The 72,089-nt window shown below is 39.6% G+C and overlaps 2 protein-coding genes across 2 annotated transcripts in view; one reads left to right on the top strand and one right to left on the bottom strand.

The window, feature by feature from the left end:
• Positions 1-6,622: 6,622 nt before the first annotated feature.
• Positions 6,623-16,432, bottom strand: LOC127087922 (probable ADP,ATP carrier protein At5g56450). Its single transcript, XM_051028841.1, has 2 exons — positions 15,780-16,432; positions 6,623-7,534 (listed from the first exon to the last, which is right to left on the bottom strand). Exons 1-2 carry the CDS (start codon positions 16,146-16,148, stop codon positions 6,902-6,904), a joined length of 1,002 nt encoding a protein of 333 aa, XP_050884798.1. The 5' UTR covers positions 16,149-16,432; the 3' UTR covers positions 6,623-6,901.
• A 52,507-nt stretch (positions 16,433-68,939) lies between these two features.
• The window catches only part of LOC127087924 (ATP-dependent zinc metalloprotease FTSH 4, mitochondrial), a 4,268-nt gene continuing 1,118 nt past the window's right edge, over positions 68,940-72,089 (top strand). The window contains exons 1-5 of the mRNA XM_051028843.1: positions 68,940-69,172; positions 69,291-69,564; positions 69,842-70,084; positions 70,585-70,709; positions 71,276-71,752. Of these exons, the coding sequence (XP_050884800.1) occupies positions 69,146-69,172; positions 69,291-69,564; positions 69,842-70,084; positions 70,585-70,709; positions 71,276-71,752 (1,146 nt within the window). The 5' untranslated portion in view covers positions 68,940-69,145. The remainder of the gene's footprint in view (positions 69,173-69,290; positions 69,565-69,841; positions 70,085-70,584; positions 70,710-71,275; positions 71,753-72,089) is intronic.

Below are 72,089 nucleotides of genomic sequence, written 5' to 3' on the forward strand. Positions count from 1 at the left end.
AACAACCTTATGAAGTGTTGTTTTCCAACTAATTGTTGTGCCAAAATAGTGAACACATATCCAGAAATAGATTTTCTAGAATCTATACAACCTGCATAATCAGAGTCGACATACCCTTCATTTTTTGCTTTACTATTTTCACCACATGCTCCATCATAAATTGGGACTCTGTTCAAAGACCTATTTATGTACCTTGAAATCCACTTCAATGCTTGTCAGTGAGCCTTTCTAAGATTCGTCATGTACCTGCTTACAAGACTTATTGCATATGCTATGTCGGGTCTAGTACATACCATAACATACATGAAAAACCTATTATTTTAGCATATAGGATGCTATTCACATAAGCTCTTTCGACACCAGTGCTGGGACACTGATTTATACTCATCTTGAATTGAGGGTTTGTCGGAGTCACAACAGGCTTTGAATTCGACATACCAAATTTGTCGAGAATCTTCTGTGGGTATTCCTCTTGAAATAAGCATAATTTTGGTTGGTTTCTGTCTCTTCAGATGGCAATCCCAAGAATCCTGGATGTAGCCCCCAGATCCTTCACATCGAACTCCTTAATAAGTCTAGCCTTCACCTTCATTACATCCTTGACATTATTGCTTGCTATGAGAATACCATCCCCATAAAGCAACAAAATAACAAATGAAATTCCATGTCAAAATTTGAAGTAAACACAGTGGTCAAACTGACTTCTAATGAAACCTATGTGTGTCATGAACTTGTCGAATCTCCTATTCCACTGTCGAGGATATTGTTTTAGTCCATATAAAGATCTATTCAGCTTTCACACATAATATTCCTTTCCCTTTTTCTGCATACCCTTCAGGTTGCCTTATCAGGACTATTTCATCTAAATCTCCATACAAGAAATCAGTCTTCACATCCATTTGTTCCAGTTCTTGGTCGAACTTTTCCACCATGGCAAGTAACATTCGAATGGACTTGTGCTTCACAACAGGAGAGAACACATCATTGAAGTCGACACCTTCTTTCTGAGTGAAACCCCTTACGACCAATCTTTCCTTGTATCTCTTCGATGTCACTTCTTCGATTCCTTCCTTAACTTTGAAAATCCATTTATAGGTGACTAACATGGCTCCAATAGGTTTCTTGATCAGTTCTCAAGTGTGGTTATCATGAAGAGACTTCATCTCATCATCCATGGCCTTCAGCTATTCAGTCTTATTTAGACTCCTCATAACTTCCTTATAATCTCTAGGTTCTTCATCTAGAACCTCACTTAGAGATATTAAGGCATAAGCTATGAGATATGCATACCCAAGTCTTTGAAGTGGCTTGATGACTCTTGTCGGTTTATCTCTTGCCAACAGGTAGTCATCGACAGTTTCCTCAACTTCCTCAATATCTTCAGCATCTTGTGTTTCTTCTTCGACTTGATCTAAGGTACGCAATTCAACATCGACATGCTCCACCTCAATAGGAATCTCTTCATGATCCATCTCTTCTTCAAATACTTGTGCACTTTGATTAACGCCATCAATTTTCTTGAAATCCATCTCGACTTCATTGAAAACTACATATCGATTGGTGATACACCTCCTGTGACCTGGCTCTAGGCACCATATCATATAAGATTTAACTCCTTAAGGGTATCCCATGAACATGCATCTCAAACATCTAGGTTTGACATTCTCTTGCCTAATGTGAGCATAGGCTATGCAGCCAAATACTCTAAGTTTGTTGAGATCTGATGGATGTCCCGACAAAACATCTTCAGGTGTCTTCATATCTATTTGTTACCTTCGATTTTTTGACTTGACTATAAGTAGCCAGTATTAATGGGACAACAATGAATATGCTAGGTTGAAGGACAAGGTAAAATGACGTCAAGGGGGAACCAAGTTAATGTCAGGTCGGAAGTCACGTGTAGTGATGTCGGTCGAAATAACTCCACATCGAAGGGCACTGTAAGAGTTCGGGGACTTAGTGAAATTGAATACTATGCTATGTTGGTTAAGGTTGGAGTTCATCATTACAATGGAAACAATGTCGACTTGGGCATTGCATGTGGAAAATGTTAGAGTGGCTTGTCGTAGCATGGTTGACATTAAAGAATTCGACGTGGGAAGTCAGTTCTTAATGACCAGTAAAAATAGTTAAGATATTTGAATGGTGTTAAAAGAGCGGGAACTAATTTAACATAGACAGTTATACTAGAAGACACATGGAGGCTCGTCGGAGAGAACTGCTACATGGGGATGAAATGTGTCGTGATAGGGTTAGTCGACCGTTCTTGGGTGGATATTTTAGAGTAGTTTATAAAGGGACTTATGTTCATTTGGGAAGGGGTCCACAATCGTACACATATTCTTAAACTCAAAGTATTTTCGCATTTGAGAAACGAGTGAGAAAAATGTAAGTATGTGTTCCACAATTTATAAATTTCAAATCTTTTCACATTTAAGTATCTTTTATGCATTGAGTTACCTTTCAATTTCACTTTACAGTTCATGCTTCTACTTCACCTTGCATTTTGTTTTCAATCTTTATTTTGAAAACATTTTATCCAAATCTTGCTTCAAAGCAACATTGAAATAAATCGAAGAAGTTACCCTTCGATTTCGACACAGAATATTGTTTAAAACAATAAATACACATAAATATGTTCTGGGAGGTTTTTTCGAGTTTGATCCCTTAAGTATTAATAGAAACTTGTATTTGTTTACCAAATTTCATAATAAACAAATTGACACACCTGGTGGGACCCTTTTTGTGTCTTTTTGCTTTACTTTTTCGAAAATTTATAATTCTTCATTCCACTAACTCCTCTTTCTCTGAGTGTGAGTGTGCATAAGACTAAGGTCTGGTAAGATAACAAAGAGAGAAGTTAGGAGACCTGTAAGGAGACACGTCAGAAGAATGACCACTCCCAGGAATATCAATGGAGAATACCCTACTAGTAGTTCTAGAAAGGGCACAATTTTTGCACTAATGGCGGAGCCCATTCCTTCGATTGCTAGTACTACGGCAATATCGTCTACGACGGTTGTACCAATGACTTTACCTGAAGCGACGATTTTTTCTCCTATTCCCCATAGTCACCCAGTGACTCCTAAACCTTTTGTGGTGTCTGATTTTAGGCATTTTGCCACAAATTTCATAATGCCCGTGACATGGCGTGAATAACCTTACGGAATGCCAACGACAATGATGGCTAGTTTACATAATAACCCATCAACATTTGCCGATAACGTTGCAAATGTGTATTCACCAATCATGGCGTCTGGTTCAGCCATAAGCAACCATGGTTGAACTATGCAACCCATGTGGGAATGGGATTAGGTCTTAGGCAATGCCTACCTTGACAATAAATTATATCATGGCAATGCGACAACAGATGGATGAGAGTAACCATGATAACATAAATACTCTAACATTGCAGATGGGTACGATATTTAATCCATTAATTCAAAACATAAATCAGAGTTACCACCAGTTGGCAACTCAAATGACTAGAATTGATGATTTTTTTGGCGCTCCTCCGATGCAGGTTCGACCTGTGGTTCAACGCCAAGTTGTTAGACAAGTTCGGAACGAGGGGTTTGTTTTGGAGGAAAACACTGTGAACCATGTACAAAAAAGTGTTGCCCCAATTGGTCGAACAAGAGATACATATAGAGGAAGAGTGTCCACTTGTTGTGATTGTTAATTGAAATTAGGACGCTGACCAAGTATTCCATCAAGTTCGACAGGGAAATTTGTTAGGGGAAAATAACCTTGTGACCATTGTCGAAAGGATAATGGCACAGAATGGGGTGAACATGGGCATGCATATGCCAAATTACACATCTCCCCTTTAAGAGTTCGTGTTGCAGACTGAACTGCCAAGGGGTTGGAAAGTCCCTAAATTTAAAAAGTTTGCTGGCGACACTAACGAGTCTATTGTCGAGCACATTGTCCGATACTTAACTGAGGCAGGTGACATAGCCAACAATGAGAATCTAAGGATGAAATATTTTCCTAGTCCTCTGGCGAAGAATGCTTTTACATGGTTTACCACTCTACCAGCCATTCAATTAATGATTGGTCTTGATTAGAGAGGTTGTTTCATGAGCAATTTTACATAGGGCAATCTAAGATTAGTTTGAAAGAATTGTTGAGCGTGGAGCGAAAGTTCGCTGAGTCGATCGACGACTATCTGAATCGATTCTGGTTGCTAAAAATAAGGTGCTTCACTCAAGTAACTGAACATTAGCTTGTCGAAATGGCTGTTGGGGGTTAGATTATTCCATTAGGAAGAAATATCTAAGAGACATTGCCCAGTTAGTTGACAGAGTTTGACAGGTCGAAAGACTAAAGGTTGAAAATGCCAGAGTGAGTAAGGGTAAGAAAGAGTGTGTAGCTTATGCTGACATGGAGGATCGACACCTAATTTCTGAGGTTGAATTGGGCCATATCGAAGAGTCTGGAGTTGACGTGGATGAATTAAAACCAGGTCCCTCATATATGTGTAATTTACTTACACCTGCAAGTGGGAATAATCCTTCGGAACCTAAAGAAAATGATAAATACCCTAAGAAAACTTACACCTTTGATGTAATCAAATGCGATGAGATTTTCGATTTGTGGGTTGCAAATGGACAAGTACTTATGCCCCTATGCACAAAAGTACCACCATTAGAATACATAAATAAATGAGGTTTTTGTAAGTACTATAATTTTCTAAGGCGCAAGACCTCACAATACTTTCTTTTTAGGGATCTTGTTCAGAACGCACTAAATGAAGGCAGATTGAAGTTTGCTAAGGGAAAGCCACCTATGAAGATTGACACTGAACACATGCAAGTTAAGGATGTTAGCTATGTGGAACTTGTGTCAATTAATATGGTCAAAATTACTGAAAGGAGCTTGTGTCAATTAATATGGTCAAAATTACTGAAGATTTCGACATGGCTGAGTTTGAAGAAAGTGAAAATTAGATTGAAGCAGTATTCTCAAAGGTCAATGAAGGATTGGTGGAATTTCTCCATAGGTGCAAGGCTGAAGACTCATAGGTGATGTTTTATCCTCGATGTAGTGTTGTCTTTGACAAAAAGGATGCGAGAAAGGTTGAGAGTGCTCAGAAAGCAAAAGAGACAGAGGTCTAGAGGAGGAATAGGTTCCAATCTCACTTCGACAAGAGAGTGGTGCCCCAGAGAAAAGAACAGGCTCTTGGTCAGCAAAAGGCTAGGCCTAATACTTACAAACCTACGCCCAATGCTCCTCAAGGGAGGTGGACTAAGCCTGCTAGCAATGAGTATGCTGGAAATCCTAAGTGGAGAAACTTTGAGATGGGACGAGGGTCCTCTATGGCTTATCGAGAGAATTTACAAATGTCAGAGAGGCGTTTCTATGGACCTAGCAATTACAAAGATAAAAATCTCATGTCAAGGACGCAATGAAGGAGGTTTTAGAGGAAGAAAAAGGCTGAGAGAGATGATGTTGAGTCGAGTAATAATAAGCAATATCAAAGTCAGGCAAATGATCAAGCAAAGAAGCCAGTAGGAAGGAAGTTGTTTTCTCCCAAGACAACTCAGACAAAGACAAAGATCAAGGAAAAGGAGCAGGCGAAAGAGGATGAATTGGTCACAGACAACTTCGACTCCGGGTCAGAGGGGGATTTCGATGTCCTATGCAATGTAGTTTCTGTGCTCCCTAGGGAGTACGATTGTGTGACATAATTTACTGAGATCGAAGATTGTGAAGAGGGGTAGCTGACGAAACACAAGCCAATGTGTTATTTTATAATGAGCAATGGGTGTATCGAAGAGCAAAATGCATTCTTTGAATGACCCCGTAAGGGTATGAAGAACCACCTAAAGCCCATTTTTATAAAGACAAAGATAGAAGGTACCACAGTGAATAAAATCTTGGTAGACGGTGGGGCAGCGGTGAATTTAATGCCTATTTTTTGTTGGTTAAGATAGGAAAATTTGATACAGATTTAAATCCATATAATATTGTATTGTCCAACTATGAAGGTAAACTAACCAAACTATGGAGTTCATTCAGGTGGATATAACGGTAGGGTCCATTACCAAAACAACTTATCAACCATATCATAACAACTAAAAAAATCGTTATCATATTTTTATGATATTTAAGTTATTTTTCAAATTTCAAAATCAGTGGAGGTTAAAAATCCTCAACAAATTAAAAGGAAAAACAAGTTTGGATTTTGAAATTCAAACAAATTTTTTACATTGATTTGCACTTATTTAAGATTGGGTTAAAGTGTGTTTGACTGCACATGAATTTCAATTTTCATAAGTTTGGTGAATATACTATTTATAAACAACATAACTTCGTGAATTTTCTTTCATGTTTTATATACTCTTTTTTTCTTCTTTTTTTAAGGAGACATTAGTCTATTTTAAAAAAATGAAGTTCATCTCTTTTCTTTTTTAACCTTATTTATAAATAATCTCTTAAATTTTTTGAAAATATAAATAAATATTAATAAATTTATAATTTAATTAAAAATATACTAATAACTATAAATATTATAAATATACTTAATCATCCTTCTTAATAAACATCTATTTTGCTTATAAATCAGTCTATTTTGTTTATAAATCAGATCAGACCGTAATAGTATATATAAAGTACAAAAAGGAGAATGATGACGGTCGTCAAATTTTTATGTTCCAATCAAATCTTATTACACCCTCATTAATTATTGGCTTCTAGTATAATCCCTTGGCTTTGACAATTTTTGCTTAATTAACCTTTTTAGATTGGTGACTATTGAAATTCCATTCAGATGCATTTTCAAATGAACTATAATGGAGCTCACTTGTACTTTACAAAATTACCCTAAGCCTCACTCAATGTATATATATCAGGTATCAAAATGAACTCAGCTAACTATGTAGGGTTGGTGTTTCTGTCACAATCCTCCCCAATTCATAAATTTCTTGACCTCATCATACAAGACTAAGATAGCTGCAGCTCCAGTGCTCCTAAACACATTTGAAACCGTGCCACGGTAGAACGAAACCAATCCCTCAGTTCGATAGATTTTCCTCCAGCAGTCGAGTGTGCTAGTGTACACCGGATGTTCCATGCCAGACTGCATCATCATCCTTCTACGAACTGTGTCTAGCGGATATGATATCACACCGGCTGAGGTTGTAACTGCTTGAGCTACCATCCAACGTTTCCACAGTACCAACTCGGGTTTAGATTCTTCAGACAACTTCTCTTTCATGGTATCAAACCCTCCGAAGTAAAGACCTCTATGAACCACCATACCATGTAGTGATGCAGGAAGGCCCCTGTAAATCCCCCGAACCCCATCTTTTTGAAATATTGTGGCTAAGAAATGGTAAATGCCTCGGAATTGGCGCGCTTCCGTCTTCCCGATGTCAGCGGCAAGGCGGGTGTGTGCGATATCAAGGGGGTATACCAAGATAAGTGATGTACAACCTGCTGCAGATCCGGCAACAAAATTAGCGGATGCACCAGAGAAAAAATTATCAGCATTAGAGTTCCCACCCCTTAATATGCTTTTGTAAAGATCCTGTTGGAAAAAAAAGACACTGTTCATCATGACTATACATTAATTACAACAGTATAGAGAGATTCAGCTTCACCTATAATCAATTTTCATCAATTACACGAGTGACAGGCAGAACACCATCACAAAATAGACATTGAAATACATCAGTTGTGGAAATAAAACTTCATAATTGATACATTTTATGACCTAAAGTTTTAGAATATTTTCATATTAGATCATCTTCTGGGCATAAAAATGCTATGAGAATGTTTTTTTTTTTGCCATATTTCACAAACTTCCATGCAGAAATTTGCTTAGCATCTGTCACAATTCTACTAAATAATTTAATATATTCTATCTATTACAAAATAATTTAAATATACTGAGACAAACATGTATATAGACTTTCATTGTTTTTGCAGATGCACCTGCACCCTTACCTTGCATTTGTCAAAGAAGTCTTACTCCTGCCAAGGACTGTATCGCGTTTATAACAAATACATGAAAGAAGAAGAAAAGACAAGATCCAAATAAGAAATTTGGGTCCGTGAGTAATGTCTATCTCAATGCTAACATGCAACAGTTCATACTTAAACATCTATTGAATATCACTTGTTTCAAGAAAAAACCGACCAAAGGTTTGGTAAAAATGTAAAATCTAGTAAGTTCAAAGAAAGAGGTGTTTTCACTATAACTGGACAGGACTCCACAATTGTGCCCCCTTTTGAGCCTGTGACCACCACCAGTGCTCTGTTTTCTCCATCTCGCTTACAACTACAGATCCTCCCCCAATACCTTATCCTTCTGTAGTATGGAGTTGCAATTCACATTGTCAAAATTCCATCGTAACCTCCTTGTAGCTTCCACTTGCATTGCATGCAATTCCACCTTCGGCACTCACCCCTCACCGCCACATCTTCTCCAATGGAGCGTCCCCCACCTGACAACCACCCTTATCCTCCGCTCTCAGGGTCTCTCCCTCACCTTGTGATATGGGTCTAACTCCGAAGTGTCCTCCTACAAAGCCACCACGGCAGTTGTTTGTCTTGATCTCAAATCCACTATCAAGTTTGAGATCCAATAACTATGTGTTTGCTGGTGTTGTTTTTTGTTTCCCCTGTCTTGTTTGTTGTTTGATGTTTAATGTTTAGTGTCTTGTTGTTATTGTTCTTTAGTTTGTTCTAAGCTTGTATCTGACTATCTGTTGTGTTTGTCGAAAAGCCCCAAAAGTATTTGGCTTTTTGGAATTGCAAACCGGGTGCAATGCTAATGGTGGCTTCAAGTATTTCCTAAGCATGTGGTTCGATTGGTCATACTCAAGACTACTTTTAGTTGATGCGAGCCTACACAAGCCAAAAAATGATATGTAGATAAGTTTAAAGATTGCGGATCATCTTTTCTTCTGGACCAATGACCATACTTGGAAAAAATTGGTTTGGTTGTTAGGACTCAGATTTTGGTATAGTAAAAAGCCCTTTTGGCTACTTTTCCTTCTATTTGAATTGTGGTTACTTATCATGCACTTGGCTGACTTAGTTATTTGTTCTAGACTTGTTACCGAATGAAGATTGTTATCCGTAAAATAAAAAAAGAAGAACCTAATTAAAAAGGTATATAAAAAGATAAAAGAGGGTGGAGTTTAAATACATTATTTTATAGAGTAATGCATAGAGAGTATTTCTAGAGTGGAGTTATTAGAAGTTGATACCATTACATATAGTAATTAGAAAGGAATAATTCTATAATTGAAACTAGGATTTTTGTGAGAATAGAGTAGAATGAGAGCATTAGGAAAGGATAGTAAATTATAAATATAAAGGAGAATAGAGGGATACAAGGCATTTTCGGAAAGAACTGAGGCCTTTAGACAGGGACCTACATACCCTGAAAGATCTACAAGGTATCAGGGACGACAATATTCACTATTCGTTCTAGTAAAAGATCAAATTCTTATCATATACTTCTTACTATCTTCTTTACAGGGTAAGGTCAGATTTCAGTACAGGGATGCAGAAGGATATCCTAGCAAGTAGCAACAATCAGCATTGCAATTGTAGAAGCAGGAAAATAGAAAAAGGACCTTCAACTACAAGAACATAAGCAAAGAAAAGGAAGTCCCCTTATCATTTTAAAGTGTGAATGCTAGTGCTTTTCTGATAGAAACAATGATAATAATTTACAATTACCAGGACAATTAATTCACCATACCTCTAGTGGTCCCAGAGTTTGGAAAGTATATTCTAGAAGGGGTAAAAAGGGAATTGGAGACTGAGTTAGTTAGCAATCATGAGGTGGCATGAAAGAGGGGAGCATTACGTTTCCACAATATAAGGAGCAGTCAGTAGAGGGAATAATCATCTCTGGATTACAGCTAGATCTAGAAGGAATGAATAGGGTACTCTAGTATCCTATAGGAGCGTAGCTCTGGGTCCATTTTGGGATTAACACATTCCATTCTCTGTACCTGTTTCCATTTCCATCAATAAAGCTTCTTTTCCTCATATTTTCATAATTGTTTTACTCCTACATTGATTATTGTTTTGTTAGTTCGTATCAAACTGGTCCGACCTGCCGGATCTCATTCCCGGAACCAGTGAATGCCCCCAACGAAGGTTAACTACTCGGAGTTTGTTAAGATGGATGCGAAGGTAGCTGCGTTAGAAGGCGAGATATCGGAGGTGAAGTCGACGTTGCTAGACGTCCAGAATGCAGTGAAGGCTAGTCATGAGTCTCATGGCCATGTTTGAACGGTGTCTAGGTAAGACGATGCTTGAAGGAGAAGGTAGTGCGAATGGCAAAGGAGGACCTAACGGACGACTATCATCGGGGAAGGAGGATTCCTCCGGACCCGGGCTTCACAACCTCAGTGGTGATGCGTTGACAAAGTTCCGTAAATCCATCAAAAAGGTGGAGCTACCGTCCTTCAATGGCGAAGATCCAGCGGGGTGGCTTTCGCGCGCCGAAGTGGATTTCTGTGTTCAGGGAACGCTACCGGAGTTGAAGGTGAATCTAGCTCAGTTGTGTATGGAGGGAGCTACGATTCACTTCTTCAATTCTCTGGTCGGAGAAGATGAAGGTTTGTCGTGGGAGAAGTTGAAGGAATCACTGTTGGCCAGATATGGTGGTCACGGTGACGTATATGAGCAATTAACAGGTCTGAAACAAAGTGGGGCGGTGGAAGAATACATCACCGGATTTGAGTATCTTATGGCTCAGATACCGAAATTGCCTGACAAGCAATTTTTGGGGTATTTTCTTCACGGATTGAAGGCGGAGATTAGAGGTCGAGTTCGCAACTTCATAGCTATGGGGGACATGAGTCGCACGAGACTGTTACAGGTGACTCGTGCGATAGAGAAGAAGATCTATGGAGAAAATGGGTCGTCTAGTAGTAAGGGGGGCAGATCTGGAAGCGGGTCACTCCGACCCGGAACTCAAGGAGCGGGTCGAGGGAATTCGGATTGGGTTTTAGTGAAGAATAGAGAAGGTGGAGTGAATGGGGGTTCTAAAAGCAATCCTGTTGGGCTTAGAGAAGAAAGAACAACCCATGGAGATAAGAGAAGGAATGGGCCTCGTGATCGTGGATTTCAACACTTATCCTACCAGGAATTGATGGATAGAAAACAGAAGGGTCTTTGCTTCAAATGTAAGGGACCTTTCCCCACTACACATCAATGCCCCGATAAACACCACTGAATCCTTCTTGTTGATGACAGTGATATGGAGGAGCAAGATGGTCAAGTTTTGGCAATCAAAGTGAATGAGGCGGAGGACGGTGAGATGGGATAGATGAGTTCGATGCATTTGGATCAGATGGCTAATCACACACCCCCCCCCCAAGTCATGTGAGATCAAAGGAGTTGTGGTGCTTGTGTTGGTAGACAGCGGAGCCACGCATAACTTCATTTCCCTGAAGTTGGTATGCAAGATGGATTGGGCAATGGAGAAAACCTCATAAATGCAGATCAAGTTGGGTGATGGGTTTAAAACCATGACTCAAGGAGTTTGTAGGGAGGTGGAGTTGAAGATTGGAGGATTCGGAATTCAAGCAGATATGCATCTGTTTGAGTTAGGTCATGTTGGGAATAGAGTGGCTGAATACTCTTGGAGATATGATTATGAATTGGAAGAAACAACAATTTCGTTTCGGTGTTCGTAGAGCCTAAGGGGCTACCTCCAATCAGAGGCAAGGAACATGCCATTAATTTAGTAGAAGGAGCAAGTCTGGTGAATGTAAGGCCCTATAGATATCCTCATCATCACAAAGATGAGATTGAAAAGCAAATCAAAGAGATGTTGGCTACCGGAATAATCAGGAACAGCACAAGCTCTTTCTCTAGTCCGGTAATATTGGTGAAGAAGAAGGACATTTTGTGGCGTATGTGCATAGATTACAGGGCCCTAAACAAGGTAACCATCCCTGATAAATTCCCAATACCTGTTATAGAAGAGTTGTTAGATGAGTTGCATGGTGCTAGATTTTTTTCTAAATTAGATTTAAAACCTGGTTATCATCAAGGGTCAAAGAAGTAGATGTATACAAGACAACCTTTTGTACTCGCGAGGGACACTATGAATTTTTAGTAATGCCATTTGGCCTTATGAATGCACCCTCTACATTCCAAATCCTCATGAATGAAGTGTTTAAACCCATGCTTAGAAAATATGTGTTGGTTTTCTTCGACGATATATTAGTATACAGTGCTGGTTGGGAATCCCATTTGCAACATTTGCAAATTGTGTTGCAAGTGTTAGATGACAATGGGTTAGTAGCCAACAAGAAGAAGTGTCTCTTTACTCAGAAATCCATTGACTACTTGGGGCATGTCATATCCCAAGAGGGAGTAGCTATGGATCCTAATAAGGTAGACAGTGTGACCCAATGGCCTACACCTAAGAATGTGAAGGGAGTTAGAGGCTTCTTAGGGCTGACTGGATATTACAGGAAGTTTATCAAACACTATGGCAGGATAGCTAAGCCGTTAACAGACTTGACAAAGAAGGATGGGTTTAAGTGGGGAGATGAAACTCAAAGAGCTTCTGAGGAGTTTAAGGTGAAGCTCACTACAGCACCTGTCCTGGCTCTGCCTGATTTTAGTAAGCCATTTGTAATCGAGTGTGACGCCTCTGGTAGTGGTATAGGGGCAATTCTAATGCAGGACAAACGGCCGATAGCTTACTTTAGTAAGGTGTTGGGAGTAAGAAATTTGTCCAAGTCTGCATATGAGAAAGAACTTATGGCATTGGGGTTGGCTATACAACATTGGTACCTCCTTGGCAGGAAATTCATTGTCTCTGCCAACCAAAAGAACCTGAAGCAACTGTTGCAGCAGAGAATATCCACTACAGAGCAACAAAACTGGGTTGCAAAACTACTTGGTTATGATTTTGAGGTTGCCTATAAGCCAAGCAAATTAAATAGAGGAGTTGATGCCTTGTCTATAATGCACGAGGGAATGGAGTTGAGGAGTATCACATCTTTTCTGGAGTGGGATCAGACACAATTAATGAAAGAGGAGGTGTAGAATGATGAGGAATTGGAGAAAATAATAGTTGAACTGTCACAAGATCCGATTTCCAAACCTGGATATGTCTACAAACATGGAGTCTTAATATATGATGGTAGACTAGACATTTCAAGACATTCAGCCATGATTCCTACGCTATTGAAAGAGTTCCATAGCACTCTACAAGGAGGCTGGCGGCAAATGTATATTGGGTGAGAATGAAGGGAGTAGTTCAGGAATTTGTAAGAAGCTATGATGTTTGCCAAAGGCAAAACTACTTAGCTTCTTCACCGGGGGGCCTGTTGCAACCTCTGCCCATACCTGAACGCATTTGGGAAGACATTTCTATGGATTTCATCACCGGCTTGCCAAAATCCAAGGGGTATGAAGCTATTTTTGTAGTAGTGGATAGGATGTCTAAACATTGTCACTTTATTCCTCTTAAGCATCCATATACGGCTAGAAGTTTGGCTGAGATTTTTAGCAAGGAAGTAGTCAGGTTGCATGGGATATCGTCGTCTATAGTGAGTGATAGAGATCTCATCTTCATGAGCAACTTTTTGAGAGAATTGTTTAAGGCCCAGGGAACTCAACTCAAGATGAGCTCGGCCTACCACCCGGAGTCCGATGGCCAGACAGAGGTAGTTAACTGGTGTTTAGAGACATACCTTAGATGCTTCATCTCTGGTCAACCCAAGACTTGGATGTCATGGCTACATTGGGCTGAATACTGGTTCAATACTTCATTTCACACTACTACAGAGCACACCCCTTTTGAACTAGTCTATGGTAGACCTCCCCCTGTGATGGGTAGATGGGTTCAAGGAGAGACAAGGGTTGAGACAGTGCAGAGAGACTTAGTAGAAAGAGATGAGGCTATCAGACAGTTGAGAAGTCATTTTCACAGAGCACGGGATAGAATGAAGGCTCGGACTGATAAGAAGAGAAGTGATAGGAACTTTGAAGTAGGAGAATGGATCTTTGTTAAGCTGAGAGCACATAGGCAAAATTTTGTGGTTACCATAATTAATGCTAAACTTGCTACTAGATATTATGGACCTTACCCTATTGTGGAGAGAATTGGAGTTGTCGCCTACAAATTGAAATTGCCAACAAGTTCCAGAGTTCACCCAGTGTTTCATGTATCATTATTGAAAAAAAGTCGTGGGGCAGTACCATGAGAATGAAGAGCTGCCAGACCTTATGGCAGGAGAGCCGGAAGAGGTGTTTGAACCTGAAACTGTGTTGGCTGTGAGGAAGGTACAGAAGCAAGGTGAAGAGGTGAAACAATTACTTATCCATTGGAAGGGGAAGACAGTAGAGGAAGCTACTTGGGAGGACTATGTCATGCTCAAAAGTCAATTTCCACAGTTCAACCTTGAGGACAAGGTTGCAGTTGAAGAGAGGAGTATTGATAGAAACAATGATAATAATTTACAATTACCAGGACAATTAATTCACCATACCTCTAGTGGTCCCAAAGTTTGGAAAGTATATTCTAGAAGGGGTAAAAGGGGAATTGGAGGTTGAGTTAGTTAGTAATCATGAGGAGCAGTACGTTTCCACAATATAAGGAGCGGTCAATAGAGGGAATAATCATCTCTGGATTACAGCTAGATCTAGAAGGAATGAATAGGATACTCTAGTATCCTATAGGAGCGTAGCTCTGGGCCCATTTTGGGATTGACACATTCCATTCTCTGTACCCGTTTCCATTTCCATCAATAAAGCTTCTTTTCCTCATATTTTCATAATTGTTTTACTGCTACATTGATTATTGCTCTGTTAGTTCGTATCATTTTCAAAGTCATCTCGTAAACTATAACAGAATACTGCAGCCTGGATAATAACTGCAGATGACAATCTAAAAACTTGAATTTTTCCTTCCCGGACATAGGTACCAAGGAGAAGAAGTTATAAGGGATGGATCGCTACTAGGGCAAGGACAGTATATGCGTGACATATATAACAAAAAGAAACTATTAAGAGTAAGCAGTAGTTAACTTGATTGGATGAGAAAAATATACTAGATAGGGAGAGAAAAGAAAAACAGGAGTTATAATGTGCTAAAGGACAAATAAAGGGCTCCCTCGTGTGAATTTAACAGCAAATGAAATTTGATATTGGAAGTAAAGTAATATGTTTATTAAGTAATCCATGTAACTCAATCGAAAAAATGGGCTTCCCCAGTGATTGCCATACAATCCCAACCACATATGAAGACAACAAGATAGACCTCCATCCACATGCCTTCTAGATTCGGGGGGGGACGTGTCAAGCCGAGTAGTGAAGGACATGTTCAAACACATTCAGCCTACGCAATACGCCCAATGGGCTTGATATAGAGAGAGGAATCTCACCCTAAAGAGATACCTGCACTGTTTATATTCACTCACATATTATTCATCGTTACTGACACGAGCGTCAGAGTATCTTTGCAAGTATCCACCTATTGTCTGTCTCCACCGTCTACGGTGCATTTCCCTATCCAAGAGAGGTACCCTCAAGAAAATGGATGGGCAAACTGGCGCTAATCACAGAGTATGCAGACAGTATATAACACACGTTGTTTAAGGGTTTTGAGCAACAAATAACTCTCTCTATCCCTCTTCTCAAACCACAATAGTTTCTTACTATCATGTAAATAATAACTAAACACTAAACAGCATTCTCAAATCAAGATATATCATTGAACACAAGTTCCAAATATTTGCATAACATTAATAACGTGCATTGCATTATTAGGTTAAAAAACGAACCTTAAGAGAGAAATTGAGAGCAACAGAAGGATAATAGCGAAGAACACTACTACCATTACCACGCCACAAAGAGACAACACCTTCTTCCTTAACGATACGAAGTATACAATCAAACATGCCTTTGAATTTTCTCCTACCATTAGCAAGAATAGCCAAGTTACTTTCCTGTGTCTGCAACAACAATTTAGCCCTCTCAATTGGGGCCACAAGTGTATGAACCGCACCACCCATCAACGCACCAGCCATAAGATCGCGTTGAAAATTGCTGAGCCGAGATGAATTTCGCTTCAATTTCAACCTTTTTTCTTCATCCTCGCAACTCGTGCTTCGATTCGCCGCAACCTTTTTTTCTTCTTTCCACGAATTCATATCATATATTTTTCAAACCTAATTCAACGCAATTTCGCGTTCAGCTTTAAGCAGGTTTATCTAAAAATCACAATCCATAAGGAATTGGGAATGTAGGTTGGTTTCACCTAACGTGGTGCTATGTTACGGCTGCGGAAATTCGTTGGCTATTATATTGACTTTCCTTTTCTTCCATTGACAAAGATAGTTTTCATTTCTTACCCTCTCTTCATATTTTTTTTCTTCTTTATCATCAATCTCTATCTATTCATCCACGTGTTACATTAATCGCTGCAATCTCTTTGCTTAAATTTTTGGAGAAACCCTGCAAAGATATAATTTTGTTATAATTTTGTTGGTATACTAATTTATTAATAAAAATATAATTTGAAAATAATTTAATTTTTTTAATTAATCTATAATACTCCTACTAAGAAAGTTAAATGCTTTTGTTATTACCAATCAGCCATTGCTTTAAATTTGTACACGTGTTTTTTTTAAGAGTAAATCAAATCTTTTAAAAGTTCTTTCGATTATATTTCTCTGATTTAAAATTAACTTTTTATTAAAGGTGATAGGTTGCATGCATAAATTTTCAATCCGTCTAATTTTAATTAAGTTATTATTCTAATTCAACGTTCGATAGCCAGATGGCTCATCAATCAAACGATTAATATTCGGTAAGGGATCAGGGTCCTTAAGACAGGGCGTATTTAGAAGTAGGTAGAACTTCCTCCTCCGATAAAACCTTCGACAATGGTGTTAACCATGAAACCTATATCTTTCTTGGTCATTTCAGAAGAAAGTAATGAAAATGGTGGTGATAATGAAAGGTGTGGCCAAATTTAGTTTTACCTGAGTCCCACGATGGACACTATGTAATTGTTAAAAAGTACATATGTGTGACACCCCTATGTTGGTAGGGATGACCAGAGACTTCGAGGATTTTCGGTGGTTTATGACAAGTTCACAATGGTGAGAAGCCTTGTTTCGAGGGTGAATTCGGTGTGGAGAGATCAAACTCACGCGACATAAGAAACTTTATATCTTTGGGGTGTTTTGTGATGTATTTAAAATATATATCTCAACTCTCACATTGAGGTATTTATATAGGCATATGGGTCTGGTTTTAGGATTTCTAGAGAATTATAACCGCCCACCTAGTCATGATAGTGGGTCGTTAAATCCCCATTTCATTGGGAGAAGTAGGTTATTCCCTTCACTCATTTTCTAGATTATCGCTTACCAAGACATGTCATTTCCCATATTTTCCTATGTTATGAGAGTGTGGGATGTCGCGGATGACAGAACTTCGTTGCCCCATTGTTAGGGGCATTCTCTACTCACCTTTAGGGGTAGTCTTTATAATATAATGATTTTTACATAGTGTTATTATCTGGTTGTCATTTCACAACGGTCATGGTCTTTTCTCTAATTTTGGAGTTCCCATTTTAAATTCTTGTGTTGTTATTGTGTTCCTCTTTTTCTTTATGCATTTATTTTTCCTAACAATTGATATCAAGAACCTTGATTTGGTGAGTTATAGATTTTTTAGTATGCTCTATGATTGTAGTTTTATCTGATCTTTCACATCAGAAAATAAATTTTATACTCTATGTTGGTTCATAAAATTTGTTTTTGCTGAAAAAAATGTTTTGGTTGTAATATCAAAATTTTCAAGTACAGTGAAGATTGACTTAGAGAAATTTGACGGAAGAATCAATTTTTCCTTGTGGAAATTCATGTCAAATATGTTTTTATACAATTAGGATTACACAAGGCGTTGAAATGAAAATTTTCCAATTGAACAACGAGAAATAAAGATACTGTATTTGAGAGTTTCGAGCCAATATGCGTGTTGCAGGCTAAGAATATTCTTGTGAACGTTTTTGGTACGTCGTCAGCCAAAGAGCTTTGGGAGAAACAAGAACGACTATATCAAGGAAAGGTTATGTCAATTTGGTTGTTGTTGAAGGAGCAATTTCATAGCTTGCGTATGGATGAACATACGAAAGTATTTGGTCATCTAAGTGTTCTCAATGCTAACGTTTATGAATTAGAAACTATTGGAGTCAAAACTGATTATTAAGCTAAAGTTTTGAGACTCATATAGTCTATTAAATCTTCCTATGAGGATATTATTCCTGTTTTGATATATGGTAAAAAAAGTTTGAGTTTTGGAAAAGTTGTTAGTAAAATTACTTCTGAAGAAAGAAGATTGAATATGGATAAACATACGAAAGTATTTGGTCATCTAAGTGTTCTCAATGGTAATTTTTATGAATTAGAAACTATTGAATTCAAGATTGATGATTAAGATAAAGGTTTGAGACTCATATGGTATCTTCAGTCTTCCTATGAGCATATTAAACTTATTTTGATATATAAGATGGAAGTTTTAAGTTTTGAAGATGTTGTTAGTAAAATTATTTATGAACAAAGAAGATTGAAGGTGAGGATAATACTTCATCAAACTCAATATTGATTGTTAGAGCAATACCTTATATGAAGAAAAACAATGAAACAGGTGTGAGATATTGGAAACGTGGAAAGATTGGGCATCTAAGTATAAATGTTCTAATGGGACAATGTCAGAGAAGAGCCTCGAGTCAAATGCTACCAATGTCTCCCTCGTTGTGGGAGATGATGATCTTCTCTAAAAAATGAGAAGTATGTCCTCGTGACATTTCTGTTGTCATGGAAAAAGGGCGAGTTATTCCTAACATATTAACACATGGGTATTAATGCAAAATGTAATGTAAGATTATGTTGATAGTTGAAGAGGTTCTTACCAACAAGGAAGTTGTACCACAAGGTTGGACCATAAGGTTGCAAGTAACATTAATAAGCAAACCTTTACTTCCTCTATGACTGACTGACTTTGATATCCTTAAGAAATTCAAAGTGCATATTGATCCTTCCCATGCTCCCATCATTAAGAAAGTTATTTGGCATCATCTCATTGCCAACTAGAGCAAATGCAACTCCCATGGAGCCTTTATATAAACCATAGTAGTTCATGGTGGTATATTTAGATATCATAATGTTGACTTTCTTGGATGCTTTATTGAGCCTATAAACATCAAATCGACGTTTTCTTAGAGTTATATGACATTTTTATGATTGTCGAAATAACATCCCGCTTTCATTGGAAAAACTTATGACTCGAGACTAACTCCTCCTTATTGGTTTTAGCCTTTAAAAATGTCTTTATCATTCCTGTCTCTTAAGGAACATATGGTTTAGTTGACAAGTCTTAGCTAGAAGCATGAGCATTATACTAACACATATTTGTATAGAAGAAAATGAATGTGTTGCCTATTACTTAATTATTGTTTAGGCTTACCTAATTTACATTAAGTTGAGAATACCTAGCTTTAGATACTTTTTTTTAATTAGTTTGATTTGGTTGATAACACTGAAACACGCTGTGTATTTGACTCGAATTTCACATGCTTATTAGGTTTTATTGTCATTTTCTTGTGCTATGTTTTCCTTTTGTCCTATTTTCAAATATTTTGCCCTACAATAGTCTTTTGTGAAGAAACAAAGTCAAACGAGTAAGAAATCGAAGTTTTTGTGGAAATTTGTTCACATGGCGGCCGCCAAGGAGGGTGCCATGACGTGTAAGCCGTCAAGCAGTGGTAACTGCCACGTTTCCCATGATCTTTCCATGTTGTACACACGGCGGGCGCCTTGGTGGGGATGGTGGGCGCCACCTTTGTTGGCACGACCCCACTAAGGGAAGTTGGAGGACATTTCTGTCTTTGGCTAGCTTTTTAGAACTTCTATAAATAGGCTTTTTCTCTTCAAGAAAAGGAATCTAACTTAGTTCACAACACTAAGCCTAAAGTTCACCATTGTAAAAGCGATAATCCATCACATCGGGGGGTTATCGCACTTGGGTTGTAGTTAGGTGAGAGCACTGTACAAACAATATTGCCGCAATTTTACTTTCCAATCAAGTTTTATTTTCAAGTGTACCAGATTAAAGTCTCTGATTTGGAGCAGGTTTCTTATTCAAGTTATTCACATTTACGTTTTATTTATCTTGCATGTTTTACTTTATTTATTTGCTTGTCTCGCTTTTACATACTTGCTTATTTAACTTGCAGATTTTATTTACTCGCCCTTTTTAAACATGATTAATTTTGCTATGTTGTTTTCTATTCGCATGTCTGGCTAAATATTTAAAGGTTAGGATGTAAGGATCATCGTTAAGATGATACTCCATTATTTGTATCTGTAGAAATGCTTTAGGGGCTGTTTTGATTTTGACACAAGTTTTCAATGCTTATTTTGTTCAGTAACTACGAAATTAGAGCCGAAGTATAGTTGGGTAAGATCGAAAGTCGCCCAACTCTTAAAGATAAATTTGGTTAGTTTTAACTGGTCAAAAGTAGCGAAAGCATTTTGTCTGATTAATTAGGAATTCTTAACACTATTAGAAAACGATTTTGAAATTGTTTTCAGACGCATTTGTAGGTTTAAAATCTGGATCCTTAAGCGGAAGTCGTGGATCCCTTTTAAGTTAAACTTTCCAAATCAAAATCACTTTTTAACTAAGTCAAGGATTTAATTTCTTAAAAATAGGTTTACTACTTTAACGCGATAATCACTCTTCATCTGCGATAATGGATGGCATTAATTAGAGAGTAAACTCGGTTCTGAATACGCGAAAGCGACAGTTCCTGTTAAATTGATTCTTCTCTAAGTAGAAAATATTACCCCCGTAAGTAGATCTGTTTAGAAACAATTGGAGTATTTCCTAACTGATGTGAATTACATCTGAGCCTGCATTTTATCTGAATTTATTTACTTCATCATTTTCACTTCAGTGTACTTGAACCTACTTATTTGACTACCTTAGATAAGCACCGTGACAATAGAAATTGATAGATTGACAATTTGATCTCTGTGGGAACGATAATATTTTGTATTACTTTGACGTGTTCCGTATACTTGCGGATAACATATTGCACAAACACCATCAAGTTTTTGGCACCGTTGTCGGGGATCAATTACATCAAATTTGTGTTCCCTAATGTTACACCGTCTAGACTAAGGCCCTATTAGCTGGTAAATGCAAAAAACTCACAGTACCAGAAGTTTAGAAGATCCAATAGCTAAACCGAAGCGATACGCTCGCACACGTCGTTTTCTCCAAAGAATTAGGAAAGCAATGGCCGAAGATCATAATCGAAGACCACTTAAGGAATTTTCCCAACCTTCTAACGAAAAACCTAGTTCTAGTATAGTAAACCCGACTATTCCTACTAATAATTTCGAATTAAAACCCTCATTATTACAACTAGTACAACAAAATCAATACGCGAGTCTTGCTACAGAGAACCCAAATCAACATTTAAAAGTTTTTATCCAACTAGCTGATACATTCAAGACCAACGGTGCTTCACCTGAAGGAGAATTGCGATCCAAAACGCAACGGAAATTAAAATTTTCTCCTTTAGAGATCCTTACGAATGGTCATGATCAGTGATAGAATATTTACCTCTTGTGACGATTGAAACCTTTGGTGCAGATCTCTTGTGACGATCAAAACCTTTGACGCAGATCTACGGAGCGATCACGAACGTTGAACGATGACAACGTCTCTACTCAGTCCACACGAACGGATTCCTTCAATCTCAGTGCTAACTGATACGAATGAAGGCTTTGAGTAAGAGAGAGAGAGAGAGAGAGAGAGAGAGAGAGAGAGAGAGAGAGAGAGAGAGAGAGAGAGAGAGAGAGAGAGAGAGAGAGAGAGAGGGAGAGAGAGAGAGAGAGAGAGAGAGAAAACAAAAATAATGCAACCGCTATGAATGCTTCTGCACAAGGGTTCTATTTATAGAACCATTTGTGTGGGCTTCAAGCTAAAAGCCCACTTAAGTGTATTTTGGCCCATATCTTATAATATGCCCAAAATCACTTAAGTGTGTGGTACCTTACCATATTTCGTATTCTACTTAAGTACACCGTACCTTACGATGTTCTATAATTCACTTAAGTGCACTGTACCTTGCGATGTTCCTTAGTTACTCTATCTCTCATCAATTCGTCCTTTGTGTGTGACCCTGTAAGTTTTCGTGACGTTGGCAATTATATTAAATCATGCATTTAACATAATAAACAGTGAGCGGTATCTAGCAACACATCACTGCTACCCAAGACACGAAAATGTCATGTGATTTGACAAATCCTTATGTAATAATACTTATGTGCATAATTACCCTTTTGCCCTTATGTCTATATTGAACACAAGGCATAGACCGTGTCATCCTTGTCCAGTTCAATATTGGGGCCATAGACATTTATCCTGTTATGCAGGATGGGCAAATTCCATCTAGGTCACTCATGTCCCTCAGCATGCTTCGTGGAGTACCCATCAACTGTCTTTATGGTTATCCAGTTACGGACAATGTTTGATCAGCAATAAAGCACTCGACTTTACATCTAGGGTCCATAGTGGTTTCAGGTCGAAGAGTGGTATACACCATTATCACCATGAGAATAACTTATGACACTTTGCATAACTTTCTATATAGTATTCTCATAGCGGGACAATCCAGTATAAATATTACTCTTAATATTCATACCTATGTTTAAGACTTGATAACTCCTTATCCATGATCCATGAGATGTGATCATCAGTCTATATACATAATAGTCTTAATGCTTTAATGTTATCCCACTTCACAATAAAGCTCGACTACGGATACTTTAAGAATAATGTCCTTATGTTTAATGTGATCTCATGATCAAGTCACACTTGATACATTAAACGGACTAGCTATTCTAGGGACTTTATTAAAAAAAAACGTAATAAAGAAAAAGCCTTTAAATAATTCGATACAAGTACCAAAAGTATTGGCCTCTAGGGCTTACACCAACAGCTGATACATTCAAGACCAACGGTGCTTCACCTTAGGCAATTCGTCTAAGATTATTCCCGTTTTCCCTCAGAGATAGAGCACGATCTTGGTTAGATTCTCTTCCGGATAACTCAATAACTACTTGGGAAGACCTCAGGAGAGTGTTCCTTATAGGATATTTTTCTCCAAGTAAGATCGTTGTCCTTCGAAACCAAATAACCTGATTCACTCAAAATCAGGGTGAGTCACTTTTTGAAGCTTGGGAAAGATATAAAGAACTACTAAGAGCTTGTCCACACCATGTCCTAGAACAATGGTTGATTATTCACACCTTCTATAAATGGACTTCACTATAACACAAAGATGTCCAGCGACGCTGCCGCCGGTGCTGCTCTGATGAACAAACCTTACCCCGACGCTTGCGCTCTCATCGAAGATATGGCACAAAATCATTACCAATGGGAGTCGGAACGAGCATTAGTGGAGAAAAGGGAGACCAAAGGAGGACTACATGAGGTCAATTGTATGGACATGATGAAAGCTAAAATGGACGCTTTATCCCTAAAGGTCGAATACATGTCTGCAAATCCTACAGTTGCAGTAGCTATAAATTGTGAAATATGTGGAACCAAAGGACATCTTGCACCAGAATGCAATTTGTTAACTGAATCAAACTTAGACCAGGTCAATTATGCCCAAGGAAACCCGTTTTCAAACACTTGCAACCCGGGAAAGAGGAATCATCCAAACTTCTCTTATAAAAACAATAACCATATTCAAAACTCTACCCCTCAAAGACCACTAGGTTTTCAAGCTCAAAGACAAATCCAACCTATGCAAGTTGTTCCTCAAAATCCGAACCTATAGAAAATCATGGAAAGTTTCATTTCGGCCCAGACTCAGCAAAACAAAGAGTTCCTAAACCAAGATATTCACATAAATGAACTCATCACACAATTAGGAACTAAGGTTGTTTCGGTAATCACTCATAATAAGATGCTTGAAACCCAAATCTCACAAATAATACAACAACAAGCCCCCAACCCATACCTGAAGGGCAATTTCCTGGACAACCTCAACCAAACCCTCGAGGGAAAGCTAACGTTGTTACCCTACGAAGTGGGACCACCTATGACGAACCTGTAAAACCAGTCATGAGTGAACCAAAGGCTTCTAAGAAAAATGTTGTGTCTATAGATGAAGTAAAGGAAGTAAAGAGACAAAAAGACCAAACAGTGAAGGATAAGGGAGAAGCTAAAGATAAATTTTATGTTCCACCCTCTCCTTATAAACCACCAATTCCATACCCGCAAAGACTTAAACAGACAAAAATTGATAACCAATATAAAAAGTTTATAAAAGTGATCGAGAAACACCACGTAGAAATCCCTTTCACCGAAGCCATCACCCAGATACCATCTTATGCTAAATTCCTAAAGGACATCTTGACTAACAAACGTAGGTTGGATGATCCCAAACCTTTATAATGCAACTCCGTTGATGAGAATAAACTTGTTAAGAAGGAGAAAGATCCCGGAAGATTTTCCATACCTTGTATTTTAGGGAATCATGTTATAGAAAAAGCGTTCTTAGACTTGGGAGCAAGTGTAAGCCCGATGCCTTTAGCAGTTTGTAGAAGGCTAAACCTAGGAGAATTACAACCGACTAAAATGTCTCTTCAATTAGCCGATAGATCTGTAAAATATCCAGTAGAAATATTAGAAGACATTCCAGTTAGAATCTGACAACTTTATATCCCAACAGATTTCATGGTAATGGACATTAAAGAAGACGATGAAATTTTGATCCTCCTTGGTAGATCCTTCTTATCAACAGTGGGAGCCATAATAGATGTTAAAAGAGGAAAACTAACTTTAGAAGTGGGTGATGAAAATATAGAATTTTTACTTTCCAAATTCCTAATGGCACCATTCATAGAAGACTCTTGTCATGCCATCAATATCATTGATGAATGCATAAGGGAGCTAGATCAAGTAAGACCTCCCGAGACAATGAAATATTCCTCGACTTACATAAGAGAAGACGACAGATTTAGACTGGAGCCTCACATGGATGACAACCTTTATGAATGCTTAGCACTTACCCTGAACTATATGCCATTTACTAAGAAACCATCTATAGAACTTAAGGAACTACCCAAGAATCTAAGATATGAGTTTTTAGATCAAGAACTAAATCGCCCAGTTATAGTAAGCGCCACCTTGAATAGAGATGAAACAAACCAAAATTTATATATCTTATGAAAGTATCCCTCAGCTTTAGGATATAACATATCTGATCTCAAAGGGATAAGCTCATCCGTGTGCATGCACCAGATCTTGCTGGAGGAAGATTCTAAACCTTTCAGAGAACATCAACGAAGGCTAAACCCTATAATGAGCGATGTGGTTAAGAAAAAAGTACTGAAACTACTAGAGGCTGGTATAATTTATCAAATTTCAGATAGTAAGTGGGTGAGTTCTGTATATGTGGTACCTAAAAAAGGAGGTGTCACGATTGTGGAAAATGAGAAAGGCGAGCATGTAGCTAAACGTGTAGAAAACGGTTGGCGTATGTGCATCGACTACATAAAACTAAATAAAGTAACTAGGAAAGATCATTTCCCTCTCACATTCATAAATCAAATGCTTGAGCGTATAGCTAGACACTCTTACTTTTTCTATTTAGATGGATACTCGGGATTTTTCCAAATTCCCATTCACCCCGAAGATCAAGAAAAAATAACTTTTACATGCCCTTACAGAACGTTTGCCTATAGACGAATGCCCTTCGGACTTTGCAATGCCCCAGCCACCTTCCAACGTTGTATGATGTCAATCTTCGTAGACTTCCTCGATGAGATTATGGAAGTTTTTATGGATGATTTCTCAGTATGCAAATTCAGTTTTGAAGACTGTCTTGCTAACCTTGAGAAAATTCTAGAAAGATGCGTGGAAATAAACCTTGTGTTAAACTGGGAAAAGTGTCACTTTATGGTTACCGAAGGAATAGTATTAGGACACATAGTCTTTGAAAAGGGCATTGAGGTTGATAAAGCCAAAATAGAGGTTATAGAAAATCTCAAACCACCTAAGACCATTAGGGAATTCCGTAGCTTTCTTGGACACGCCGGTTTTTACCGATGTTTTATTAAAGACTTCTCTAAAATAAAAATAAAAACCTCTAACTAGCCTTCTAATGAAAGATGTCGAGTTTATTTTCGACGAAGAATGTATAGAAGCATTCAACCTTTTGAAACAAGCACTGATTTCCGCACCTATTATGCAACCTCCAGATTGGAACCAACCCTTTGAAATCATGTGCGATGCTAGCGATTACGTTGTTGGTGTTGTTATAGGACAAAGAAAGGACAAGAAATTACATGTAATTTACTATGCCAGTAGAACCCTGGATGCCACCCAACTTAACTATGTGTTGAAAAGTATATCTTTGGCAAATATTTTTGTATCGTATCCACAGAGATTGGTTGATATTACCGCCGTTCTATAATCCGAATGTTATAAGTTTAGAAAGTAACAGGGTTGTTTTGTTTGGAAAAATATCTTGTGAGTAAATGTTAACAAAAACTATGAAATGGTTTTAGTCAAATATAAAAGCTTGGCAAGATTGGAGTTCACTATTTCAAATGTTTATGATTCCTTATGATAAATACATAGATTCAAGATTATTGATGATGTTCAAATATCCTCTCAAAGTCATTTATGTCTAAATGATATCGTGATAATCACTATATTGATCCTTAGACGATCTCTCCACCTAACTATCAATATAGCAATCTTTAATGTTTAATACCAAAGAAGAGTAATGAATAAATCTATCTCTACAACTTATTCACTACTTGAAAATCTGTTTTATGTCTAAACTCAAGTAATCTCTCTCGACAACTACTCAAATCTGGTTTTCAACTTAGAGCAAAAGCAGTGTTCAATACATCAACAATCTTTATCATATATATATATCAAAGTGAATACATAAACAGATGAGAATAGCTACTACCTCCAATCTTGACAAAAGGGGAGTTTAGCTCCTCATCATCATTGTTCAAAGCAGAAAATTAGAGGAGAAAAACTCTCTTTTTCTCTCTTACAAAATCTCTCAATATCAATGTGAATGATAATCAATGAATGTGAATAATGTGTTTTTCTCTCCTAAAAGAGTTGACATTTCCTTAATTGGTCATTTCCATCCAAAGCAGAAAAGCTATCCCAAGGCAGACACCAAAATGGTAAAACCAGTTGGCCTTCAAAACAACACTTTTGACCCAAAATCAACTTGCTGGATTCGCAGGGTTCGCGGGGCGAACTATGTTCGCGGCGCGAACTGACACTGTCATTCAGTTCACGGGGCGAACTTTGTTCGCGGGGCGAACTGAAGCTGCCTCAGTTTCCTTGCTTTGCAAGCTTCATCCAAAATCTTCCATATTATGATGCTGCAATCCAAAGCTTTCTCATCCAAAAATTCTACAAAACTAACAAATATGTGAAATAACTATTCAAAACAAAATAAATTAAACCTAATTGCATTTATACAAAATAGTGAGAATAAAAGTGTGTAATTACATCAAAACTTGGTAAAAGGAACCAATAAAATGATATAAAAAGTAGTACCAATTGGTCCCTAACAACTCTCCCCAACTTAGCATTTTGTTTGTCCCTAAACAAAAGTTTCCACCCTTACAACCAAAGCAATGACACAAAAGATTTAAACAAGAATTTATCAAGGACATTCAAATGGTTCAAAAGCGTTTGGCATTTTCTCAATTCACCTATCCCAATTCTAGACAAAACATGAATAAGGGAAATGGTAGAGTGCAAAAATCATTCCAAGGAATTCAAAGCCATATATGTCAAAATTGAATCAAACTTACACACACATCATAATAATGATGAATAACATGAAGGGTTACTTTCACTCATCCAAGCAATTAAATCAACAACAACTCAAATCATGCGGTTATCACAACAAGTACCAAATCATGTGAAAAATGAGAATCAAGAGGTCTTTCAAAGGTTGTAATGTGGCTTAGGTTACAAGAAAGGATATGATTAAGAGAATTCAACCAAATTGCCTATCCTAAGGGAGCATTCCCAAATATTCAACCCTACACAATTTCCCTTTCTTTGATCCCTATCTTTTTCTTTTTCTTTTTCTTTTAAAATCCACATAACCATGAGCATTTTCTTTGGTTTTCTTTTTCTATTTTTTTTTTATGCTCTATGGTTTCAAGGGTGATTTCTTTTTCTTGTTTCTTTTCAAATTTTCACCCTTTCATAAGAAACTCACTTTTCCAAGTTTCTAATCACTTCTCATTTTACTCTCCGCAACTTTAGATTCCAAAACCAAATTTATTCAATAATGCTCCCTACTTAGACATAAGCAAAAGGCAAAATTTTGCAAACAACTCGGTTTGAGGTTTCAACTGATACGAAAGAAATTAGGATTCATTTATTCCACAATTTTCAATTGATTTTACAATGATCAATCAAATGAATCCTAAAATAAGCTCAAAGGGGTTTAACTAAGGATTATTCCTCACAAGGTTAGTTGATTCAAACTTTTTGGTCAAGTGGTTTTTCTCACAAACAATGCCTCTATCATTTTCAAAATTTTTACACAAAAATGGATTGATGCATGATTTAGCATGATAAGAATGAGTTAAAATAATGCTCGGTTTCCCGCTTTTTAGTGTATAATGGAAAGCTTCCTCACAAATGGTTAAGTCCTATTTTGATTCAAAGATGACATACATTTCAATGAGTTTATGATATGAAATTTGCACAAACCATCAAACTACTCATGTTAAGTCTAGAAAGCGATAAAGTGTACCTTGAAATACCGACACTACTTCTTATCATCACCACTCGAGGTGTCCTATGCTTCTTTCTTTGCGATCATTTCTCGGTTGCTTTAAACTTGACTTAAGAGTAAGAACAATTAAACAAAAAATGTTGGTAAACCAATTTGATTGTAACACACTTAAATCTCAAAAAGTATTCATACAATTATCAAGCCAAACTCTAAAGTTCAACAAACTCCTCAATCTTCCTTCAACTCATCGCCATGGGTTACACCACCTCCTGCACCCCCCCAAAATTTTTGGCCTACCCTCAAGCCACTTATCATAATCAACAAAATCCTCCTAGGAAGAGAATGGAGAGGAGAAGTTTTAAAATTTAGAGGTTTGGAAGTGGAGCAACGAGATTGTTGAAAGAATCTCCTAAGTTTGTGAAAATAGGAATGAAACGAAAATGACATAAAACAAAAGTTAGTTTTTTTTTTTCAGTTCGCGGGGCGAACTGAAGGAAATTTCAAAAAAAATTAGTTCTGCCATTCACTGTTCGCGGGGCGAGCTTTGTTCGCGGGGCGAACTTTGTTCGCGGGGCGAACTTTGTTCGCGGGGCGAACTTTGTTCGCGGGGCGAACTTTGTTCGCGGCGCGAACTGAAGCTGTGAATTCAGTTCGCGGGGCAAACGGTGTTCGCGGGGCGAACTGTAAAAAACAGAACCCATTTTTTTTCAAAATTTAACACAGCAGAAACTCACACAGCAGAAAAAAAATTAGAATGCAGACTTACAATGTTGGGTTGCCTCCCAACAAGCGCTTTGTTTAACGTCGTTTAGAGCTCGACGGTTCAACGGTCTTCACGATCCGGCTTTGTTGAGCAACTTCCTCAAGGGCTTTGTTGTCTTCAAGAGGTTCTTGATGAACCTTCGATAAAATCTGATACCACCCGTCTTCGGAACTACTTGCACAACACTCACCCATTCACCATCGGAGATAGAACAAATCATCCCAGCCTCCAATAGTTTGACAACCTCCTTCTTTTTCAGCACTTGAATCAATTTGTCTTCCTCTTTTGTGGACAATGTATTACTAACGACCACCGGTTTAGTACAGTCATCACCCAAGAACAAATACTTCAAATTTGGCTCTAGTTTAGGCTCTTCCACTTCCTTTGTCATATCCAAGCCTTCGTTTGTCTCTTCATGATAAACAAGTTCTCCGCGAGGTTCTAGTTCATGCAACATTGCTTCCATCTCTTCTCCTTCATTTTGGGTCAAAACTTTGTAGACTCCGATAAGAGATTTCTCTGATGGGTTAGAAACATGAGCCTGGTTTGCGATCTCCACTGGTTCCTCCTTGGTGGCATCGATTCGGAAAGACTCACACTTACCATTGAAATGCCTTTTGGCTTCAAAAAGATTGAAGGCTACCTCTTCATCTTGCACCCTCACTTTCATTAGTCCATCATCAATATCAATCATCATTCGAGCCGTTTTCATGAATGGTCTTCCAAGAATTATAGGAACATCACGATCCTCATCCATGTCTACTATCACAAAATCTATTGGAAACAAGAATTTGTCCACTTTCACTAACATGTCTTGGGCAACTCCATATGGTGAAGTGGTAGACTTATCAGCTAGTTGTAAAGTCATCCTTGTAGATTTGATCTCAACATTTCCCAATCTTTTAACAATGGATAGGGGAATTAAATTGATGCTAGATCCCAAGTCAATCAAGCCATTACCCATGTAGGTGTCTCCAATGGTTACCGGTAGAACGACTCGACCCGGATCGGATTCCTTTCTTGGGAGATTCTTTTGAATGATGGCACTACAACGTGCATCGAGCAAGATTGTCTCATCTTCCACATGTCTTCTTTTCTTTGTGAGAATATCCTTCATGAACTTTGCATACCGTGGCATTTGCTCTAATGCGTCGGCAAATGGAATATTGATTTGAAGTTGTTTGAAAATGTCCATAAACCGTGCATAGTGTCTAGCATTATCCTTCTTTGACGGTGCATGCGGATATGGTAGATGTTGAACTGGACTGACCTTCACTCCTTTCTCTCCTTTCTTCTTCTTCCTTGGTTCGATTTCCTTATTCATTTCCGCTTCACACTGCTGCTCTTCCATCAATTGCTGGTTCTGCTGTTTTCGCGGCGCGAAGGGAGATCGCGGCGCGAACTGAGCAGTTTCTGCCACTTTCTTCTTTCCACAAGCCACATACTCATTTTCCAGCATAGCATCCATATCATTCTCAACTGTAATCTCCTCACTTTTTTTACTTGTCAACTCTCTACCGCTTCTAGTAAAAATTGCTTTACAATGCTCCTTTGGATTGGGTTGAGTGTTAGCGGAGAAAGAGGATCCTGCAGTTTGTTCCGACAATTGTTTTGCAAGCTGACCTACTTGATTCTCCAAATTCTTGATTGCTGCCTCGGTGCTCTTCTGATTTGCCATGGAGGTTTGCATGAATTGTTGGAGAGTGTCTTCTAGCGTTGAATTTCTTCCTTGCGATTGTTGTCCTTGAGAATTTGGGTGTTGATAAGGACTTTGCTGCTGAAAATTCTGGTTGTTGAACCTTGATGGTTGATAACCTTGATTGTTCCTTTGATAGCCTTGATTTTGATTGTTCACATAACTCACTTCTTCTAGTGGAGGGCAGAAACCAATAGGATGATCTCCTTGACATAATTCGCAACATGTTACTTGATGTCGAACTTGAGAACCTTGAATTTCCTTCATTTGTTGTGGAAGCTTGGCCATTTGTTGAGTAAGCAACTCCATTAGTTTAGAGAGTAGCTTATTTTGAGCAAGAATGGCGTCATTGGTATTTAACTCAAGAACTCCCGGTTTACGTTGTGAAGGACTACGGTCATGTTGACTTTGACGATCATTGAGTGCCATCCGGTCAATAATGACTTTAGCTTCTTCCGCATTCTTTGACATAAGAGAGCCACCTGCGGTAGCATCCAAAAGTGTTTTGTGAGTTGATTGGAGCCCATTTAGAAAAATATGGATTTGAGTGAGCTCATCAAAACCATGACCCTTGCATTTTCTCAACATTGACTTGAATCTTTCCCAAGCCTCATTTAAAGACTCGTTGCTTCCTTGAGTGAATACTGCAATAGCCGTTTTGGCTTCCATGAATCGGGATTGAGGGAAATATCTTTCTAAGAACTTTTCTTCTAACAAATTCCAATCCGTCATCACTCTTGATTCTTGATCAAGGTACCACTCTTTTGCCTTTCCCACTAAGGAGTGTGGGAACATCCTCTTGAATAATGTTTCTTCACCCACTTCGTCTATTCCCGTAGAACCCGCAATCTCATAGAATTTGATGAGATGGGTATACGGATCTTCATGATCCATTCCGGTGAATGGATTTGCATAGAGAAGTTGGAGGATTCCGGTCTTCATCTCCGTATTTCTTCCTCCACGGGCAAATTGAGCATTTCTTCTTGGACTATTAGCGGACATTTCGGTACGATTGTCATCCGCCATGTTTCCGTCACAAGCCTCTACAACCACTTCTTCGATTGGAACAGGTGCGAAAGTAGACGCTTCTTCTCTCCGGTTCCTCTCTTCGGCTAGTTTCCTTCTTCTTCGTGTTTTGCTATTGAGCTTCCGAAGTGTTCTTTCAATTTCAGGATCGAATTGAAGTTGCTCCTCGGTTGCTTTTCCTCGCATGCACTAGAATCTACAAAACTAACAAACCAAGTGAAACAAAAGAGGGATAACAATAAAAGTAACACAACTTAAAACAAAGAATTATTGCAATGCTTGTAATATCGACACCAATCCCCGAAACGGCGCCAATTTGTTGAAAAGTATATCTTCGGCAAATATTTTTGTATCGTATCTGTCATACCCCAAAATTCGCCCACTAATCTTATAAAACATTTTTCAAGATACTTCGACTTATTCTGCAAGGCACTAGTCTTCAAGGGACAAAAGCCCAACTCACAACAGGCCCAATCCAGAAAATGGCCCAAACTAGCTTGCTCGTTAGGCGAGCAATTCCTTCGCCTAGCGAACACTTCGTTATGACACTCGCCCCAGCGAAGCATCAGATCCAGTAAAAGCCCAAACTAGCTGGCTCGCTAGGCGAGCAACTCCTTCGCCTAGCGAAGCTTGCGAATAGCAGAATTTCTGGGCTTCATTCTGAGCCCATTAGGTCATCACAATCACTATAAATAGCCAAGTTTCAGTCATGAAAAGGGGACCAGGACGAAAAAACAGAGGGAAGACGGACGGAAACCCTGGCACAGAAACCCTGGAGGCTACTTTAGAGAGTTCCGAGTGAAGAAACCCTGAAGGCCGCCCCTCCGCTCCGAAGCTACCGCCGCCCAACTCCATCCGATACCAAAAGCGATCAGTCTCTTCAACATAGCAGCTTAGTTGCAAGCAGGTTTGCGCATCACTATTGTTTTATGCTTTTAATCGGTAATCTCTATATACATAAAGCATCATGATTGAAGTTTCGAATACGTAATTTGATTTCACATGCGAATTTAAATATGCTTGAATATCATGAATGTTTGTCCATGCTGTTCCTGTAATCAAATGCCATAAAAGTTCAGGTTTTCGGAGGTCATGTTGCTGTCAAAATCCAAACCCGTGGCCGCTCGCTAGCACATCGCTAAGCGAGCCTGTAGCGAGCATTCGCTGAGCCTTCGCCAGGCGAAGCAGAGGCGAACGGGACAGGGGCTGCTTTGTTTCTTTTCTATTATGCCTTATGTCTATCTAACCAAGACTTATTATAATTCTGCATCGTTTGGCCTGAGATTATGACTGTTGTGTTGTAGTGCAATTTTCAATTGTACTTTACTTTGATGCTCTAACCCGTGTGTTGAATTGTGCAAAGGTTTACATATTCCCGAGGAAACGGCCGGCTAGGTATCCCACTTTATGTGTGGGAGATCCTTATGGAGATTCATCCTGAATTACTCAATTGATTTTAATGTATTCATTTCATGGCGAAGATACACCCTAATGGCTTAATTGATCTTAATGTATTGATTTTAATATGGACCTAATTACCTACTTGATTACGGCTATCTAATTAATTGTAAAACTTTGCCTTTTAACATGCGATCTTGGACCTCTCTTTTGTTACCCTACGATTACGGTATTATGGTCATGTCCCGCGAATATGGGGATACACTTAGCAAAGACCCTTCGGTTAAATCATCATAGTCCCTCGAATGTTGCCTTTGTCCCTCGATGACCCTTCGGTGTAGCCTACAGTTAAATGATGATTGTCCCTTCGAATGATAAGGTATCCTCACAACTGTTGCCTTCAATGACCAATCGATGACCCTTCGATGACCCTTCTACATCCAAAGGATAAAACTGCTTACTTCTCAATAGTAAGGACAGTTTTACCCTCATAAGGATAGGAAATGCCCGGAAAGACCTCAGATAGGTATAACTCTTAATTGCTTATTCATAATTTAAAACTACTTTTCACACCTTACACCTTTCAAAACCTCCATTAGAAAATCACCACTTGACATACATTCGCACTAGAATCATTGCCGAGTTATATTTTTCTAAACTATTTTCAAAACTAAACGAGATAACCACTTTGTATACATTCATTCAAGAATCATTACAAAGTTAAATTCTTCTTTTCAAAACATTTCCTACACATTTCTCAACCACTTTTTCAAACTAGAAAAACATAAATGATTGAGCAATTAAGAGCCCATGGATAACCATGGATACAAAGGGTGCTAACACCTTCCCTTTGTATAATGTACCTCCCGAACCTAAGAATCTAAATTAAGGTCTTTTCTGTTCTTTTCCACCTTTCCTTATTGGATAAAAGAAAAGTCGGTGGCGACTCTTGCTAACCGCGACATTGCGATTAAAAACACAAAAAGTCAGTTCACCATATGACAGAACTGGCGACTCTGCTGGGGACTACAAAGAGAGGTCACCTTAAAAAATCATTTATGTTTTTAAACTGTTCCTTCTTTTGAGGGTATTTTATGCTTGAGTGAAAGATCCTACACCCGGATCTAGTGTACCTTAGGTAAGTAGCAATAGATCATCGCGACTATCCGGCGTATACTGGAATGGTTAAAATGATGGCTACGGTTAATGTGACACTTTGGATGTCCTGATGTTCCTCATGTTTACTTGAGGAAAAATTTGGCATTCGCGTGGTGTCATCAAAGCATTAACCAGACCTTTAGAACCCTAATTGACTCATCCTAGCCATTAGAAAGTAGTGAGATAACTGACTTCGGTTCCGACTGGGGTTGGTTGAGACTCGATACTACACTCTTTGAGATTGGACTTTAGGGAAGCTTTGGTCAACCACTTGGCGTTGCACTGAAGTGGACTTAAAGAAAGGTCGATGATCTGAGATCCTTCTAGAACCCGGTTACTATTCTAGGACAGGTTGAACCAACCAAACTTCAGTGGGGAGGGTACTTACCTATGGAACTCATGCAAGCCTTAAAACTTAGGAACGATGGTTGTGTGACTTGCTTGTGCTTGTTATTTACTTAACACCATAACATCATAACATCATCATAACATCATGGCATTGAACTAACCATTTCAAGGACTTAGGAATTTAACTTTGCTCTATTTTGCAAAAAAAAAAAAAAAAAGTTTCCTTTTTTGGTAGTTTATGCAAAGTTAAATTCCAAAAGTCCTTTGAAAACATTTCATACATTGCATAGCATAACATTGCACAACAGGTGTTCTAAAGGGATCAATGTTCTCACGATTTTCATGCAAACAGAAAAATGGACCTCGAACAAACTGTCAAGGATCTCCATACTCAGAATGCTCAACTCCAGGAGATGATCTCGAACTTATCCAAGGGGCAGGAAGAACTGAAGGCTCTCTTGCTCGAGAAGAAAAAAGACAAGAAATCGGTGAGGCACATTAACCCGGGAAGAAGGCAGTTTACGAAGATCAATATGACTTTAGCACAAGCACTGCAGGGTATGCTAAAAGCAAATTTAATTACCCTCAGAGATCCTCCTGCAAAACCCAACACTACTTCTCCTAGTTATAATTCCGACGCCAGGTGTGCATATCACTCTGATAGCCCCGGGCATAATACGAACGATTGTTGGTCGTTGAAGAATAAAATTCAGGATATGATCGGCGCCGGAGAATTTGAATTGGATCCGCTTGAGACTCCTAAGGTCATCACTGCTCCTCTGCCTGATCATGACAAAACTCTTAATGCTATAGAGGATGCTGACAGCGATTGCGACCTGGATAGCTGGGTCTACCCAACAATTGGTGACGGACTCAATAATTGGAAGGCTGAAGACACTATCCCGATTTCCTTTAGTCGGGAGTAATTGTTATTGCTATTTTAGTATTTCAAAAGCATTGTGTCTATACCCGGGGCATAATAGCTAATTTTAAGGGTTTGTCATAAGCATATTCATATTCAATAAATCAATGGACTTTTTGCATTCAAATATTGTGCTCTTTATCTTTCCTGTCATTTTTCAAACAAGCTATGTTTTCTTGCACACACTCACGTAACAATCTGTCGATCCATATCCACTCTGGATCCTGTTGGTAATGACTCTGCTACTGTTCATTATGACTTTGAAAATCCGATCTACCAAGCCGAGGATGGAAGCGAGGAAGGTTGTGAAGTCCCTAGAGAACTTGCCCGACTACTGCAAGAAGAAAAGACTATACAGCCGCATGAGGAATCAATTGAAATTGTAAATCTGGGTACTGAAATAAACAAGAAAGAAGTCAGAGGTTTCTTGGGGCACTCGAATTACATTGCCCGATTCACTCCGCACTTGACTGCTATCTGCAAACCCATCTTCAAATTACTGAGAAAAAAATCAAGAGATGGTATGGAATGATGAATGCCAAGAAGCTTTTGACAAAATCAAGAAGTAGCTCCGAGAACCTCCGATTCTGATACCACCAGTTGAAGAAAGACCTCTCGTCATGTATTTGACCGTGTTAGAAAATTCAATGAGGTGTGTGTTGGGGCAACATGACGAGTCTGGTCGAAAAAAGCATGCCATATACTGCCTTAGCAAAAGGTACCGACTGTGAAACAAGATACTCATAGCTCGAGAAAGCTTGCTGTGCTTTGGCTTGGGCTGCTCGTCGACTAAGACAGTATATGTTGAATCATACCACTTTATTGACTTCTAAGATGGATTCTATCAAATATCTATTTGAGAAATCTGCTGTCTCCTGAAAGAGTTATCACTGACAAGGGTACTAATTTGAACAACAAGATGATTACTGAACTCTGCACGCAGTTCAAAATAAAACACCATAACTCTTCTCCGTACCGGCCAAAGATGAACGGCGCCGTGGAGGCTGCTAATAAGAATATCAAGAAGATCATACAAAAGATGACAGTAACGTACAAAGACTGGCATGAGATGTTACCATTCGCTCTCCACGGTTATCGCACTTCAGTACGCACTTCGACAGGAGCAACTCCTTTCTCTTTAGTCTACGGAATGGAAGCCGTTTCACCAGTGGAAGTTCAGATTCCCTCTCTAAGAATCATGAAAGAGGCGGGCTTAGATGAAGAGGAATGGATCAGACTCGACTCGATCAGATAAACTTGATTGATGAGAAGAGACTTGCGGCTGTTTGTCATGGACAGATATATCAGAAGCGCATGACCCAGGCATTTAACAAAAGAGTCAAGAGACAGGTATATCGAATTGGCGATTTGGTAATAAAGCGTATCATTCTACCACAGGGTGATCCCAGAGGCAAATGGATTCCCACGTACGAAGGGCCGTTTGTAGTTAAGAAGGTATTCTCTGGTGGAGCCATGATACTAGCTACAATGGACGGCGAAGACTTCCCGCATCCCGTGAACGCAGACATAGTCAAAAAATACTACGCATAAAAGAGACCCGCTAGGTCGACGTATCTAGGCAAAAGTAGGGGCATCCCGGCGAACCAAAAGGGTTCAGGCAAAAATTAGGGATAAACATATAAAAACATACACCCGGCAAGTCGAAAACCTGAAAAGACGGCTTGGGCAAAAAAGGGTATCCTGATGGACTGAAAACCTGAAAAGGCGGTCCAGGCAAAAATTAGGGATAAACATATAAAAACGTACACCCGGCAAGTCGAAAACCTGAAAAGGCGGCTTGGGCAAAAAAGGGTATCCTGGTGGACTGAAAACCTGGAAAGGCGGTCCAGGCAAAAATTAGGGATTAAAGCGTAAGACTATGTCCCGTTCTCTGTCAGCTTCATCCAAGTTCAAGGGGACCGGACAAGCCAATCACTTCTATCCGACAACAGGAGATGAGACGCTTGAAGACATAATGACAGTAGTGGAATTAAAATCAATATGACCTTTTCTGCATAGCTTTCTCTTTGTTTTCTTGACGATTTCCTCTTACTAGGATTTCTGTCTCCTTGTACACAAATTGCCTGTTTACAGGCCCTCTTTCAAAATCAATACAATGTCATTTCCAAAAAGATGCTTTTGTTTTACCTTTTCTGTTTTGTTTACGTAAACGTCCATTGATTTACTTTGAATGGATTTATGCATTTGAATATGATCAATGTTTACCAAAAATGCATGCCTAGAATAGTAATAGCAATTACTACACGACTTCAGGATCGAGGAGAAGGTCTAATCACGCTTCCCAATGAATCCGTTGCTAATTCGATTCCCCGGCAACGCCAGTTATTCCCCAGAAGAACTTGGCATCACTAGACTGGTCATCTCTTCTACCCCCAGCCAGGCTCTGTTGAATATCTCTGCCATCAGATAAAAGTCAAATACCCATAGCTAAGGAAGGATCATCAATACAAATATCTCCGACCAGAAGACTAAGATTTATTTCCCCAGTAGAGTCCCCTGGAAGAACGTTTCAGACACATAGTGCATTCATTACATCATTTCACATCACATACCTACATACAATTTTCGTTCCGCATCATATACATTACATCATTTCATAACATATACATGTATACAATGCTCTCATTTATTCCAGACGCGTAATTCACTCATTACATCATTTCACAGTACACGCATGCATACAACATTTGCATCTCATGCATCATGACATGGCATGAAGCTAACTTTATTTTTCAGGTTAATTATCCTCTTGATACAATCAAAACAAAGGTCCATTCAGACGGACAACTTTATCAATTACATTCAGGATTCAACTACATCTTTCAGATATACTCCATGTCAACATTCATTCTGACATCCTCCTAACGATGGCATCTATAAGCTCATCCCGGACATTTATCGCAGATACAACATACACAAATACTATCAGATTCAGCCTAACGTACGGTTCGTTCTGATTCAGCCCAACATATGACTCCTTCAACTCAGATACGATCTAGCGTACGATCCATTCTGACCTTCAATAACTCAGATACGGTTTAATGCACGACCCAGTTAGACCTTCATCTGCTCAGATGTTACCTAGTGACAGGTATATTTCTGAAGTGTAGTCTGGCATATGACTACCCCCTTTTATAAGCAGATTCAGCCTAATGGACGACTCATTCTGCTCAGATACGATTTAATGCACGACCCAGTTAGACCTTCATCTGCTCAGATGTTACCTAGTGACATGTACATTTCTGAATTGTAGTCTAGCGTACGACTACCCCCTTTTATAAGCAGATTCAGCCTAATGGACGACTCATTCTGCTCAGATACGGTTTAATGCACGACCCAGTTAGACCTTCATCTGCTCAGATGTTACCTAGTGACAGGTACATTTCTGAATTGTAGTCTAGCGTACGACTACCCCCTTTTATAAGCAGATTCAGCCTAATGGACGGCTCATTCTGCTCAGATACGGTTTAATGCACGACCCAGTTAGACCTTCATCTGCTCAGATGTTACCTAGTGACAGATACATTTCTGAATTGTAGTCTAGCGTACGACTACCCCCTTTTATAAGCAGATTCAGCCTAATGGACGACTCATTCTACTCAGATACGGTTTAATGTACGACCCAGTTAGACCTTCATCTGCTCAGATGCTACCTAGTGACAGGTACATTTCTGAATTGTAGTCTAGCGTACGACTACCCCCTTTTATAAGCAGATTCAGCCTAATGGACGGCTCATTCTGCTCAGATACGGTTTAATGCACGACCCAGTTAGACCTTCACCTGCTCAGATGTTACCTAGTGATAGGTATATTTCTGAAGTGTAGTCTGGCATATGACTACCCCCTTTTATAAGCAGATTCAGCCTAATGGACGACTCATTCTGCTCAGATACGGTTTAATGCACGACCCAGTTAGACCTTCATCTGCTCAGATGTTACCTAGTGACAGGTATATTTCTGAAGTGTAGTCTGGCATATGACTACCCCCTTTTATAAGCAGATTCAGCCTAATGGACGGCTCATTCTGCTCAGATACGGTTTAATGCACGACCCAGTTAGACCTTCATCTGCTCAGATGTTACCTAGTGACAGGTACATTTCTGAATTGTAGTCTAGCGTACGACTACCCCCTTTTATAAGCAGATTCAGCCTAATGGACGGCTCATTCTGCTCAGATACAATTTAATGTACGACCCAGTTAGACCTTCATCTGCTCAGATGCTACCTAATGACAGGTACATTTCTGAATTGTAGTCTAGCGTACGACTACCCTCTTTTATAAGCAGATTCAGCCTAATGGACGGCTCATTCTGCTCAGATACGGTTTAATGTACGACCCAGTTAGACCTTCGTCTGCTCAGATGTTACCTAGTGACATGTATATTTCTGAAGTGTAGTCTGGCATATGACTACCCCCTTTTATAAGCAGATTCAGCCTAATGGACGGCTCATTCTGCTCAGATACGGTTTAATGCACGACCCAGTTAGACCTTCATCTGCTCAGATGCTACCTAGTGACAGGTACATTTCTGAATTGTAGTCTAGCGTACGACTACCCCCTTTTATAAGCAGATTCAGCCTAATGGACGGCTCATTCTGCTCAGATACGGTTTAATGTACGACCTAGTTAGACCTTCGTCTGCCCAGATGCTACCTAGTGTACGGTATATTTCTGAAGTGTAGTCTAGCATATGACTACCCCCTTTTATCATCAGATTCAGCCTAATAGACGGCTCATTCTGCTCAGATACGGTTTAATGCACGACCCAGTTAGACCTTCATCTGCTCAGATGCTACCTGGTGACAGGTACATTTCTGAATTGTAGTCTAGCGTACGACTACCCCCTTTTATAAGCAGATTCAGCCTAATGGACGGCTCATTCTGCTCAGATACGGTTTAATGTACGACCCAGTTAGACCTTCGTCTGCCCAGATGCTACCTAGTGTACGGTATATTTCTGAAGTGTAGTCTAGCATATGACTACCCCCTTTTATCATCAGATTCAGCCTAATAGACGGCTCATTCTGCTCAGATACGGTTTAATGCACGACCCAGTTAGACCTTCATCTGCTCAGATGCTACCTAGTGACAGGTACATTTCTGAATTGTAGTCTAGCGTACGACTACCCCCTTTTATAAGCAGATTCAGCCTAATGGACGGCTCATTCTGCTCAGATACGGTTTAATGTACGACCCAGTTAGACCTTCGTCTGCCCAGATGCTACCTAGTGTACGGTATATTTCTGAAGTGTAGTCTAGCATATGACTACCCCCTTTTATCATCAGATTCAGCCTAATAGACGGCTCATTCTGCTCAGATACGGTTTAATGCACGACCCAGTTAGACCTTTATCTACTCAGATGCTACCTAGTGACAGGTACATTTCTGAATTGTGGTCTAGCGTACGACTACCCCCTTTCATCATCAGACACAGCCTAACGGACGACTCATCCTGCAACTCCAATACGGTCTAGCATAAGACCCATTTGGATCTTCAACTCAGATACGATCTAGCATACAATCCGGTCTGATCTTCCATCCCCAGTGAAATCACCCGCTTAATGGAGGTTTCGTTCTGCAACTCAGAGACGATCTAGCATACGATCCATTCTGATTTTTCATCCTCAGCGAAGCCATCCGCCCAATGAACAACTCACTCTGGTATTCAGATGAGGTCTAGCGTATGATCCATTCTGATCCCTTATCCCCAGCAGCGTGTAACACACTCTGACTCCCCAACGAAGTCGACAACATAATGGATAACTCACTATACGGGCTAGCGTATGACCCGGTACGACATCCATGTCTTCAGATATCGTCTAATGTACGACGCACTCTGAAGCTCTCATCATCAAATTCCCTGGATGGCATCTTTAAGCCCATCTCCATCAAGGTTAGCTCCTGATTGACAAATGCAAATTTTTGGGGCATTCTAGTGTTCAATAATCTTCCACCTCCAGACCACGAATGGCATACTTGCCATCCTAACTCTCTCGGTTCAAGAATATTGAACAGGGGCAGCTGTCATACCCCAAAATTCGCCCACTAATCTTATAAAACATTTTTCAAGATACTCCGACTTATTCTGCAAGGCACTAGTCTTCAAGGGACAAAAGCCCAGCTCACAACAGGCCCAATCCAGAAAATGGCCCAAACTAGCTTGCTCGCTAGGCGAGCAATTCCTTCGCCTAGCGAACACTTCGTTATGACACTCGCCCCAGCGAAGCATCAGATCCAGTAAAAGCCCAAACTAGCTGGCTCGCTAGGCGAGCAACTCCTTCGCCTAGCGAAGCTTGCGAATAGCAGAATTTCTGGGCTTCATTCTGAGCCCATTAGGTCATCACAATCACTATAAATAGCCAAGTTTCAGTCATGAAAAGGGGACCAGGACGAAAAAACAGAGGGAAGACGGACGGAAACCCTGGCACAGAAACCCTGGAGGCTACTTTAGAGAGTTCCGAGTGAAGAAACCCTGAAGGCCGCCCCTCCGCTCAGAAGCTACCGCCGCCCAACTCCATCCGATACCAAAAGCGATCAGTCTCTTCAACATAGCAGCTTAGTTGCAAGCAGGTTTGCGCATCACTATTGTTTTATGCTTTTAATCGGTAATCTCTATATACATAAAGCATCATGATTGAAGTTTCGAATACGTAATTTGATTTCACATGCGAATTTAAATATGCTTGAATATCATGAATGTTTGTCCATGCTGTTCCTGTAATCAAATGCCATAAAAGTTCAGGTTTTCGGAGGTCATGCTGCTGTCAAAATCCAAACCCGTGGCCGCTCGCTAGCACGTCGCTAAGCGAGCCTGTAGCGAGCATTCGCTGAGCCTTCGCCAGGCGAAGCAGAGGCGAACGGGACAGGGGCTGCTTTGTTTCTTTTCTATTATGCCTTATGTCTATCTAACCAAGACTTATTATAATTCTGCATCGTTTGGCCTGAGATTATGACTGTTGTGTTGTAGTGCAATTTTCAATTGTACTTTACTTTGATGCTCTAACCCGTGTGTTGAATTGTGCAAAGGTTTACATATTCCCGAGGAAACGGCCGGCTAGGTATCCCACTTTATGTGTGGGAGATCCTTATGGAGATTCATCCTGAATTACTCAATTGATTTTAATGTATTCATTTCATGGCGAAGATACACCCTAATGGCTTAATTGATCTTAATGTATTGATTTTAATATGGACCTAATTACCTACTTGATTACGGCTATCTAATTAATTGTAAAACTTTGCCTTTTAACATGCGATCTTGGACCTCTCTTTTGTTACCCTACGATTACGGTATTATGGTCATGTCCCGCGAATATGGGGATACACTTAGCAAAGACCCTTCGGTTAAATCATCATAGTCCCTCGAATGTTGCCTTTGTCCCTCGATGACCCTTCGGTGTAGCCTACGGTTAAATGATGATCGTCCCTTCGAATGCTAAGGTATCCTCACAACTGTTGCCTTCAATGACCAATCGATGACCCTTCGATGACCCTTCTACATCCAAAGGATAAAACTGCTTACTTCTCAATAGTAAGGACAGTTTTACCCTCATAAGGATAGGAAATGCCCGGAAAGACCTCGGATAGGTATAACTCTTAATTGCTTATTCATAATTTAAAACTACTTTTCACACGTTACACCTTTCAAAACCTCCATTAGAAAATCACCACTTGGCATACATTCGCACTAGAATCATTGCCGAGTTATATTTTTCTAAACTATTTTCAAAACTAAACGAGATAACCACTTTGTATACATTCATTCAAGAATCATTACAAAGTTAAATTCTTCTTTTCAAAACATTTCCTACACATTTCTCAACCACTTTTTCAAACTAGAAAAACATAAATGATTGAACAATTAAGAGCCCATGGATAACCATGGATACAAAGGGTGCTAACACCTTCCCTTTGTATAATGTACCTCCCGAACCTAAGAATTTAAATTAAGGTCTTTCCTGTTCTTTTCCACCTTTCCTTATTGGATAAAAGAAAAGTCGGTGGCGACTCTTGCTAACCGCGACATTGCGATTAAAAACACAAAAAGTCAGTTCACCGTATGACAGTATCCACAGAGATTGGTTGATATTACCGTCGTTCTATAATCCGAATGTTATAAGTTTAGAAAGTAACAGGGTTGTTTTGTTTGGAAAAATATCTTGTGAGTAAATGTTAACAAAAACTATGAAATGGTTTTAGTCAAATATAAAAGCTTGGCAAGATTGGAGTTCACTATTTCAAATGTTTATGATTCCTTATGATAAATACATAGATTCAAGATTATTGATGATGTTCAAATATCCTCTCAAAGTCATTTATGTCTAAATGATATCGTGATAATCACTATATTGATCCTTAGACGATCTCTCCACCTAACTATCAATATAGCAATCTTTAATGTTTAATACCAAAGAAGAGTAATGAATAAATCTATCTCTACAACTTATTCACTACTTGAAAATCTGTTTTATGTCTAAACTCAAGTAATCTCTCTCGACAACTACTCAAATCTGGTTTTCAACTTAGAGCAAAAGCAGTGTTCAATACATCAACAATCTTTATCATATATATATATATATCAAAGTGAATACATAAACAGATGAGAATAGCTACTACCTCCAATCTTGACAAAAGGGGAGTTTAGCTCCTCATCATCATTGTTCAAAGCAGAAAATTAGAGGAGAAAAACTCTCTTTTTCTCTCTTACAAAATCTCTCAATATCAATGTGAATGATAATCAATGAATGTGAATAATGTGTTTTTCTCTCCAAAAAAAGTTGACATTTCCTTAATTGGTCATTTCCATCCAAAGCAGAAAAGCTATCCCAAGGCAGACACCAAAATGGTAAAACCAACTGGCCTTCAAAACAGCACTTTTGACCCAAAATCAACTTGCTGGATTCGCAGGGTTCGCGGGGCGAACTATGTTCGCGGCGCGAACTGACACTGTCATTCAGTTCACGGGGCGAACTTTGTTCGCGGGGCGAACTGAAGCTGCCTCAGTTTCCTTGCTTTGCAAGCTTCATCCAAAATCTTCCATATTATGATGCTGCAATCCAAAGCTTTCTCATCCAAAAATTCTACAAAACTAACAAATATGTGAAATAACTATTCAAAACAAAATAAATTAAACCTAATTGCATTTATACAAAATAGTGAGAATAAAAGTGTGTAATTACATCAAAACTTGGTAAAAGGAACCAATAAAATGATATAAAAAGTAGTACCAATTGGTCCCTAACACTATGCAACAACCGGAAAGAACTCCTCGCTGTTGTTTTTGCTATTGATAAATTTCGATCTTATCTGGTCAGAGCTAGAATTATAGCTTATACATATCATGCAGCTATTCGATACCTAATAAGCAAGAAGGGCACTAAACCTAGGTTACTTCGATGGGTCCTTTTACTGGAAGAGTTTGACCTGGATATTCGAGACAAGAAGGGCACGGAAAATGTAGTTGTTGACCACCTTTCTAGGCTTGAATATTTAAAACCAAACCTAGTGCCAATAAATGACGATTTTACCTATGATAGACTCATGGCAAAAATCGAAACCATTCAGGACGATAACTCTGATTTTCCAATGGATTGGAACATTGAAAGAACTCTAGCAGTGACCAACATACCTTGGTACGCTGACTTTGTTAATTACCTAGCTGCTGATATCATACCCTCGACCTTAACTACCAACAAAAGAAGAAATTCTTTAGTGATGTAAGGTATTTTTATTGGGACGAACCTCTCCTTTTCAAAAGAGGGACAAATGGCATTTTTCGTCGTTGTGTCCCTAAAGAAGAGGTAGAAAACATCATAAAACATTGTCACTCCGCACCTTATGGTGGACATGCAGACACATCTAAAACATGCGCTAAAATTCTCCAAGTCGGCCTTTACTGGCCAACATTATGGCGCGATGTTCATGTTTACATTACCAGATGTGATCGGTGCCCACGCACAAGGAACGTCTCAAGGCGTGACGAAATGCCATTAAGAAATATCCAAGAAGTAGAAATCTTCGATGTTTGGGGGATTGATTTTATAGGACCTTTTCCTTCATCAATGGGAAATAAGTATATCTTAGTAGTTGTTGACTATGTGTCTAAATGGATTGAGGCTATAGCCTCACCTACAAATGACACTCGAGTAGTGATTAAATTATTCAAAGACAACATATTCCCTAGATTTGGAGTACCACGCCTTGTTATAAGTGACAGTGGATCACATTTCATATCCAGAATTTTTGATAAACTTTTAGATAAATATGGAGTTAAGCACAGAGTAGCAACATCATATCACCCACATACTAGTGGACAAGTGGAAGTGTCAAATAGGGAGATTAAACAAATCTTAGAGAAAACAGTTTCAATATCTAGAAAAGATTGGTCTCAGAAGCTTAAAGAAGTATTATGGGCCTATAAAACCTCTTATAAAACCCCTATAGGAACCACCCCGTACCAATTAGTTTACGAAAAATCTTGTCACTTACCTTTTGAGCTAGAACACAAAGCATATTGGGCCATTAAAACCCTGAATTTGGATTACCTGGCAACTGGTGAAAAAGCGCATTTTAGACATTCATAAATTAGAGGAGTTGCGTTGCAATGCTTATGAAAATGCCATAATATATAAAGAAAGAACCAAAGCGTCGCATGATAAGTGAATTATAAAAAAAGATTTCAACATAGGTGATCCTGTTCTCCTTTTTAACTCCAGGTTGCGACTTTTTCCTGGTAAGCTGCGCTCAAGATGGACAGGCTCTTACGAGGTCTCAAAGATCCTCAAGTATGGAGCAGTTGAAATCAAGAACAACTCTTGCAATCCATTCGTAGTAAATGGGCAAAGGTTGAAGCACTGCCAAGGAGGTGACATCCCTACAAATTACTCTTTCACACTATGATTAATCCACCTGTCCCTATTTCTCAAATATAAATCTCTAATCATCAAGCTAAAGACGTTAAACAAGCGCTGCATGGGAGGCAACCCATGATTTTTCTCTATTTTTCTCACTTTATTATTTTTGCGTTGTTTTTATTCGATGTTTTATTTATGTATTTAAGTGGACTAACCTTAGTAATATTTATTTTTCAGGTTTCAGGTCTCATTACTATCCGTAGCATTCTCCACTAATCGTATTTTTCAGGATGCAGAGTTTCGATGATATGCATGTTGTGTTTAAGGACGAAATTCAGAGAAAGCGTTATGCGATCCTATATGAGCGTCCCATGTTACCCATTAGGTACCCTGACCCTGATTTCATGGAAATCTTATGTCTCGAGGCAAGTGTGAGGTATCTATGCAATCAACTTCAATGGGAGGAATATGATGGTGCAATGCATGTAACCTACAGGAACCTGACCCTGGAATTCTTAAGCTCCCTCATCTATGAACCCTACATTAGAATCAGTTTTTAGAGAGGCTATATTAACTTTAGATTGTTTGGAATTGAGTACACCGTCAATCATAAGGAATTTGCTGAGTTACTTGGGTTTCAATATGGCCCTGATGTTATGCATGGAATTCCTTTAGGCTATTTTATGCAGGATGAAATAGACAAATTCTGGAGTGATATCACAGAAGGAGGAAGCCCTGACCCTTCCACCCAGCTGCCCAACAAAATCCATAACCCAACCTTCCGCTACTTCCAGATGATCCTAGCCCACACTTTTCTTGGAAAGAGTGATATTGATACCCATGTTAGTGCTGAGGAAATCCTTTTCCTATTTTGTATCACCCAGTCGCGCCCTATAGCCTCTGGAAATTTCCTAATTGATAACCTTAACCTTATAGTAAGCTCTTCTAAAAGGCTTATTCATGTAGGAGGAACTGTGTCGCATATAGCATATGCCCAAAGTCTTCACAGAAAATTATTCCACCTGACTTCTTTATGTGGCTACACCCTGATGGATGCTACCTTCTGTTTAGACTATGGCCTGATGAGGAGAAACTCTTTTAACCCGAACCAATATAAGCTCATGATCAATCATGAGACCATCCATTACTTTACTTTACCTGATCCAGCAAAGACTAACATCCATGACAAAGCAAATTGGACATACGCCTTAGAAGACCAGGATGAGACACCTAATGCACCTAGATCCCCTCCAGTACCAGAATGCCATCCCTTGCCACCGTCAGATAGGAGCACAATGCTTTCTAATAATTTCGATCTGCAAAGACGCGACGTTCACACTAAGATTATTGAGTTACACAGAGAACTTGCCATCCTTCGCCAGGAAGTTACTGACCTAGCCTTGTAGTTAGAGGTATCTGATGTTACTCATGCCACGAAGGTTAATTGCCTATACGAGGAAATCGGTGAACTCCGTCGTCAGCTAGAAGATGCATGAGATTCCGGTAGCATTGAGGAACCATCGACGCACTGAGGACTATGCTTTTCGAGCTTTTATCGTTTTATTTATTCTGCATATTCAAACATATATCTATATTTATTTCCTAATTTCTAGATTTAGTTTATTTTCCCATATAATTGTTTTTTTCCAGTTTTTTTCTTATGATATTATCTCATGTTATAATATCATTTCTCTTATATTTTATTGTTTCCTTAAATTATTATTATTATTATTATTATTATTATTATTTTATTATGTTAAAAAATGAATTATATCATGCATGTACAAACACAAGAAAGAAGAACATTTAGAAGATGTTGTACACACCGCAAAATGACTCAAAACCACAAGGCCCAAGTCCAATTCAACAAAATCCGGCCCAACTTGAATTACAAAGATGGCGGGCGCCATCTAGCCATAGCGGGCGCCATGGGGTCTAAGCACTATCTCGGGGAGAAGCGAACCAAACCTCCATTTTCACTCAAAAACTCATTTTAAACCTTCCAAAATCCCCATTTTCATCATCTTAGACCTCCATTAAAACCCACTCAAATCCCATTAAAATTCCACTCAACCAAAAACCCACTACTAATCCTACTTCAATTTCCAATTTCCATCATTAAAATCCCATTTCACCATCTTCCACTCTAAAACCCATTTTCACCCTCATTCACCACCAAGAGCAAAAATGGAGCATCATCAAATCATTTTTCACAGAGGAAACCCCGGAGAAAGCCAAAGGAGATTATTCGAGGAGTTGCAGACAAAAAGCATTTTTTCCACCAGGTATATCGATGAAGATTGTCTGTATAATTTGGGAATTTATCACAGTGTTTATTATATGTTAGACAATTTAGGATTGCATGATATTTTCATTAGGAAGGAACCTACATTTGAGTACCTGACCCGAGAATTCTTGAGTTCCCTGATTTATAATGTTCATTCTAACACTGCTAGCACATCCGGTACAATACAATTTAAAATGTTTAATGTTGAATATCAGTACACTACCGATGAGTTAACAGGTTTATTAGAATTTTCTTACGGGGAAGGTGCCCACTGTGAGACACCCTTGGACTCAGAATGGTCATCTGAGGCGTTTGAATTTTGGAGGAAATTGACAGGTTTAGATACCGACTCTTTTAAGGGGAACCTAGCCTCAAGTATTCATAACCCGACCATACGCATTTTTCGCTATCTGTTGGCTTGCTCAATTTTTGGCCGGGAAAATCCTAAAAAAATCAATGCCGAAGAACTTTTATTTTTACAGGGTAGCCTCACACAAAGAAGAATTAACTTTGTTCCCTTTTATGATTGCACATATGTGTTCCGTTCGGATAAAGGGAGGTAATATTCCTTTTGGAGGTTTAATCACCTCCATTGTTAGAGCTTTGCACCTTGACACTGAGTTGGCTACATTAGAACCACTACCTCACCGCATTATAAATTTAAAGTTTTTAAAAGATATGTGATTATGCAGAGTGAGGAAAGAGGGCAGTTTTAACCTCATGATCCATAATGTAGCTATCCTGAGTGTAGTTTTATCTTGGTCTCGACGTACAAATGTGCGTCTTGAGAGAAATTGAATTTATGATCTGCAAGCTCCACCTTTTACCGACCCGTTGCCACCCAACATACCTTTTGAAGAAGGTGACGGGACCGATGATGAGTATGAGCGGAGAGACCAGTCTCCTGTTCCGACCATGCCTTCACACCATACATCACCTGCACATACTGCACCATCTTTTACTCACCCTTCTGCAGGTACATCCTTTGGATTTCAAATTACTGAGGAGATGTGGCGAGAGCTACAAGCTCGAGAAGAAAGGCGGGATGTCTTATTATCTGCCATGAGCCAACAACTGAAGGACAACATGGACTTCATGCGTGAATCACAGCGGCATACCGATAATTCACTCCGCAGTATTATGGAATCCCAACAAACCCTCCTCTCTAACCAACAGCGTCAGCAAGCGCAATTTCAGAGTCACCTTACCCTGGTGGAGGCTACTCAAGGCTCTGTACTGGATAACATTCGATAGCTACGAGAATTTGATGCTTTATTATCGGCTAAATTTGATCGTTTAGAGGTTTCTAGAGAGGAGCGTAGTCGCAGCAGGAGTCGTCGTCCCATGCATTCAGAGCCAGGAGGCAAAGGTACCAGTGGTCAGTAGTAGTGTCATCCAGGTTACTCATTTCCTCATCTTTTATCGAAACATTGGGGACAATGTTCGATTTAAGTGTGGGAGGAGATTTTTATGCTTTCTTTTTCTTTTAATTTTTTTGCATTTTTCATTTTTTTTAGTTTATTTTAATTTGTGTTTCAATAAATTGCATGTGCTAGACGAGTCTTATGTGTAGTGTAACCCTACTTCCCAATTCTTGAGCCCTACAAAAAAAAATGACAAAGAAAACAACTTTTATTTTGAAAATTTTGGGCTTTTAGACAAGTTTAGGATATGATGTTAAAGACTTGGGAAAACTTTTAAAAATAGATATCGTCTCAACACCGTAAGCTTCTTGACTTTGGAAACTGATATCGATGCTTACTATATTATAGCCTTAATTTTAATCCCAAATAATAAAGCCCTTAAGTAGTTTATTTCAGCAGTTAGCTCTGACTTAAGCATACTCTACACAAGGAAACCGATGAAAATAAGTGAATGATTCTTGTATACCAAAAAGATAATGAAATTACCCGTTTTAGTTGGTTCAGAGGTGTCTGGTGCTGAACTTGGTAGGGTGTATTACGGTCCGATGCCCCGCAACTGCAAATGGGTAAAATAAAAAGGGGTTACCAAACTTATATACCAGAACCCTATGTAAAAAGATCAGAATCACTAACCGGTCGCCTTACTATGAGTATGTACGGATAACAGACTTAATGTGATTGCGCTTGAATGAAAAGGGATTTAAAAATAAGGATGAAAAATATAGGTCTAAGTATAGTAACATGATATAGATTAGTTTGTATAAGAGAGAAGCTTATGATCGCATTTGCATGAAGTGTAGACCTAATATTTGTTTGAATCATCAGTTAGTACCTGTCATACGGTGAACTGACTTTTATTGGATTTGTAATCGCAATGTCGCGGTTAGCAAGAGTCGCCACCGACTTTTCTTTTATCCCTTAAGGAAAGGTGGAAAAGAACAGGAAAGACCTTAATTTTAAATTCTTAGGTTCGGGAGGTACTTTATACAAAGGGAAGGTATTAGCACCCTTTGTATCCATGGTTATCCATGGGCTCTTAATTGCTCAATCGTTTATGTTTTCTTTGTTTGAAAAAGGTGGTTGAGAAATGTATGAAAAATGTTTTGAAAAGGAGAATTTAACTTTGTAATGATTCTTGCATGAATGTATACAAAGTGGTTATCTCATTTAGTTTTTTGAAAGTAGTTTAGAAAAATATAACTTGGCAATGATCCTAGTACGGATGTATGCTAAGTGGTGATTTTCCAAAAGAAGACGTTTGAAAGGTGTGGGGTGTGAAAAGCATTTTTGGTTATGAATGAGCAATTAAGGTTATACCTGTCCGAGGTCTTTCCGGGCGTTTCCTATCCTTATGAGGGTAAAACTGTCCTTACTATTGAGAAGCAAGTAGTTTATCCTTGGGATGTTTAAGGGTCATCGTAGGGTCATCGATTGGTCATTGAAGGCAACAGTTGTGAGGATACCTTAGCATTCGAAGGGACTATCATCATTTAACCGTAGGCTACACCGAAGGGTCATCGAGGGACAACATCGTATTTTTGAAGGCAACATCCGAGGGACTATGATGATTTTACCGAAGGGTCTTTGCTAAGGATATCCCCATATTCGCGGGACGTGACCGTAATATTGTAATCGTGGGGTAATAAAGAGAGGTCCGATGACATTTATTTAAAGTCCATGTTTTAAGTCCATTAGGTAATTATGATGATACCGCATCAAATCGATACATTAAAATCAACATTACATTAAAAATTAATATAGTAAAATTAATTAGGCACTCAATATGAATCTTCACATTAAAGTGAAATAATTTAGAATCCCTCTCCATGAAGGCTTCCCATGCGTAAAGCGGAGTACCTAACCGGCTATTTCTTCGGAAGTATGCTAGCCTTTACACCATGAACACACGGATTAAAGCATAAAAAATACAATTGGAAATTGCATCATAAGATAAATATAGCAGCCCAGAATTTAGGCCAAATAATGCAGAATCATCATTAGGTAAACATGAAATAGGCAGCAAAAAGCAAAGCAGCCCCTGGCCCGGTCGCCTCTGCTTCGCCCAGCGAAGGCTCAGCGAAGGCTCGCTGCGGGCTCGCCTAGCGATGAGCTAGCGAGCGGCCACGGGTTTGAAATTTGAGAGCATTATGACCTCAACCTGCAGCATGGCTTATGGCATCTAACATACAATTATAGGGTTCAGTTTCACAATAGGCAAACACATTTAACTTCTCATGCAAGACTTCAAAATGTTTATGAATTCAATTATAATCCACAAATTAAGAACATGAAGTGGTACCATATGCCAAGTGAAAATACAAAACGATATCACATGCCGATTAAGATATTAAAATGATACCACATGCAAAGTACGGACACCAAATGATAATCATATGCCAATTAATCATATGCCCATTAAGAAGCTAAAGCGAATAATAGTGAGGCTAACCTGTTTGCAAATCAAGTGGTAACCTTGAATTGGCGAGCCGGATTGAGTTGGACGGCGGTAGCTTCGGAATGAATAAACGGCCTTCAGGGTTTCCGCCTTCTGAATTCTTTGGATCAGCAGGGTTTCTGTGTTTCTCCCTCCGGATGCGTGTTTCCGTCCGTCTTCGTCCGTCTGTGTGTGTTTTTTTTCGTAGCAGAGGAGCAGGTATTTATAGTAGAGGTAGTGGTGACCTAATGGGCTTAAAATGAGGTCCAAAAATCTCAAACTTCGCAAGCTTCGCTAGGCGAAGGAATTGCTCGCCTAGCGAGCAAACTAGGTCTGGGCCTTTTCCTGGATCTGACGCTTCGCTGGGCGAGTGTCATGACGAAGCATTCGCTAGGCGAAGAGATTGCTCGCCTAGCGAGCAAGCTATTTTGGGCCCCTTTTGGATTGGGCCTGTTGTGAGCTGGGCTTGATGTCGGTGCCTTGCAGAATAAGTCGGGGTCTTGGAAAATGCTTTGTAATACCAACGGGCAAATTTTGGGGTATGACAGCTGCCCCTGTTCAATATTCTTGAACCGAGAGAGTAGAATGGTAGGTGCCGTTCGTGGTCTGGAGGTGAAAGATTATTGAACACTTAGAATGCCCCAAAAATTTGCACTTGTTCATTTGTCTTGACGTAGATGGGCTTAAAGATGCCATCCAAGAAACTTGCTGAGGAGATTTCCAGATTGTGTCGTACGTTAGACGATACCTAGAGACATGGGTGTCACACCGGGTCATAAATCAGACCGTATAGTGAACCATCCATTAGGCTGTTGACTTCGTTGGAGAGTCAGAGTATGCTATACTGCTGGGGATGAGGGATCAGAATGGATCGTACGCTAGATCGTATCTGAGTCGCAGAATGAGCCATACGTTAGGCTGATGACTTTGCTGGGGATGAAAGATCAGAATGGATCGTACGCTAGATCGTATCTGAGTTGCAGAATGAGCCGTTCATTAGGCAGATGACTTTGCTGGGGATGAAAGATCAGAATGGATCGTACGCTAGATCGTATCTGAGTTGCAGAATGAGCCGTACGTTAGGCTGAAGCTGCTGAAAAGGGAGTAGTCGTATACTAGACTACCATTCAGGAATGTACCTGTCCGAAGGTAGCACCTGAGAAAGGGAGTAGCCGTATACTCGACTACCATTCAGGAATGTACCTGTCCGAAGGTAGCACCTGAGAAAGGGAGTAGCCGTATACTCGACTACCATTCAGGAACGTACCTGTCCGAAGGTAGCACCTGAGAAAGGGAGTAGCCATATACTCGACTACCATTCAGGAATGTACCTGTCCGAAGGTAGCACCTGAGAAAGGGAGTAGCCATATACTAGACTACCATTCAGGAATGTACCTGTCCGAAGGTAGCACCTGAGAAAGGGAGTAGCCATATACTCGACTACCATTCAGGAATGTACCTGTCCGAAGGTAGCACCTGAGAAAGGGAGTAGCCATATACTAGACTACCATTCAGGAATGTACCTGTCCGAAGGTAGCACCTGAGAAAAGGAGTAGCCGTATACTAGACTACCATTCAGGAATGTACCTGTCCGAAGGTAGCACCTGAGAAAGGGAGTAGCCGTATACTAGACTACCATTCAGGAATGTACCTGTCCGAAGGTAGCACCTGAGAAAGATGAAGGTTTAACTTGGTCGTACATTAAACCGTATTTGAGCAGCATCTGTCTAACTTGGTCGTACATTAGACTGTATCTGATGTCTGGAAGGTCTAACTTGGTCGTACATTAGACTGTATTTGAGCAGCATCTGTCTAACTTGGTCGTACATTAGACTGTATCTGATGCCTGGAAGGTCTAACTTGGTCGTACATTAGACTGTATTTGAGTTGTTGAAGGAGTCATATGTTGAGATGAATCCGGATGAACCGTATGTTAGGCTGTATCTGTATACATTGTATTTGCAATAAATGTTTGGGATGGGCTTAAAGATGCCATCGCTAGGAGGATATCGAAGTGTTGTCAGAATGAATGTTCCCATGAATTGCATCTGGAATGTGTATCTGAATCTTGTCTGTGATTGATAAAGGCGTCTACCTGAATGAGCCTTTTACTTTGACTATATCAGGAGGATAATTAACCTGCAAAGAAAGGTTAGCTTTATGCCATGTCATGATGCATGAGATGTTTTATGCTTTCGAAAATAAATGCGAATGTTGTATGCATGCGTATGTTGTGAAACGATGTAATGAATGAGTTATGCGTATGAGAAGTTCTGCTTGGGGACTCTACTGGGGAAAATAAATCCCCATCTACTGATTGGAGATATTCGTGTTGAGGACCCTCTCTCGGCTGGGGGTTCTGATTTCTGTCTGATGGTAGAGATATTCAACAGAGCCTGGCTAGGGATGGATGAGATGATCAATCTGTCTGATGATGCCGACCTCTGTTGGGGAGTAACTGGCTGTGCCGGGGAATACTGCTAATTTCTTCTGAGGAATAACAAACTTGCTGGGGGAATAGAATTGGTAGCGGATTCATTGGAAGCATGGTTAGACCTTCTCCTCGATCCTGAAGTCTTGTAGTAATTGCTATTGCTATTCTATGCATGTATTTTGGTAACCATTGGTCATATTCAAATGCATATATTAATTCAAATTAAATCAATGGACATTTACGCAAACAAAACAGAAAAAGTAAAACAAAAACATCTTTTTTGAAATGAATTGCATTGATTTTGAAAGGAGGCCTATGAACAGGCAATTTGTGTACAAGGAGACAGAAATCCTAGTAAGAGGAAATTGTCAAAAACAAAGAGAAAGCTATGCAGAAAAGTCTTATTGATTTTAAGTCTACTACTGTCATTATGTCTTCAAGCATCTCATCCCCTGTTGTCGGATAGAAGTAATTGGCTTGGTCAGTCCCTTGAACTTGATTGAAGTTGACTGAGAACGGGACATAGTCATACGCTTTAATCCCTAATTTTTGCTGGACCGCCTTTTCAGGTTTTCAGTCCACCAGGATACCCTTTTTTGCCCAAGCCGCCTTTTCAGGTTTTCGACTTGCCGGGTGTACATTTTTATATGTTTATCCCTAATTTTTGCCCGAACCCTTTTGGTTCGCCGGGATGCCCTTACTTTTGCCTAGGTACGTCGACCTAGCGGATCTCTTTTATGCGTAGTATTTTTTAACTATGTCCGCGTTCACAGGATGCGGGAAGTCTTCGCCATCCATTGTAGCAAGTATCATGGCTCCACCAGAGAATACCTTCCTAACTACAAATGGCCCTTCGTATGTGGGAGTCCATTTGCCTCTGGGGTCAGTTTGTGGTAGGATGATGCGTTTGATTACCAAGTCGCCAATTTGATACACTTGTCTCTTGACCTTTTTGTTGAATGCCCTGGTCATGCGCTTCTGATATATCTGCCCATGACAAACAGCCGCAAGTCTCTTTTCATCAATCAAATTTATCTGATCGAGTCGTGTCTGAATCCATTCATCTTCATCTAAGCTCGCCTCTTTCATGATTCTTAGAGAGGGAATCTGGACTTCCACTGGTAAAACGGCTTCCGTTCCATAGACTAAAGAGAAGGGAGTTGCCCCTGTCGAAGTGCGTACTGAAGTGCGATAACCGTGAAGGGCAAACGGTAACATCTCATGCCAGTCTTTGTACGTTACCGTCATCTTTTGTATGATCTTCTTGATGTTCTTATTAGCAGCCTCTACGGCGCCGTTCATCTTTGGTCGGTACGGAGAAGAGTTGTGATGCTTAATTTTGAACTGCGTGCAGAGTTCAGTAATCATCTTGTTATTCAAATTAGTACCATTGTCGGTGATAATCCTTTCCGGGATGCCATATCGACAAATAAGGCTATTCTTGATGAACCGTGCCACCACATTCTTGGTAACAGAAGCAAATGAGGCTGCCTCTACCCACTTTGTGAAGTAATCGATAGCGACGAGAATGAAGCGATGTCCATTAGAAGCCGTAGGTTTAATCTCTCCAATCATATCAATGCCCCACATTGCAAAAGGCCAAGGTGCTGTCAACACGTTCAATGGAGCAGGAGGCATATGTACTTTGTCCGCATAGATCTGACACTTATGACAGGTTCTGGAATGATGGTGGCAATCAGCTTCCATGGTAGACCAATAATACCCTGATCTCAGAATCTTCTTGGCCATTGTATGTCCATTAGAATGAGTCCCAAAAATACCGTCGTGCATGTCTTCCATAATCTTTTCTGCTTCCTTTTTATCCACACAGCGAAGCAGAGTCGAGTCATGATTACGTTTGTATAACACTCCATTACTCAGAAAGAATTTAGCGGAGAACTTCCTCAGGAATTTCCTGTCATTGATGGATGCCCCTTCAGGGTACTCCTGGGCTTCTAAATATCTTTTTACGTCGTGGAACCAAGGTTTTTTCCGTACTTCCTCAGTGTTAAGTCCATAACAGTAAGCTGGTTCATCTAACCGTCCGATGGTAATCCTGGGAGCTTCGCTGCCCCATCTGACTCTGAACATAGATGACATGGTAGCTAATGCGTCTGCCAACTGGTTCTCCTCTCGTGGAATATGTTCAAATGTTACCTCTTCAAAGTATGGGATTAATGTCATCACCTGCTCTCGATAAGGGATGAGATTTGGATGTTTAGTATCCCATTCTCCGTTGATCTGACTGATTACCAAGGCCGAATCTCCGTACACACTCAAAAGCTTGATTCGCCAGTCTATAGCAGCCTTGAGTCCAAAAATACATGCTTCATACTCAGCCATATTATTGGTGCAATGAAAACATAGTCTAGCAGTGAGAGGTGTATGGTAACCTCCGGGAGAAATGAGTACAACCCCAACACCATGGCCCAATGCATTAGAAGATCCATCAAAGACCATAGTCCATCGGGATCCCCATTCGGGTCCTTCATCTGGTTTAGGTTTTTCATTATCCGTAACAAACATGACATCCTCATCTGGGAACTCAAAATTCATAGATTGGTAATCATCCACCGCTTGATGAGCCAAATGATCAGCCAGCACGCTTCCTTTGATTGCTTTCTGGGTAGTACATTGGATATCATACTCTGTTAAGATCATCTGCCATCTCGCTATTCTTCCGGAGAGGGCAGGCTTCTCGAACATGTATTTGATGGGATCCATCCTAGAAATCAACAAAGTGGTCTGATTCAACATATACTGTCTTAGTCGGCGAGCAGCCCAGGCCAAAGCACAGCAAGTTCTCTCGAGCAGTGAGTATCTTGTTTCACAGTCGGTAAACTTTTTGCTCAGGTAATATATGGCATGCTCTTTTCGACCAGACTCGTCATGTTGCCCCAATACACACCCCATTGAACTTTCTAACACGGTCAAATACATGATTAGAGGTCTTCCTTCGACTGGTGGTATCAGAATTGGAGGTTCCTGGAGATATTTCTTGATTTTGTCAAAGGCTTCTTGGCATTCGTCATTCCATATCATTTCTTGATTTTTCCTCAGTAATTTGAAGATGGGTTTGCAGGTAGCGGTCAAGTGGGAGATAAATCGGGCAATGTAGTTCAAGCGTCCCAAGAAACCTCTGACCTCTTTCTCCGTACGGGGAACTGGCATTTCTTGAATAGCTCTCACTTTAGCCGGGTCAACCTCAATTCCTTTACCACTGACAATAAAGCCCAAGAGTTTACCGGATCTTACTCCGAAAGTGCATTTGTTCGGGTTCAATCTCAACTTGTATTTCTTCAACCTCTCAAACAGTTTGTATAAATGATCGAGATGTTCCTCTTCAGTATGAGATCTGGCTATCATGTCATCCACATATACTTCTATCTCATGATGAATCATATCATGGAACAAAACCACCATAGCACGCTGGTATGTTGCCCCGGCGTTCTTTAGACCGAATGGCATTACTTTGTAACAGAAGGTGCCCCATTGCGTCACAAACGTAGTTTTCTCCATGTCCTCAGGTGCCATCTTAATCTGGTTATAACCCGAGAATCCATCCATGAATGAGAATACTTTGTGTTGAGCGGTGTTATCTACCAGAACATCAATGTGTGGGAGTGGAAAGTCGTCTTTGGGACTTGCTTTATTCAGGTCTCGGTAATCTACGCACATTCGCACCTTACCATCCTTCTTTGGCACAGGCACCACATTAGCAACCCATTGAGGATAAGAAGTAACAGCTAGGAAACCGGCATTGAATTGCTTCATAACCTCGGCTTTGATTTTCTCAGACATTTCAGGACGCATGCGGCGAACCTTTTGCTTGACAGGACGGCAATCTTCCTTCGTAGGCAGCCGATGCACCACTATATCAGTATCCAACCCAGGCATGTCTTCATAAGACCAAGCGAAAACCTCTACATAGTCATGTAACATCCGAATCAATCTTTCCTTGACACTGCTTTCCAATCCTGCTCCTATTTTGACTTCTTTTCTGTCTACCTCAGTACCCAGATTTACAATTTCGAGGGATTCTTCATGCGGCTGTATAGTCCTTTCCTCTTGCAGTAATAGTCTGGCAAGCTCTCCAGGGACTTCACAATCTTCCTCACTTCCATCTTCGGCTTGGTAGATTGGATTTTCAAAGTCATAATGAACAGTAGCGGAATTATTATCAATAGGATCCAGAGTGAGTACGGATCTGCAATTTGTTACGTGAGTGTGTGTAAGAATGCATAGCTTGTTTGAAAGACGACAGGAAAAATAAAGAGCGCAATATTTGAATGCGAAATGTCCATTGATTTATTGAATATGAAAATATGCTTATGAAATGACAAAACCCTTAACAAATTAGCTATTGTGCCCCGGGTATAGACACAATGCTTTACGAAGTTGCAATGCTAAATAGACAATAACAATTACTCCTGACTAAAGGAGATCGGGATGATGTCTTCAGCCTTCCAATTATTGAGTCCGTTGCCAATTGTTGGGTAGATCCAGCTATCCAGGTCGCAATCACTGTCAGCATCTTCTACAACATTGATTTGATCTTTGACCATCTTTTCAGAGTTGAATCCCAGACCAGCTTTGTCAGACTTGTACGGTACGTTGATCAGTTGACCCCAGCCAGTACAGCCACCATCTTCCACTACAGCTTGAGCATCTTTCAGAGAAATCATAGCGGGAGGAGCACGAATAATCTTGGGCACACAGGGAGTTGGCTTAAGGACAGGATCGGGCGGAGAAACCACTTCAAATGACTGAGTCGGAGTCTCGAAGAATTCACCATCCATTTCAACGTATCTGAAGGTATGCACACTACTGACAATGTATTCTTCTTCCCCACACACAGTGACGATCTTACCCTCTATTGGATACCTCAGCTTTTGATGGAGAGACGAAGCTACAGCGCCTGCCTCATGAATCCAAGGGCGTCCCAGTAAGCAGGAGTAGGCAGGGCGAATGTTCATTACATAAAAAGTAGTGTTGAAGACTTGAGGTCCTATCTTGATAGGGAGAACAACTTCACCGTGGACAACACTCTTTGCACCATCGTAAGCCCGCACCACAATGTCACTAGGCTTCAGCTCAATGCTCTTGCAGTCAAGTTTCTCGAGCACGGCTTTCGGTAACCCATTCAAAGAAGAGCCATTATCGATCAACACATGAGACAGGGTGATTCCTTTACACTCAATAGAGATATGCAGAGCCTTATTATGGTTCTTTCCCGCTGGTGTCAGGTCAGCATTGGAAAAACCTAGGCCACCGTCGACAGTCAGATTAGCAACATAGTTTTCGAACTGATCAACGGAGGTCTCCTGAGGTACATGGGCAGTCTTCAGGAATTTTATCAAGGCATTGGCATGAGATTCAGAAGACAACAACAAGGACAACATCGAGATTTTGGAAGGAGTGTGCCCCAACTGTTCTACCACATCAAAATCACTCTTGCGGATGATTTTCAGCACCTCTTCCATTTCTTGTTTGGCAACGTCTTCAGTAGTAGCTTCGATCGGTGTCTCTGACTGAGAAGGGTTGACTGGTTTCTTTCCTCGGTTTTCGGGAACTGGAGGTGAGATCTCTGGAGAGAAGATCCTTCCGCTTCGAGTAACTTTACTAGTCCCAACAATGTCATTAGGATTAGCAGAATTGCCAACTTGCTTTACACCATGGATGTAAACATCACCTCCATAATTCCACGGAATAGCTTTGCTTGAGGAATACGGGATCGGGCCAGGTGCAGTAATGATCAGGGGAGCTACTCTGGGCTCAGCAATAATCTTTACAGGTATTCTGGGAGCAGTAATCTTCACTGGAACCTTGGACCTTGCAATCACAGATACTTCTTCAACAGGGTTTTCCGTCTTAGAAACCCTTTCAAAGAGAATTGTACGATCGTCGATCAGCTGTTGAATACCATTCTTCAATTTCAAACAGTCCTCGGGCCGGAGTATGCAGAGATTGCAATCTTCCGTACAACCTGGAAATAAACCAGCTTGCAATAAATTCCTCTTTATAATTGGGAGAGGAGATGTTAAGTCTGCTACAGTAGTGATGAGAGGATTGTCATCGAGAGCATTAACAGCTTTGTCATGATTAGGCATAGGAGCGGTGATGACATTAGGGGTCTCCGGAGGCTCGAACTCAATTTCCCCAGCGTCGATCATGTCCTGAATTTTATTCTTTAACAGCCAACAATCGTTTGTATCGTGCCCGGGGCTATCGGAGTGATATGCACACCTGGCATTGGGATTATAACGAGGCGAAGCAGTGTTGACATTTGCAGGAGGACCTCTGAGAGTGATTAAATTTACCTTCAGCATGCTTTGCAGTGCTTGTGCTAAAGTCATATTGAGCTTGGTAAACTGCCTTCTTGGTCTGTCTTGTCTTTGCTGGAAGTTTTGAGCTGGCGGGGCTGCAATTGTCACTGCTCCAACGGCATGGTCACCATTTTTCTTATTATGATTCTTCTGACCATACACAGCATTCGATTCATTCTTCCCATGATAGGATTTCTTACTGCTTGTAGAAGTAGCTGCCTGTAACTTTCCACTTCGAATACCGCTCTCCACCCGTTCACCTGTCAGTATAAGTTCAGTGAAACCTGATGAAGAACTCCCCAGTAGATGGCTGTAGAATGGGCCAGTCAGGGTACCCATGAACAGGTCTACTAACTCTCGGTCAGTCATAGGGGGTTTGACCCTGCCAGCCAAATCTCTCCATTTCTGAGCGTACTCTTTGAAGCTTTCTTTAGATCCCATAGCCATATTCTGCAACTGTAGCCGAGTAGGCGCTAATTCAGAATTGTACTGGTACTGCTTATAGAAAGTTGTTGCTAAATCAGTCCAGGTGCGGATGTCAGAGCTCTCGAGCTGATAATACCATTCCAACTGAGTGCCAGACAGACTTTCTTGGAAGAAGTGGATCCACAGTTTCTTATCAGTGGTATGCGGCTGAATCTTTCTCACATAAGCCCTTAAATGCATCTGAGGGCAGGATGCACCATCGTACTTAGTGAAAGTGGGGATTTTGAATTTGCGGGGAATGGTCACATCGGAGACCAGACCCAGACTTTCGAAATCCAGACCAGGTGTCTTCTGACCCTCCATGGCTAGCATGCGTTCTTCCAGCAGTTTGTACTTATCATCTCTTGGAGAGTACTGTTCATCTTCATACCCTTCATCCTCATCCTCAGGGTTAGAGAAATCAGCGTCCTCCTCCTCTGAATCCTTTTCCGCCCCCTCTTCTGGGCCATTCGGGATTCCAAATTTGATTCCCGTAGCCTGTCCTTTACGCCTTCTTCCCGGGTTAATGAAACTCACAGCTTTCTTGTCCTTCTTCTTTTCGGCCAAAAGAGCCTTCAGTTCCTCCTGTCCCTTGGATAAGCTCAGCATCATCTCCTTGAATTGAGCATTCTGAGTCTGGAGATCTTTGACAGTCTGTTCGAGATCCATTTTTCTGTTTAAGAGGCAGACCGTGAGAATATGGTCCTTTGGAATACCTGTTATGCAATGTTATGTTATGTGATGCAATGCATGAAATGTTTTCAAGGACTTTTGGAATTTAACTCTGCATAAATCCCCAACAAGAGGGAAATGTTTTATTGCTACGTTTTTTTGATCAATGCTCATTACAAAAGGAATAATAGTAAAACTACAAAGCTCAAGTCTCCCAGGGGCGACTTCTTTTCGGGCGAAGATATGCATTGAGTCTTCGTTCCTCATTAAGCTGACTGGTGAGCTCTAACACTTTCTTCCTTTCTGCATTGAACTGAGCTTCGAAAGTATCTCTCTCTTCTCTCAACTGGGTCCAGGATCTTTTCAACTCCTCAACATCAGTAGGCATATCTGGATAAGGAATGATCTGGGAAGTAGTTCCTTCGGCCTCTGATTCAACAGTCAATGGTCCGACTGCAAGATATGGCATGGCAAGTTCGCGAGCTCTGGTGCGCACCCATCTGAGATAAGGCTCCATAGGAATAGAATTTTTCTTTCCTAAATTGCTTCTTTTCACCATGCCCCAAGCTCGTACAAACCTTTGGCGGAGACCTTGAGAGTCATTGTCATAGTCAAACACTATACCTTGAGAGTCATCGAGAAGAAAGGCGGGATGTCTTATTATCTGCCATGAGCCAACAACTGAAGGACAACATGGACTTCATGCGTGAATCACAGCGGCATACCGATAATTCACTCCGTAGTATTATGGAATCCCAACAAACCCTCCTCTCTAACCAACAGCGTCAGCAAGCGCAATTTCAGAGTCACCTTACCCTGGTGGAGGCTACTCAAGGCTCTGTACTGGATAACATTCGATAGCTACGAGAATTTGATGCTTTATTATCGGCTAAATTTGATCGTTTAGAGGTTTCTAGAGAGGAGCGTAGTCGCAGCAGGAGTCGTCGTCCCATGCATTCAGAGCCAGGAGGCAAAGGTACCAGTGGTCAGTAGTAGTGTCATCCAGGTTACTCATTTCCTCATCTTTTATCGAAACATTGGGGACAATGTTCGATTTAAGTGTGGGAGGAGATTTTTATGCTTTCTTTTTCTTTTAATTTTTTTGCATTTTTCATTTTTTTTAGTTTATTTTAATTTGTGTTTCAATAAATTGCATGTGCTAGACGAGTCTTATGTGTAGTGTAACCCTACTTCCCAATTCTTGAGCCCTACAAAAAAAAATTGACAAAGAAAACAACTTTTATTTTGAAAATTTTGGGCTTTTAGACAAGTTTAGGATATGATGTTAAAGACTTGGGAAAACTTTTAAAAATAGATATCGTCTCAACACCGTAAGCTTCTTGACTTTGGAAACTGATATCGATGCTTACTATATTATAGCCTTAATTTTAATCCCAAATAATAAAGCCCTTAAGTAGTTTATTTCAGCAGTTAGCTCTGACTTAAGCATACTCTACACAAGGAAACCGATGAAAATAAGTGAATGATTCTTGTATACCAAAAAGATAATGAAATTACCCGTTTTAGTTGGTTCAGAGGTGTCTGGTGCTGAACTTGGTAGGGTGTATTACGGTCCGATGCCCCGCAACTGCAAATGGGTAAAATAAAAAGGGGTTACCAAACTTATATACCAGAACCCTATGTAAAAAGATCAGAATCACTAACCGGTCGCCTTACTATGAGTATGTACGGATAACAGACTTAATGTGATTGCGCTTGAATGAAAAGGGATTTAAAAATAAGGATGAAAAATATAGGTCTAAGTATAGTAACATGATATAGATTAGTTTGTATAAGAGAGAAGCTTATGATCGCATTTGCATGAAGTGTAGACCTAATATTTGTTTGAATCATCAGTTAGTACCTGTCATACGGTGAACTGACTTTTATTGGATTTGTAATCGCAATGTCGCGGTTAGCAAGAGTCGCCACCGACTTTTCTTTTATCCCTTAAGGAAAGGTGGAAAAGAACAGGAAAGACCTTAATTTTAAATTCTTAGGTTCGGGAGGTACTTTATACAAAGGGAAGGTATTAGCACCCTTTGTATCCATGGTTATCCATGGGCTCTTAATTGCTCAATCGTTTATGTTTTCTTTGTTTGAAAAAGGTGGTTGAGAAATGTATGAAAAATGTTTTGAAAAGGAGAATTTAACTTTGTAATGATTCTTGCATGAATGTATACAAAGTGGTTATCTCATTTAGTTTTTTGAAAGTAGTTTAGAAAAATATAACTTGGCAATGATCCTAGTACGGATGTATGCTAAGTGGTGATTTTCCAAAAGAAGACGTTTGAAAGGTGTGGGGTGTGAAAAGCATTTTTGGTTATGAATGAGCAATTAAGGTTATACCTGTCCGAGGTCTTTCCGGGCGTTTCCTATCCTTATGAGGGTAAAACTGTCCTTACTATTGAGAAGCAAGTAGTTTATCCTTGGGATGTTTAAGGGTCATCGTAGGGTCATCGATTGGTCATTGAAGGCAACAGTTGTGAGGATACCTTAGCATTCGAAGGGACTATCATCATTTAACCGTAGGCTACACCGAAGGGTCATCGAGGGACAACATCGTATTTTTGAAGGCAACATCCGAGGGACTATGATGATTTTACCGAAGGGTCTTTGCTAAGGATATCCCCATATTCGCGGGACGTGACCGTAATATTGTAATCGTGGGGTAATAAAGAGAGGTCCGATGACATTTATTTAAAGTCCATGTTTTAAGTCCATTAGGTAATTATGATGATACCGCATCAAATCGATACATTAAAATCAACATTACATTAAAAATTAATATAGTAAAATTAATTAGGCACTCAATATGAATCTTCACATTAAAGTGAAATAATTTAGAATCCCTCTCCATGAAGGCTTCCCATGCGTAAAGCGGAGTACCTAACCGGCTATTTCTTCGGAAGTATGCTAGCCTTTACACCATGAACACACGGATTAAAGCATAAAAAATACAATTGGAAATTGCATCATAAGATAAATATAGCAGCCCAGAATTTAGGCCAAATAATGCAGAATCATCATTAGGTAAACATGAAATAGGCAGCAAAAAGCAAAGCAGCCCCTGGCCCGGTCGCCTCTGCTTCGCCCAGCGAAGGCTCAGCGAAGGCTCGCTGCGGGCTCGCCTAGCGATGAGCTAGCGAGCGGCCACGGGTTTGAAATTTGAGAGCATTATGACCTCAACCTGCAGCATGGCTTATGGCATCTAACATACAATTATAGGGTTCAGTTTCACAATAGGCAAACACATTTAACTTCTCATGCAAGACTTCAAAATGTTTATGAATTCAATTATAATCCACAAATTAAGAACATGAAGTGGTACCATATGCCAAGTGAAAATACAAAACGATATCACATGCCGATTAAGATATTAAAATGATACCACATGCAAAGTACGGACACCAAATGATAATCATATGCCAATTAATCATATGCCCATTAAGAAGCTAAAGCGAATAATAGTGAGGCTAACCTGTTTGCAAATCAAGTGGTAACCTTGAATTGGCGAGCCGGATTGAGTTGGACGGCGGTAGCTTCGGAATGAATAAACGGCCTTCAGGGTTTCCGCCTTCTGAATTCTTTGGATCAGCAGGGTTTCTGTGTTTCTCCCTCCGGATGCGTGTTTCCGTCCGTCTTCGTCCGTCTGTGTGTGTTTTTTTCGTAGCAGAGGAGCAGGTATTTATAGTAGAGGTAGTGGTGACCTAATGGGCTTAAAATGAGGTCCAAAAATCTCAAACTTCGCAAGCTTCGCTAGGCGAAGGAATTGCTCGCCTAGCGAGCAAACTAGGTCTGGGCCTTTTCCTGGATCTGACGCTTCGCTGGGCGAGTGTCATGACGAAGCATTCGCTAGGCGAAGAGATTGCTCGCCTAGCGAGCAAGCTATTTTGGGCCCCTTTTGGATTGGGCCTGTTGTGAGCTGGGCTTGATGTCGGTGCCTTGCAGAATAAGTCGGGGTCTTGGAAAATGCTTTGTAATACCAACGGGCAAATTTTGGGGTATGACAGTACCTAGCATCACATCCTTGACTAAACTTAGAATCTTCTAGCCTATATTGAATACTTGTGTGTTGCTGTTTTTCTTTTGTGATCCTTAAGAGTTTTGCTTGAGGACAAGCAAAAGTTCAAGTGTGGGAGAATTTGATAACACTGAAATACACTGTGTATTTGACTCAGATTTCACATGCTTATTAGATTTTTATTGTCATTTTCCTGTGCTATGTTTTCCTTTTGTCCTATTTTCAAATATTTTGCCCTACAGGATCCTTTTGTGAAGAAACAAAGCCAAACGAGCAAGAAATCGAAATTTTTGTGGAAATTTATTCACATGGCGTCCAACATGGCGGCCGCCAAGGAGGGTGCCATGACGTGTAAGCCTTCAACCAGTGGTAACTGCCACATTTCCCATGATCTTTCCATGTTGTACACACGACGAGCGCCTTGGTGGGGATGTCGGGCGCCACCTTTGTTGGCACGACCCCACTAAGGGAAGTTGGAGGACATTTCTGTCTTTGGCTAGCTTTTTAGAACTTCTATAAATAGGCGTTTTCTCTTCAAGAAAAGGCATCCAACTTAGTTCACAACACTAAGCCTAAAGTTCACCATTGTAAAAGCGATAATCCGTCACATCGGGGGATTATCGCACTTGAGTTGTAGTTAGGTTGGAGCACTGTACAAACAATCTTACCACCATTTTACTTTCCAATCAAGTTTTCTTTTCAAGTGTACCAGATTGAAGTCTCCGATTTAGAGCAGGCTTCTTATTCAAGTTATTCGCATTTACGTTTTATTTATCTTGCATGCTTTACTTTATTTATTTGTCTGTCTCGCTTTTACATACTCGCTTATTTAACTTGCACATTTTATTTACTCTCCATTTTTAAACATGATTAATTCTGCTATGTTGTTTTCTATTTCCATGTTTGGCTAAATCTTTAAAGGTTAGGATGTAAGGATCATCGTTAAGATGATACTCCATTATTTGTATCTGTAGAAATGTTTTAGGGGCTGTTTTGATTTTGACACAAATTTTTAGTGTTTATTTTATTCGGTAACTACGAAAGTAGAGCCGAAGTATAGTTGGGTAAGATCGAAAGTCGTCCAGCTCTTAAAGATAAACTTGGTTAGTTTTAATTGGTCAAAAGTAGCGAAAGCATTTTGTCCGGTTAATTGGAAATTCTTAACACTATTAGAAAACGATTTTGAAATTGTTTTCGGACGCGTTTGTAGGTTTAAAATCCGGATCCTTGAGTGAAAGTCATGGATCCCTTTTAAGTTAAACTTTCCAAATCAAAATCACTTTTTAACTAAGTCAAGGATTTAATTTCTTAAAAATAGGTTTACTACTTTAACGCGATAATCACCCTTCATTTGTGACAATGAAATGCATTAACTAGAGAGAGAGTAAACTCGGTTCTGAATACGCGAAAGCGATAGTTCCTGTTAAATTGATTCTTCTCTAAGTAGAAAATATTGCCCCATAAGTAGATCTGTTTAGAACGAATTGGAGTATTTCCTAACTGATGTGAGTAACATCTGAGCCTGTATTTTATCGTAATTTATTTACTTCATCATTTTCACTTCAGTGTACTTGAACCGACTAATTTGACTACCTTAGATAAACACCGTAACAATAGAAATCGATAGACTGACAATTTGATCGATGTGAGACCATATACTTGAGGATAGCATATCGCGGAAACACCCATCATTGGTCCCACTCTTTGTCTCTTTTGTTTTTATTTAATGTCATGGGTGGTGAAGTTTCATAGCTAGCCCATGTTGTTTTTAAGAAAGTATTGTTGATGTTTGATTCATATTTATGTGACAATAAATAAATGTATTAGTTACTTTAGTTTTGCTGAGGTGGCAGAGAATGTGAAGTCAGTTTGTAACTGATTCACGTTTATAGCGGGAGAAATGAAATGAACTAAACTAAATAAAATCTACTCTCTCTCTCTGCATTTGCATTGCGCATAATCTCGCATTTATTTATGCATTCATTTGTTCACTGCACCAGAGTTTATTCAATCCATTGAATTCTCTCTAGGTTATCTCCCTCAGTATCCAAACCCATCACATTCATGGCTTGGATGCGTTTGATAACACAGGTCAGTTATTCAATCTATCAACCTATTTAGAATTTCGAAAACCCTAAATTTGTTAGTCAACGTGACTCATGCTAACGGTGTTTCTTGTGTTTCTCACTTTTATCATACAATTTTGTAGATTTATGTAGGGAATAGGTTTTTCTTCTCCCAGAAAAGATCCCAGTCCAGCTATCTAGGAAATTTGGCGCGAAGATTGCGTGAATCATCTGAAGCCGAGGAAGCCTCTTATCTCAAAGAACTTTACCATCGGAATGATCCTGAAGCCGTGATTAGAGCATTTGAAAGTCGGCCATATCTTCATACAAATTCTGCCGCACTTTCTGAATATGTTAAGGCATTAGTAAAAGTTGATAGGCTGGAAGAAAGTGAATTACTCAAGACTTTGCGGAGAGGTGACAGTCGTGCATTGCTCCAAACTACCATTATTATTCGGACGTTCTAACCTTTCTTTGGAGATTATGAAGTTTGATTAATATTTATTTTGACTTTTCGTTTAGTGATAGGAACAAGTATAATTTCAAAAAACTTGCATTTCATCCAAAATCTATATAGATCTATGTTGGCGAGTCTGCAGAATACAAAACTTGGAATTGCAATTGTGCATTTGTTGAAATTTGTTATTCTTCATTGCAGACCACAAGTTATAACCTGAGGTATCTGAATTTTCAGGTATTTCTAATCCAGTGAGAAAGGAAGAAAGTAGTATAGGTGGCCTTGCTGCTCTTAGAAACGTGGGAAACCCGACAAAATATGGAATTCTTGGAACTGCAAGTGCTCCAATTCATACAGTCTCTGCATCTGAAAGTGGAAATTTCAGAGAGCAACTATGGCGTACACTTAGGTCCGTTGCATTGACCTTCCTCTTGATTTCTAGTGTAGGAGCTATCATTGAGGATAAAGGAATTAGTAAAGGTATTATGGTGTCATTCTAGCTTACAACTATTCAGTTTAATTCAATGTTCAATCTGAATTTGATAGGCACATTCTCTGTTGATTTTCACCTTTTTTTTCTTTTTTTTCTGGCTTCGTCTAATGTGCACAAGTAAAATGTTATTGTACCAGGCACAAGTGTATTTTTATACCATTAGATCAATAGGTTTCGTCATATCTCATTTGATCCAATTGTGGGATTTACTGATACAATAGCGGAAACTAACTGGTGCCTAATGCAAGACTTATCTCCCTTGTGAACCATAGAACTAGCCTTTTGTTTCCTAAGATTAGTGCTGTTTGTTACAAACAGTATTTTAATGAAAGTCAAGAAATGCACTCCTTTAAATTGCTAATTACTTTTTTATCCGTCAATTATTTCTATATGACCATTTTGCTTATGTATGGTAAGCCATGGCCAACTATCGTCCAATAAGATTTACCATTGCTCTACTTTATATGATACTTTTCAACTTTCTTAGAGTTTGGTATGAATGAAGAAGTGCGGCCCATTTTGGAGACAAATACTAAGTTTAGCGATGTGAAAGGTGTGGATGAGGCAAAGGCTGAACTTGAAGAAATTGTTCATTATCTAAGAGATCCTAAGGTAGACTTTTCCGGCATAAATCAAAGCTTTCTCGAGCAAGAAATAGTTATTTGTGTACATTTATTTGTTTTATAAGTAGCACTCTTTGTTAGAGAATTAGGGGCCTTTGGCTGGGAGGTGTGCAGACCCATAAAGATCTACATAACTGTAGTTGTAAATGGAGAATTCTTCATGGTATCCTTCAACACTATTATATGAGCCGTCCCTTTTTACTGCACTTTTTTATTGGTGTTTTAAACAAGCTACTTGATACCTCTTATGGTGGAACAAAGTGGAACAATGGATTTGAGATTTACTTTAGCACGAAACTTATTTTGTTACATATTTGAATGTTTCTCATATGGCTCAGTTACTGTTTCCATTGGTGGTCATGTTTTTCTTTTTTTAGAATCTTACAGAAAGTTTGCTTGAAATGGTCCCATCTCTATGTAGAACTTAAATTTGTGTGACTCTTGATGTCACATTATTTCTTACTTTTTAGGATATGTTATATTTACTATTTTCATAAACACATTTTGGCCTGTATTATTCTACTATTTTTAAATATCCCATTTCTTTTGTCACAGCATTTTACTCGTCTTGGCGGCAAACTCCCAAAAGGTGTTTTGCTTGTTGGCCCGCCTGGCACTGGTAAAACAATGCTGGCAAGAGCTATTGCTGGAGAGGCAGGGGTTCCTTTCTTCGCATGCAGTGCATGTGAATTTGAAGAGATGTATGTTGGTGTTGGTGCACGGAGAGTGAGAGATCTTTTTGCTGCTGCAAAAAAACGGTCGCCTTGTATAGTCTTTATTGATGAGATTGATGCTGTCGGTGGAAAACGAAATGCAAAGGACCAAATGTACATGAGGATGACTTTAAATCAATTGCTTGTTGAGTTAGATGGATTCAAACAAAACGAAGGCATAATTGTGATTGGTGCTACTAACTTTCCGGAGTCACTAGATAAGGCTTTGGTGAGACCTGGGCGATTTGATCGCAATGTTGTTGTTACCAACCCAGATGTAGAAGGACGGCGACAGATTTTGGAATCTCACATGTCAAAGGTAGGTTATTACTCTTTTTGAAGAATGTATTTTAACTTGTATCTTGTGTTGGGTGGCTTAAGAATTTTTTGAGGCACGTGAGCAGTTCACTATGTTGATGCAAAGTGTTGCGCAGTATGATTTCCCTAAATTATGATTGGGAGTCTTCTGGATACTTCACATTTGATAAGAGCTTAACACCCATTATAACCCGTGATACTCTTTGAATTATGTCTATTTTATTCAAGTTTTATAGTTTTAATGTGAATGTGCACAATTGTGAGATATAGTAAGGTTGTGGAATATGATTTGTTAGAATTAGAAAGAAACTTCTTACATGTGTTTTTCTTACTCAAAT

The sequence above is a fragment of the Lathyrus oleraceus genome, chromosome 5 (assembly GCF_024323335.1).
Source record: "Lathyrus oleraceus cultivar Zhongwan6 chromosome 5, CAAS_Psat_ZW6_1.0, whole genome shotgun sequence".
Taxonomy (NCBI): domain Eukaryota; kingdom Viridiplantae; phylum Streptophyta; class Magnoliopsida; order Fabales; family Fabaceae; genus Lathyrus; species Lathyrus oleraceus.

What these genes read in the sequence shown, in the direction of transcription:
- LOC127087922 (XM_051028841.1), bottom strand. Translation starts at nt 16,148, where the DNA reads ATGAATTCGTGGAAAGAAGAAAAAAAGGTTGCGGCGAATCGAAGCACG. An exon ending in CTCTCAATTTCTCTCTTAAG is followed by an intron (nt 7,535 to 15,779) that starts GTTCGTTTTTTA and finishes TTTTTCCAACAG; the next exon opens with GATCTTTACAAAAGCATATT.